The sequence below is a fragment of the Glycine soja genome, chromosome 16 (assembly GCF_004193775.1).
Source record: "Glycine soja cultivar W05 chromosome 16, ASM419377v2, whole genome shotgun sequence".
Taxonomy (NCBI): domain Eukaryota; kingdom Viridiplantae; phylum Streptophyta; class Magnoliopsida; order Fabales; family Fabaceae; genus Glycine; species Glycine soja.
Genome location: NC_041017.1, coordinates 9,343,244 through 9,407,953, shown reverse-complemented (window position 1 = coordinate 9,407,953; position 64,710 = coordinate 9,343,244). Strand labels below are relative to the sequence as shown.

The following is a 64,710-nucleotide window of genomic DNA, read 5'->3' as shown; positions in this document are numbered from 1 at the left end:
GAAAAACCAGATTTGAACTTTCCTAAAACATTGTGCGGCAACAAGTAAATGATTATTATAGCCCCTTGACGTGCCATCATTTTCTTCTATTTTCTAAACCCTTTTTGCACCATTTTAATTACTGATTGGTCTTAATTGTTAATTAATCAGGCAGTTTTATTATTTGGGCTCATTTAGCTAATTTGATGTTTTTAATCTAATTTCAGGAATTAATGAAACATTGGGCTTAATCCGGATTTTGGTTATGGACTTGAAGAGGGCAAATAAAGCAGCACTTACCTTAGTTAATTTCTAATTAGGAAATTTCGCAATTTTATTTCATGTTGTTCAGTGTTTATTTCGTTTTGGGCCAGAGTATTGTAATAGGGCCCAGTGACTTTGAGTGACTCTTTTTAAATAGCAGCCTTGGGATTCGTGCAAGGCATTCTGTTATGCTATTTTCATTATTCAGAGCTTTGGTTTTAGGTTTTCACGTTTTTCTGTTCCCTTGTTACGGTTTTCGTTCTTAATGCAAATTTCCGTTTTCTGCTTCTAATTACGAGTTCATTCTTACTTCTTCTTCTACTTTCATTTACGTTTCTGTCTCATTTATGTTTCTGTTCATTTACGTTTCTGTTCATTTATGTTTCTGCTTCATGTTTCATTTGCGTTTTCTGTTTGAATCCATGGAAGGCTAGACTTTCTGGTGTTGTTTCCTTTTGAGGACGAAGCCCAACTCTCTTTGAGGTTTCGCTTGTAATGTGGTTTCCTGGCAGTTTTCCCTTCACCAGTTATCCCAATTTCGTGAATATTAATCAGTGCACGCTTCGTGTTCGATTAATTGCCTCTGAGCCTAACTTGCGTTCATGCTTAATGGATGAAGGGCTAACTGGTGTATGTGGTTCCTAATCACGTATTGAAAACCCTAAGTTGATTTTCGCTTAGTAAATTGAAATAGGGTTGGATTAAGTGGTTGACTGTTAGGGACGAATTCTCCATAACCCAGGATAAGAGAATGGCTTCTAAATCAGAGGAAACAACCCGTTTTTAATATTAGTAGTTTTGTATTCCAGTTTACTTGTTCTGCTCTTTAATTACCAAACAACCAACCCCCCCCCCCCAATCGTTACTGTTACTGCAAGTATATTATGAATATTTGGCTTGTCACTGCTCGTTGGGAAACGACCTAGGATCACTTCCTAGTTACTGCATTTTCATGTTTATTTGATTCGGGTACGACCTCGATCACCCCTAAAACTCAACCTCTATCAAATTAGTAGTGCATGACTAGAAGCATAACATACTTTAGCATGAAATACAGTTCAATTGATAACTACTGAAGCTGCAAGCACATTATTAGAGAAAATAACATAATGGTGCAATGAAGAATCAATAAACTTTTCTTCGTCCGCCTTTTCGTCATTATGCGAGGATTTGAAATATTCTACAATTAGTTTCAGTGGCAGGCAGTGATGACTCTTTTGGCATTGTTTGAACATTAAGTTTATACAAGAATGCACTATGTACATGTTTCAAGCTGAAGTTGGCTTCATCCTCAGTCAAATCAAATATTTGTCTCAATTTGTTGTCCACATTGTCACAACCCACAAGGATTGATTTTACTCTGCTTATTGTATTTTCCATCTTCTTTGAATAACTTTCAGCCTTGTAAAATAATATTGACTACCATGTAAAATTACTTGCAAACTTATAGCATTTTGAAGGAGGAAAAAAAAAGGAGAAACATGTGCAATCAATCCTTGTCAACAGACATAGTAAAGCCAATCACATGCTTACACCTAAGAGCTTTGCATTTGGAGAGTTGGTTCATGAAATGATATTAGAACCTACTTCCTAAAGTGGTGACAAGGCCGGTGGTGAAGCAATTCCTATGCTTTTGAGATTTCCTCGTCTTTCTGATCCTTGGGGTGGCTATGATATGATTGGATTTAGAGATATTCTCTTTCTTGGTTTGCTTGTTTCCTTTGCTCGTAGGTATTGAATTCCTTATTTTGTCAAAAAAAAAAACTTGAATAAATGGAAGATTTTATAAACTTCTTTGAAGATAACACTTGTTTTCAATATTTCCTTTGTGTGTTTTTCTTCTTCTTTTTAATGTACACTTGAGAAGATCCATTGTTATGGTTTTTGATTGTCTCATATTCGACAAAGGTAATAAGAAGGGGGTCGCAAGTAGATATTTTCTTTGGTTGGTAATTGGCTATGGTTTTGGTAAGTTGTTGTGTAATACTACTATGTTTAAATGTATTATTATTATTGTTGTTCTATAAGGTCTTGAATGAGGACACTTTTATGTTTCAAGCCTCTTCTTCACATATCTGAAACTATATATGATGAACGGTCATGGACAACCTGCATTGTTGTACCTAGTTCCATGTACACTAGGTAAGGTAACTAGTTTTATGCTTTAGATCAGGTGAGGTGTGCATTTATATAGCTTGTCAGATATCCAATTATGGACAGGAGTATGGACAACCTGCATTGTTGTACCTGGTTCCATGACTATGGTATTGGGATGCAAAAGAGGTGAGCTAAAGTACCTTTGGAGCTATGATGCAGACTTCTCCTCCTCGTCTTTATCCAAAGAGCCTTCTCAAGTTTAGATGGCCTCTGAAGTAATATACATACATTGGTTAGGACTTAGGAGAGATTCCAGGTGTACAGACAAAGACAATTATTTCCTCTATTGTATTTTTGTGATCAACCAACCAATGATAAGAGAATTAATGTTCTTTCTATTGCTGCTGCAACATAGTTATTGCAAAAAGAGCATAGTTTTTGGGTGGGCATGTGCAAGCAGGATGTTATCAATTCACTATCACCTCTTAATATTCTATTCTTTGTATAATTTTAATTTCATTTTTTTTATTGATGGATTGGTATAAAACCTGTAAAATTAATATTTGCAGTTTGCAAGGACTCTGAACATTTGATCCATCACCATTTTCTTAGCAGTGAGGTGAGGTCAGGTCACTACAATGGCTTCTGCTTGTGTGATCCTGAAAGTTAATACCCATTTAGCAAACTCTGAGAAAGGCTTTCTTGGAGAAAGAATAAAAGGTGGCTTCAACAACAGTGTCTTGGTCATGAATCAGTTGGCTATACGTTCTACAAGCCACAAGAGGGTGAAACATGGTGTTGTTGTGTTGTTCTCACATCAAACAATGCTAAAGAATCATTGGTAAGCTGAACTTGATTTTGGGATCCACCTTCTACTTGTTGGTCTTTTACTTTATGTGGTTGCATTTGTTTTTTCATTTGGTGTGGTTACCTTGCAAGTGCCTTCCATTCTGAGAAGAGATGATCCAAAAAATGTTGTTTCCATCATATTGGGAGGAGGACCTGGGACACAACTCTTTCCTCTCACCAAATGTGCTGCTACACCTACCGTTAGTGAATCATGGTTTTTGTCTGAAATCTGAATCCTAAGTTGTTTTGGTTGTGATGATGTGGCATGCAATGTGTTTCAGGTTCCTGTGGATAAGCAATACTGTGGGCTATGGCATGTGGTGAAATTTTGCGTATTTTAACTCATTACAATCGCCCGATATATAAAATGGAAAGGCAATACTGTGAACCACAAGGAAGTAGTGGCAACAGTCATGCAACGACTAATGATTCTGTAGATAGGGAGTCTGGCCATAATTCTTTGATGTAGCAGGAGAAGAAACCTATAAGACCCTTGTCCCCTTGGATTACTGATATATTACGAGCTGCACCTTTAGGCATTACAACAGACTATTTTCGTGGTGAGTATTTTTCATTATGCCTACAAAGTCATGTATGGTTTTGCTTCTTTCGATTTAGATAGATGATATTAGTAATGCTATGTACGTTTTAATTCTGCTTGCAACTTCTAGGGAATTTCATGGGGAAGCTATTTCTGTTAAAGGTTTACCTTCGCTTAAACCCAATTATATCTATTGACTCATAAATTATAAGTTTTGGAAACCAAAGTGTAGAGAGATAGTTGGAGATAGAGAATCGTAAAGAGAGAACGACATATGAGTAAATTGTAGTTGAGCCAAGCCCATATACATACTAAAACCTTTTTTTCTAAATGACTATAACATAAAGTAAACCACCACTTGCGTTTTTGTTAAGTTATGAACCTCAGTTTATTGGTGTTTCAAAGGATTAACCTAGAATAGAACAGAGTGTAGCATAACCAAGCTCATGGCTCATCAATATCATTTTTTTTTGTCAATAGCATGCATTGGAGCAATATTCATTATGTGATTTTAGTCTGTAATTCTTATGGTTTGATTCTCTTGTAATTGTAGTATAAAATGTTTGATTATATCAATATGGTTGAATCAAATGGTTTAGTTATCTTGTTTTCTCTTGGGGTCCAAGTAAACTTTTGCTTAAGTTGATGAAAATTGTCATGCATTAACAGGTGTAGTGGTGTTATGGGTAAATATGCTACAGGAGAACTCAAGCCACCTACTATTGGTACGTTCTCCAAGGAGTTACTATTGCTAACATTACCAAACAATTTTTGTTCATTCAGAGCTTTACTCACTCCGTTGCACGTCTCAATCTGAGTCTTCACTTCATCGTTTTTGTGATTCTCTCTCTCAATAATGGCAGCACGCTTTCAATTTGCAGTTGTAAGTTCTTCATTTTTATCTCATTTTGTCTCTCTGCCTCTCTCTCTCACTCACTCTTTAAGCACTTAGTAATCTGTAATAATATTTTGTTCTTGCTTTTGAGGCCACTGTTCTTTCTACACATGCACATTATTAGAATTTTGGGACCATTTTGTTCTTTATCAAATTTGTTTTTCTCTGTGATGCCATTGTTGTATTGTACTATTCCTTGTGCTACATCTGAAGCTGCATGTGAAGCCAAACTCTCTCATTTCATTTCCATCCCATGCTTAAATTGGAAGCTGGAACCTAGTTTATGCCCTGCTTCATTTGGTTGCTAAGACCCTTTTCAGAAATAAAAAGCACTTGCAAGTTCCATTCTTTCACTTTTATCATCAGGTTTTAGTATGTATTTGTTGTTGTGATATGCTACTGATTCTGCTATATAAGCTCCTCATTTCTGATTCTGCTTCATGTATTCGTGGCCAATAGGATATTTGCACTAAAATTAACAATCCTTTTGGGTTTTTTTTTTTTACTTATGGGAAATGTTTGGAAGATTTTGTAAAATTGAGGGGGAGCAAAATGATTCGGGTTGAAAGTGCTCTTGTCATTTTCAGTTATCATATCTCATATAAGTTTGTTATAAATTTCTTTTTGCTATAATTTGACAACTTGGTATTTTGAATGTTAGTTTCACTTCCAACCTTTTTCCCTTCAAGTAGAGAGAGCGAGTGAGATTATGTTCACTGATTACTAAGATTGATAGGTGAAGTTAAATTAAATACATATATAGTTCATTGTTCAACACGTATCAATATGTAAGGTTTTTGTTTTTCCCATTAAAAATAGTGCATTCATCAAATCTAAAGGTATCATTAATTGGATTTTCCTTTATCAATTTATCTTATAAAAATACATTATTTAACTTTTAAAATGAGTGAATGACTTGGTTGTCTTTAGAAAAGGAACGAAAGGAAAAATCTTAGCTTAACACCTAGTTTTCTGTTCTCATTAACTGAAGATGTGAATTGTTCACTACTAGGAAATAAGGTTTTTACATCGGTTATTTAAGACTTTCAACATCGGTTTACTAACCAATGTTGAAAATACCGATGTTAAAAGTAATATCGTTAACATCCGTTTTTCAAAACCGATGTTAACTAATAAATACAACATCGGTTATTTAAATAGCCGATGTTATATGATAAGAATTTTGAAAAAAAGTTATAAATTTAAATATCAACATCAGTTATTTAAATAACCGATGTTGATATGTAAATTTGGGTGGAAGTGTTTATGTAGTCCATCTGCATAATTGAGTAGTTCAAATAAGAAATCATGGACATTGAAATTGATTATTCACTCTAATAGACTGACCATCACAATTGATATGAATAAGTTGACTAACAGACTTATGGCATGTCAATGGTTCCTACTAGACACCAAAAACTTATGAAGATCTTAAATTGAAATGATTTTTGTTAAATATAAGAAATAAAAGAAAAGAAAAGAAAACTTATATAAAGATTAAAACAATGGCTTGCCGCAAACCTCTAGTATAAACTGCATTCAAGTTATAAATGTCATAGACTTCATTGAGTAATCCCTCATGCATCATGCAATCTACCCTCTGCTCTACATATATGTCCAGTACAGGGAGAAATGCATCCACACATATAAAACAACAATCACATCTTAAGTTATCAACTTGACCCCACTTCTGCCCTACCACAAGCAAGACCAATATTATTTAAAATGGAAAAAAGAATCAACAGACATACTGCAATAAAACATGAATTAAATATCCTTCTTCCATTATTAATCCACTTGATGCCCACAACAATTTTCCACCAACAGAATAAAATGGAAATAGTGAGGAAGCTTGATTAGTGAATTGTGAAGCAATCACTTATAAGGCAATAACTTGAGGTATATCAAAGTATATATTTATGGACAAAGGGAAAAGAGACTATTGAATTTCCAATTGATCAATGAGTGCTAAAGAAGAAAACAAACCTCTACTGCCTTTCCTTGAAAAATATTGCTAGGAAGAACACTAGTGCCATTGTACAAATTAATATATTGATTTATCTGAAACCCAAAAAACACGTGTAGACATGTCATCCCCAGTTAGGCATTCCATATAATTTTAGATGTTTAGAAATGAATTGAAAGTCCATATTGCTTCTAAATTCTAATATACGTACAACACGTAAGAACTATAAAATCACAAGACTTACAATAATAGGCATATTTATACATGCTTTATACTATTATATGAAATTAACTTAAATACACTGATAGTGTAAAGATTTTTTATACACTGGTAGAAATTTAAATAAATAAAATGAAGAACATAATGAGATACAAAGAATACATGAAGCATGATTCAAAATCCCAACCTGGATATAGTAATTAGTGCCCCTAACTATAACAGGCAAGTGATTACGAGCCAATATATCATTATCCTTGGACACAAAAAAACTCTCAGTCTTATTATCCTTGGACTAATTTAGGCCGGTATTTAATATTTAAAAGATATTTTTATACTTATTTTTAGAAAAAAAAAATAGAAAATTGTGTTACGTTATTTTATTATATTTACAGTTTCTTTATCATTAGAGATAATGTTTAAACCTGTTATATTATAGCCCGTAAGTGGACCGGGTAGGCTGGTTTACCTCTAGTTCCAATTGATATATAGTATGTCATACTATAATATAATACATAGCAGAAATAGTTTTAGACGACACATTTGCCCAATCGAGGCTAAGGATTCTTTTCTCCCATCCACAATAGGGAAAGTAGTGTTGAATACACAGTAAACGCAAGCAAAACAAACAAGCACGAGTAAAAGCTAAACATGAGAAGTTTAAGGAGTAGGGAAGCGGAAAGACCTGAATTTCCCTGCGAATCTCAGAGAAATCATGGAATTTCCGGTCGGGGAGGTGGAGGAACACGTCGTACTCGTCATTATAGTCGAGGTTGGGCTTGCGCTTGGTCTAGACGAGCTGGAGGACGAGGGGGCGGCGTGTGCAGATGTCGTTGCCGCGGGGGAGGAAGTCACGACCAACGAAGGCTTCGAGGACGCTGGACTTGCCGCTGCTCCGGCTGCCGACGACGGTGACTTGGGGGAGGTCGATGGTGGATTGGCTTTCGACGTGGGCAAAAATGTCTTGAAGGCGGTTCACAAGGGAGATCACGCGGGCAAAGATGTCTTGAACCTAGCTAGGGTTTTAATTTGAAAGAAATGGGGGACAGACTTACTCACTCACGCACACGTTGTTGTATTGTGTATGCCTAACTTTGAGGTTAAACATTTAAACTTAATTACCTTCGAGAATCCTTGGCCTAGCCTTAAAAAATAATAATTTCACAATACATATGGAGTTTCATCTTCTCCGTCATTCATGCACTTGCATAAAAATTTAGTTTTTTTATTAAGTAAATCTAATTTGAAACTGAATTTTATATTTTTAAAATTTAAATTATTATGTAATTAGTTTTTATCTCTCAACAATGTTTTTTTTTTAAATTATAAAATCAATAGTATTTTTTTAAGAAATCTTATCTCAATACATTTTATCAAATTTAGTTATTATATAATCAGTTTTTATCTCCTACTTTTTAAAAATTATAAAAGTAATGATAATTTTACCTTTTTTGCGTTATATTTCATTAACTTTCTAATTATTCGATAATCAATTTTCTTTTTTTGACTTTGTTAATGATAATTTTACCTTTTATGCGTTATATTTCATTAACTTTCTAATTATTAGATAATCAATTTTCTTTTTTTGCCTTAAAGAATATTAGTATGATGATAGCCATGTAACATATGCACAACTAATTTTTTAATAGTCTTATAATACCTGTTTCTTAAAATATTAAAATTTAATTTATAATACAATAGTAACACATACAATAAAAAATAATTTATATTAATAAATTGCGGATAGATTAATGGAAAATAAAATTTTCTAATTATATATCATTAGAAGATCATACCTCTCCTCTCAAAAAGAAAGAAAAAAAGATCATATCTCAAAGATTAGTCAATTAAGAAAAATAATCTAAAAAGGAAATTGAGTTCATTTTTTCTTAAGTGAACGGAAAGCTTAAAAATTGAGTAACCCGTATACTTTTTAATTCCACAATAAATAATAATCAGTGTAAAATACAGTTTTTTTAATCTTCTACTCATTCTCCAATTAGTAAAAATAAAACAAAACATTCTCCATGACTGTAATTTTTTTTAGAGAAATCAAATTATAACTGAACTTAAAATACTATCAAATCAATTCATATCTCATATAAAAAGTTTGAGGAGATGTGAGACTTAAAAATCTAATATATCAATTATTAATTATCTTTACTCAAAATTCATCACTATTTAAATATAATCTTTTTTCTTTGTTTCTTCTTTCCTAAATAATTTTTTTATTAAATTTATTAATAAAAAATTCACATAATTAAAAAAATAGGTTAAAAATAATAAAAAAATGACAAATGTAATAAAAATAAATTACATGTCGATTATAATTAACTCAAATTTAAAGACTTAAAACATAATTTTCGTGTCTCATGAAAATATTTTTATTTTTGTTCTAAAAAAATTTGCTTAAAAATAATTATAATATCATTTTTTAAAATCCTACATATATACGGCATAACTATAATTATTAAATTATTTAAATGAAACCACTGTAACATATATTTTTAATAAATCAAAGTAATATATACAAATATTTTAATTTACTTTAAATTTAAAGATAATCTGATAATATAAATATAGTAGGATTTCATAGAATTTTAAAAAAATATTCTCCATTTACCTTTTTAAGAAGAAAAAAACTAATTTTCTTTTATTTTTATAATAATTAAATAAAATATATTAATAACAAATTTTAATTTTTTTACGATATAATTGTTTTTACCAACATTCTATAAAAGTTAAACTCTATTATTAAAAATAGTTTTTTTTTAAAATTTTCAAATGAACTAATATCAAACAATTTTTTCTTAATTTTCAAATGAACTAATATCAAATAATTTATATAAATGTGTGTTATATTTAAATTATAATCATGAAATAATAAAATTAAAATTACGAAATTTATTTTAAAAATTTAGTTTAATTTTTAAATGTTTACCTTTTGAATTTATTATTGTTAATTAATTATTATATTTTTTAAATTAAAATATAATTAATAACTCAATATATGATTTTTTTAAAAAATATATAAATAATTAAAAAAAGAGTTTATATTAACATCGGTTATTTAAAAATTGATGTCGTTAAGCACTTATAACATCGGCTTTCAAATACCTGATGTTAAAACTGAATTTAGTGTGATTTTAACATCGGTTATTTGAAAAATGATGTTGTAAGTGCTTAAGGACATCGGTTTTTAAATGACCGATGTTAAAACTGAATTATTTTAACATCGGTTATTTGAAAACCGATGTCGTTAAGCACTTACAACATCGGTTTTTTGAATAACCGATGTTAAAATCACACTAAATTTAGTTTTAACATCAGTTATTTTGAAAACCGATGTTGTAAGTGCTTAACGACATCGGTTTTCAAATAACCGGTGTTAATAGGGCGATGTTAAAACTCATTTTTTTAGTAGTGGTTAGTCGATGAATACGACTAACTTTTGTGTATAAAACCTGTGTATATTGTATCAAACTTTCCCAATTTATGGTTGTTTTGTAATACTATAAGTACTTTTTGTTAAATATAGGTAATAGATAATTTATAGTTTTGTTTTGTGCGTTTAATAATCAATTTCTCTCAATTTGAGGTTAAATAGGCAACTTTGGCAAAGTATTATTTTTCACTCTTTCGCTAAGCCAAGCTGCTGGCTTAGTGAGAATTCGCTAAGCACAACCTTCAGTGGCTAAGCACAAGGAAGAATCCAGAAGAAGATGAGCTGTCAAGTTCGCTAAACGCACTGCTCCAGGTCATCAAGCGCACCGCTTCAGCTCATCTGCTAAGCGAAACAAGCGTGCTTAGCCAAAATCCACTTATGCGCGCTAAGCGATCCAGATCTGCGCTAAGCGCACGAGCATGAACAAGGCCACCTATGTGACACCCTCTACCCCTCACATATATACTAACAAAGGAATAAAAATTCAAATATTAATTAAAAGTTTTTTTTTTACATTTTTAAATACAAGCCTTTCAAAGGGATAAAAGGTTCACATTCAATTTATTCTACATCATATAATAAAGTCATCTCGGTTCAAACAAGACTATCTAAGACTTTATACAATTAATATAAAACCCTATACCCCAATGCCACATCCTATCAGAGCGTCGTGTCTTGACGTCCTTTAGCACAATATTCCTTAAAGCAATTCACCTAGTCATCTGCTCCCTCGAACACAAAGTTCAAGATCATCACAGGATCCAAACATAAACAATACACGGGGAGTGAGTTATCACATTCCTAACTAATAGAGAAACAAGACAACTAGATATACATATCATATAAACCAAATAAAACTTACTTACACATAATTCACGTAATTCCACCACTTCATCATTCAAAGTTCACTTTTCAATCATCAATCACATTACATAAGAATCACACGCTCTGATCAAGACATAATAACACGTCAATTTCATATACACAATTAGCAAGCGTATGAGACAGTTATGCTAAGACTCAAGCCTATATGCAATGTGGTACCATGTCAATGAAAAACCACACCGGGGCACTTAGGAGTACATAACAAGACACACCACACAATGGGTTTGTCAGGTCACTCTCACTAAGTAAGATCATAGGGAGACTAGTCAGGGTCACGATGTTTTGCGAGAATGCTTCAACCATATGGGATCAGTATAGGCTTAAAGGAACACTCAAACCCGGTGACCCCCAAGGCCTACACTCCGAAGAGTCCGTTAGGGCCTCTCCCTCCTGATTTAGGTCCAACCCCTAAAATCATTTTAGCACACAAACACTGCTCGTGAATTATACAATACACATGACCTCACACTCGTGTGTTAAACACGTACAACATATTGCGCTACAATTTAACACTGGTTCCTAAATAGGAAACCTACACTTTCTCTTTAACACTGCGCATTTACACTTTTCTCAAAATAACACTGGTCGGGTTATTGTACAATTTACAACTTACAACACAAATAATGTCACATCAAGAGTTAATCACACACTTATTCACAACCAAAACTCATTCACAATTTCACATCTTATAATGTCACAATCCACCATCACATGTTTTCACGTATCTCACAATTCAACACATGTTCTACTTTACACTTTTACTCAATCTCAATAACAATATTATAATCTCAAGGCAACATATTATGTCATAATTCATCACATATTTCATTTATAAACACTACTCATGAATTATACAATATCACGACCTCACACTCATGTTTCAAACATGTTTAACAAAATTGGACTACAATTTAACACTTTCTCTTTAACACTGCGCATAAACACTGGTCAGGTTATTGTATAATTCATAGCTCACAATATAATTAATGTAACATCAAGTGTTAACACATCCACTTATTCACAATCGAATATCATGTCCACACTTTAACATCTCATAATATCACATCAACCATCTCATAACATTCCCAATGATATTCATAAGGTACAACATACACATGTTCATCAAATTTAACCATAATATTCTCAAACTCCAACACTTAATAATTTTTGGAATCATACTATAACACTCTACAATATTATTTACATAAATTATTAATATAAATAACTACCTCAATATCTATAAACTAGCATACATCATATGGAATCACAAATTTCAAAGTAAACTTTCAATGCCCAAATTCTAAATAATTATATGAACACTTTGGTCAGTTTCAATTATGATATTAATTTTTTAAAATTATATATAAAAACCTAAACAGCAAGAAAAAGAGAAAATACAAAATCAATATCTCTCTTTAAATTTCTCCTTACTTTATTTCATCAATTCATATTAATTAGAAAAAGTACTCGATTTATAGGGTTCACGCTCAACACAATAGCATATCAATTTCATAAAAATTGGTATGTCAAACATATATAATTCATTGTAATAATTATAAGGATAAAATGAAAATTGCAAAAACACCCCAAAACTCATTCCAATTGATATCTCTAAGGATCCCTACACATGTTCTCACTAATTCCCAATTCTGAATAGCTCATCCCTTACCTCTAAGCGGACTCACGTGTCTTCCAACAATGATAGCGGCATCTTTAGCGGTTCCCTAAGATTCCTCCAGTTTTTTCTCTGACTGTTCCGTTAGAATTTCCGAACGTCAGAGAGACGGAGAAGAGATTGAAGCCTCCACTTATACTGTCTTCATGTGATTCCTTTTTCTCCCTCCACGAATATTATCTCGCCAATCCCAACGGTGAAACTGTGTGCAATTGGATTTCGAATAACATATCAAAATTTCATGATAATCCAACGGTTGAAGAAACCGAGATCATAGTTTTACCGAGACAGCTCTGGGTTTCTACGGGAAAGGAAAATGCTACAATGCGAGCGGTGTTTCTCTTAGCTCAGTCATGATATCAAGATCCCAATGGTGAGAATTTTCGTAATTGAGTTGTGAACTTGGTACTCAAATTTTACGACGATCCAACGGTGAACGAGTCCGAGATCGTCGTTTTTCTGTGATAGGTTTGGTGGGCTGCGGGAAAAAGAAAGGATTTTGAGTGGAGAAAAGAGAAAAACGAAAATGAGAGGAAAAGGAGGCACCTGACTTAACATATCTATTTATACCTAGGGTACTCAGCCTATTATTTGCTCTTTATTTATTTATTTATTTTCTAAAAAGCTTTTGAATTTATATGTTAAAAAAATGGGATGTTACAACCTATTTAAGCCTGAAATCAGATTTGCAAAGGGAGTTTGACACTTTTCTTGAGAAGCTCTGCATGCACGAAGGTTCTAAAGAGAGAAAGGTCCAAGTTCCAGAGAGTTATGAGATATTTTGTTGTGTGAAGATCTGCAGAGATGCGAGTTTGAAGCGGAAGCCATTTTGAGAGTTTGAGATGAGTTTGTGAGTGATTGTGAGATCCTAGAGGTGAAGGGGACATCCTCACCACTTGTGTTTTTGTAGTCTTTCATCTTGTTATTCTCTTTGTTGTAAAGGAGGTTTTCGGACTATGGAAAGCTAAATCCTCTGTTGGATCTCCCCTGTAGGTACCTTATGTAAATATATTTTTATCTATGTAATGATGTTTTGTGTGTTCTCTGTGCTATCTTCTTTTCATTCCAGTGTGCTTTTACCTTGATCATGTAGATGCATGCTTTGTTAGGGTCATTCAACAGTAGAAACTGGTCTGATTCTAAAGTCCTTGATAGTATGAGACTAAGTTGTTGTGCTATCACGAGGAATCGGGGTACAAGAACTTAAATGGTGTAAACGATTACAATATATTGGTAATCGATTACTAGTGTATCTGAACGTTGAAATTCAAATTCAATTGTGAAGAGTCACATCTTTTCATAAAATGCTTTGTATAATCGATTACATGGTTTTGGTAATCGATTACTAGTGACAAGTTTTGAATAAAAATCAAAAGATGTAACTCTTCCAATGGTTTTCAGGTTTTTCTCAAGGTTATAACTCTTCCAATGGTTTTCCTTGACCAGACATGAAGAGTCTATAAAAGCAAGACCTTGACTTGTATTTCAATAACTTTTTTATATATTCTTTTCCAACCTTTGAATCTCTTTGAACATCTTCTTGAACTTCTTCTTCTTCTTCCTTTTTTAAAAGCTTTCTGAGTTTTCTGGTTTCCAAACCTTGTTCTTTCACAGAAAACAAAAGTGTGTTATATCTTTTCATTCTCTTCTCCCTTTGCCAAAAAGAATTTGTCAAGGACTAACCGCCTAAATTCTTCTTGTGTATCTCTTTTCCCTTTTCCAAAAGAACAAAGGACTAACCGCCTGAGATATCTTTTGTTTTCCCTTCACAAAGTTTCAAAGGACTAACCGCTTGAGAACTTTGTCTTAACACATTGGAGGGTACATCCTTTGTGGTACAAGTTGATGGTACATCTACTTGGGTTTTTGTAACTGAGAACAAGAGAGGGTATATCTCTTGTGGATCAGTTCAAGTGGAGGATACATCCACTTGGTTGTTCAAAGAGAACAAGGGAGAGTACATCCCTTGTGGATCTTTGCTTGTAAAGGTTTTTACAAGGTTAAAAAGAAATCTCAAGGACCACAGGTCGCTTGGGAACTGGATGTAGACACGGATTGTTGCCGAACCAGTATAAATTTGTGTTTGTCTTCTTCTTCCCTACACTCTTTAATTTCCATTGTGCACTTTAATTATCGCTTTTACTTTTGGTTAAAGTTTCTATTTCTGTTCTTTACTTTCTTAACTTAGTAGTAAAAGCATAATTGAATCTAGTAACATTAAGAAGGATAAGTTTTAATTAGTAAAGGTTCATTAATAATTAATTCAACCCCCCCCTTCTTAATTATTCCGAGGCCACTTGATCCAACAATGAGGAATCAGGGTCTAGTAGTCCAAGAGACAACATAGGAACGCATGAACATTGTTAGATAGAGAACATCCTTTTTAGCATCAGGAACCTATGAGGAAGACCAATGCATTCTCTACTTGTTTTTACACAATATTTCTCTTGCGTGATTTTCTTTCTTTTTGCCTAGATAGTTTAAATACCTGTTCATAACCACAATCATATTTTCATACCAGACGCCTATTTATCGAAATAGCTTGTCAGATAACACAAGTTCCCCAAGAGTTTGATACTCGGTTCTTACCGTTTTATACTACTTGTGCGATCCGATACACTTGTTGGTTGCGAACATAAACATAAATAGATGATGCTTGTGCTTACATGCTTGCTGCATGCAGGTACTATGCTGGTGTTCCCTAAGGGAAAGATGAAATTGAAGTCTAAGAAAGGATGGAAATCTATTGTACCACTTCATTTGAAAGGAAAATCAACAACTTGTTTTTCCTCATTTCAGAAAGTCAATTCTGCTGGCTATGGACCTAGCAAAACACCAGTTTATCTCAATGTGTATGACTTGACATGAATGAATGTTTATGTTTATTGGGCTGGTCTTGGTATCCATGACTCTGGTGTAGAAGGTGCAGTTTTAAGCTTTTGATTTTGCTTTATCTCTTAATCCAAGCATATTATAAGTAGTGGTAGTCATATATCCCTTAATCCTAGGTCCATTATCATTTTTTGCAGTTCATCATTATCTTTTCATTACATGTATTGGTATGTAATGTCATTACCTTCATTTTTGCTTGGTTGTGTGGTGTCAAAATGATACTGAAAATCATAAAATTATAGATGCATATAGCTGTTAAAACAATCCAGGTCATAAAAAAAATTAACATTTCTACTACGGTTAAAGCCAAACCCATCGTAGAAAGGGCCACAATCTAAGACGGTTGCGTAGACAAACCTGTCTTAGAATGTGACCCAAAAAAAATTACCATTTCTGCGATGGTTCAAGTCAAACCTGTCGTAGAAAAGAACACAATCTAAGACGGTCACATAGACAGCACACCCGTCGTAAAATGTGTTGTATTCTAAGACGGGTCTGTGTACGTGACCGTCGTAGAATGTGAATCATTCTATGACAGATCTGTTTACATGACCATCGTAGAATGTGACACATTTTACGATGGACTTGCCGTCACGACTGTCGTAGAATGAGCAATATTCTAAGATGGGTGATCAACTGTCATTGTAGAATGGTTATCATTCTACAACAGCCGCTATGATGACGATTGAAAACTGACGTCATATGTGCTATATAACCGATGTAGAAGCACCAATTTCCAGTAGTGTTTAACCTTTTCAAGAAATGTTTAACTTTTTCTTAAATAAGAGTTTAATAGTCCGTATAAAATAATTATACATTGTCATTCAATCATAAATCATCATTGATATGACTTTTAATTTAATTATTATAAACATTAACAATCTTGTTATACACACTGAGTTGTAATAAGATAACAATATAAAATTAGTTTAGACTCTTGTAGAATAGCTTATTCTCTCTAAAGAATCAACCTCGACCATAATTATTTTAAAAAAAGAGATTAAATCTTAATTCCATTAAATTTATTTGAAGTTACAAAGTTGCAAAATAAGAATCAAAACAAATGCATGTTAGAATTTTTTATGATATTAGGAGTTGATACAAGCCTATTACATAAAATTAATTGTACGCAAGATCGAAATGTGATTCCCAATTTCTTGTGACTGTTAGTATGGATATGTGGTAATACAATTATAAAACAAGCTTCATACATGGTTATTACTTATTAGTCTTCTATCAACCCTTTTTCCTACTTACATTACTCTTTTAGCTTTACACAAAGCAAATACTTAATCAGGAAACACTTGCATGCCTAATGACAAAAAAGAATAGCAATGAGAAAGGACTTATCACATGTTGAATGATAAATGTGATCAAACCCAAGGATGTCCCGAATCAACCTTTGGTAACACCCTAAATTAGCAAACAATGATGAAGCTTCCATGTCCAGTTAGCAGTACTGGAAAACCATGTGTTGGAAGGCCCCATTTTGATTCACTGTGTGTAATAGAAATTTTTATTAATATTTGCACTATTAAGGTATGCTTCATTAGTGGACCTAAATGATGATTCTTAGTGTTGTGATGAGTAGAAGCAAAAACAGCAAAGCCTTTAGCTATCCCCCAATTATTTATTTCCAAAATGTTGCCCTTTCCTAACTTCCAAATGGATATCCCATGCCATTGACTCATTGCCTTTTGGGTAAAGAAAAATAAATTAATGGTATATTTTGTCCCTGAAAAATAAGTTATTTTTTGTTTTTAGTACCCGATTTTTAAAATCATATTCTCCTTCCTAATATTTTTTAAATGCTTAGATTTTAGTCTCTAAAATTTGTGGGTTTTAGAGACAAAAATATGGGTAATTCAAAAAAAAAAAAGATGAGAACTTTAATTTTAAAAGTAGGAGACTAAAAAAGTTGTCATTTTTCAGGAATGATAAAGATTATTAATCCGAAAAAAATGGATTGAAAATTTTGTGAACAAGCCAAACACTGCACTCCACCGACCTGGATTTTAAACAATGCCTTTAGAGAACTGCTTGGGACACCTAACATTTTTGCTAGTACACTCAACATAGCATGTGAAATTCCGATTTTATCCTTTTGTAAAATTGATACGGATTGACAATTCGTAAGTCCAATACGGATTTTGACTTTCACGTTATTAGCAAACCACTCTAACCAACTAAGCTAATATACCAATTATGTTATAAAATAATTAATATTGCTATATATAACACTAAAATTTGTAATGTATATTTAATGCACATGTAAATTTACATAATAAATTTTGTGACAATTAATTTTTATCTAATAATTAATTTGTTTACATATATAAATTGTAAATAAAAATCATAGTTTTAATAAAAATTTACATATGTAAAAAAATATCAAATTTGTTTAATTATCAATTTTTGTAATAAACATCTAAATACATCATTCAATTAAATATCATATTTGTTTAATTTTCAATCACTGTAATAATAATCCAAATATATCATTCAATTAAATACCAAATTTGTTTAACTGTTAATTATTGTAATAAACATCTAAATACAACATTCAATTAAATATCAAATTTGTTTAATTATCAAATTTTGTAAATAATTTAAATGTATAAAAAAATTCTAAATAAATTATAATTTTTTTAAAAAAATTCAAAACATATGGATTGTTAATCCGTATGGTTCATACAAATTGTTCCATACGAATTAACAAACCGTATGAAACATACGGATTGTCAATTCATATGTTTTGAAAAAAAAATATGTATCTCTTCTTCTCCAGCGATGAAAAACCACAAACTTCACTGTATATCCATAAACAACATACGTACACCACCGGAAACAACAAACACTCACTAAAGGATGCTAACGAAAGAAGTTACACTAAGGGAGTGCAATTTTACGAAAAAAGACACTGTAGAAATAAAAAAAATAATATACTATTTGTAACTAAAAATACCAATAAGACATTTGGGTGTACCAGCAAAAATGTTATTCTCAAATTGTCACATATGTTTTGGCCCACCTTTTGCCCCGGGTCTCCTAAATTGAAGGTTTATCTTTTCTTGTGTATTTTTTTGAAAAATAAAAAAACAAACGTAATGTTCTATTGTCAATGTGTGGTGTATTGTAATTAGTTTATACATACTTTTAAAAGAAAGTTTAATCACTCATTTAGTTCATATATCTGCACAATCTTTTCATTTTAATTTTTATACATAAAAATTATTCGTTTCAATTCTTATATGACAAGAACTAAAACATATTAAAAATTTATATGTAAGGAATAAAACGAGTTAAAAATATATGTGTTTATTAGAAACTCAAACAATGAGTAATTTTTAGGCTAAATTGTACTTTTGGTCCCCCACTTTAGTTCCAATTTCGCATTTGGTCCCCCGGTAATTTAATTCATAAATTTGGTCCCCCTATTTTATAAAATCCTACAATGTTGGTCCCGGATGCCTCAATTGGACGTTGACCGTTAAGCAGTAACGTTGACTGTCACATGTCAACGTCTAAGAGGCACCTTGAACACTCAAACCCTGGTCACCACCACCAAGCCCCACAACCCCACCCCTCACCATTCCTTGAGGCATCTGAGCAGTTGCATAAGTCATAGTACTCTACTTAGGACATATCTGTTGTTGTTGCTGCTGTTGCTGATGTAGTTGCTAATGCTGATGTTGTTGTTGATGTGGACTCTGCATCTGTGGCTACTAATTCAATGTTCCCACCCCATTAACATTCAAAGGCAAGTTAGCAGAAGACTGAAGACCCATAAGCGGATCATTGTTCAACCGATTACCCATCAAACTGGTAGCAGCAGCAGTAACCTTGTTCATCTGCTGAAACCCCAATCCCAAATCACTATTTTTATTCCCAACGCGAGACAGATCTACGAGAACGCCATCTTTTGGTTTGACATCTTCTCTAACAACACCAGTGTTGACCAAAAACTCCTCCAACGTCATCTCTCTCAGCGTTGGCTGCCCCTGCATCTGGGCCGCCAAGTTGGGCCCACCGAGGCTACCGTATTCCTTTGAAATATCCTTCCAAACCTCATCCACGGTCTTCTGGCTTAGGGTCCACGATAGCGTCAACGGCCCCTACCACTGCAAATGGCTGGCGCCGACACCGCCATCATCAGTGCAAACTCTCGCCGACCCCATTGTCTGAACCTCTTCCGTGGTCCAAATGTTCTTCAGCAACTCGTCCATGTTCATGGACCCGAAATCCTTCCCCGAACCTCCCATGTTGTTCATGAACTCGTCAAACGTCAGTGAGTGCACCAACGGTTGCCGCGTCAGGGAGAAGTTCCCCGACGGCCTCCCTCCGCCGCCGCCGGTCTCGTTTCCAAAGCTCTTGAAATCGAAGGGCTTCCTAAAAGCTCAAAATAAGAAAAAGTAGTTTCAAGGTGCCTCTCAGACGTTGACATGTGGTAGTCAACATTACTGCTTAACGGTCAACATTCAATTGAGGCGTTCGGGACCAACATTGCAGGATTTTATAAAATAGGGGGACCAAATTTGTGAATTAATTATCAGGGGACTAAATGCGAAATTGGAGTTAAAGTGGGGACCAAAAGTACAATTTTTCCTAATTTTTAAATGTAGGAAGATATTGCGTCAAAAAATGTAGGAAAATAGTATAAAGATTTTGTTGGTATATGAACTAAATAAATAATGGAACCTTTAAAACATAATCAACAATACTAATCAAACTTAAGATTTATACGTGACACAATTTGATTACGCCAATTAAACTAAGCTAGCCCTTGCTAATTAATAATTACTTTAGGGTGGGTCTTTTTCTTAATGAGATTATTGTAGCTTCTTTGTTGCTTGCTATTTGGTAGGATGGCAAAATCCCAATTGGAAAAAGTTAAAAACTCACGTGAGCCATCCTATCAAATTAGTGCATCACAACTATGCGTGTATGGTTCATGAGGTGCATCCGTTTAGGTCCATCTCTTAAAACTTAATCACGCAAAAATAATTGAGAAGGACACTAGTTTAGGTGAAGATGAATGGCCAAGAGACAAAGGAAATAACAATTTTGTGGAGGAACAAAAGATTTTATTCATTCCATTGTTTTCATCTTTTTTTTTTAATGTTTTATTAATTAAAAAAGACAATATAAGTCGAGTTAGAAGATACCAAATAGGCAATTAATATCTCAAAATAATTTTTAAAAGGAAAGCTAAAGGTGACAAATTGAGTGCATTATTCAGTTAGAGTGAGGGAAACTGTTTGAACTGTGAAGTGTGTTCAATGTAAACGTAAATCCTTCAAGATAAATTATTTAAAAAATGTTAAAATGGTATTTTAGGTTTAGTTTATTTTTAAAACATAATTGAGTAAACTCTTAAAAAAATAATTATTTCATTAACATAATTATTCTGAACATGCATGCACCTATAATTTGGAGAAAAAATGTCAACTTCAAAAAGAAAATTGACTTCCTTTTAGGTACATGTACGAAAGAACATAAAAAGACTAAGCTCTAATAAAAAAAAATGCATGTAGTAGCATTAGCCAATAGAAGCTACTCGTCGTAAAGAGTGAAGAGAGCCATCGTATATGGTAGACATCTTAATTTGTTGGGTCCAACCATTGTTGAAAATTTTACATAAATGAGAGTGATTATTGTGCACAAGAACACATGCAAGACATTGTTAACTAACTTATACATCACTAAAAAATAGATTTTTAATATCGATTATTTATCAATGTTGAAACTACCGACGTTAAAAGTATCAACGTTAACATCAATTTTAAAAAATCGATGTTAAACTAAATTACACAATATCGATTTTCTAAAAAATCGATATCGTATAATAAGAAATAACAAAAAAATGTAAAATATGTGTAGACTAACATCGATTTTTTCAAAAATCGATGTTATTTTCTGCTTAGATTTTCTGAAAAACCAATGCTTTTTGGTAAACAAATCAGTTTTTCTAAAAACTAATGCTGTTTTTGTGCAACATCATTGATTTTTCTAAAAATTGATGTTTTTTACATTTTTTTAACATCCTGTCTGTTTTTTAAGTTATCCCAAATTAACTTGCAAATTGAAAAACAAAACCAATCCTAACAATTTTCAGGCAATTTTTACCAAGCAGTTCAAATTTTGTCCATAGTAATTGAATATTTACTATCAATTAAAAGAAATATTTAAAGTAATGAAAGTCAATACATAAAATCAATTGTAACCTAATCTAAATTAACATAACTCTATAATTCTAAAATTACTTAAATACCTAGTGTTTCATTTTTAACTTTTAGATAATATCTTGTCCACTGATTACGAATTGCCTTCATGGTCTCTGGTTTAAATGGTCTTGAATCAGTCAAATATTGAATGATATAATAAAACATAAGTTAATAAGTATAAATAATACAATTATAACAAATTGAATTAGTTTTGAAGTAAACAATTACCATTTCCCAATTATCCTTGAAACCTTCTAGACTATCGTTGATATCCAATGCATCACGTAGTACTCGCACTCAATGCTTCTTTTTTGCTTATTACATTAAATTGAATAGGATATTTAGATATTCAAAGTTAATCGAAATTGGTGTGCAGAGTAATAAAATTTAACTTTTAAGGCAACAAACATTGTTTAAATGACTTACTTTAACTATAATCCATCTAGCAGTGACCTTGGATTTACTTCCTTTACTATCGTTGAATCCCTTTAAGGCATTGGTTAAGAGAAACATTTATGCGTATTGTACAATTAAAATATTGATGTCAAATAATAATCAATAAGTAAATGTATTACAAAATACAATTGACCTGTTAATAATTCCTTTCAAATAGTTGTCGGACCTATTGTGCAAGGAACAAAACCAGATGACAACATTGTCCTTAGGACATATAACGACCATTTGCCAATGTGCACTACATTGGAGAACATTAAGTTATTATAGTGCATACATTATTTAAATTGATTTGTTTAGTTTAACATATCCATTCAAGTAGGCTACTAGATAGATATCTCTTTGTGAATTCTGCATCCATTTCTTAATATAATCTTCTGATTCAAATTGTGATTGCCCAGATCTCTATATAGACCGTGGCTCGAGGAATTCATACACAGAAGAATTCCTTGCTTACATACTTTTCTCAGTTATATGCTTATTGTTGTTAAAAGAAAGTAAATTATGTATGAATTTAAAACAATCAGTTAATTAATATACAATAATGTAAAGTTATTGGACAAGTGGCCTCAATAACTTAAGAGGGGGTGAATTAAGTTTCGAAATCTTCCACTAACAAACTTTTAACCCCCTTCTAAATTATAGGCTTAGAATGCAGAAGAAGAAGCAATAATCAATTTAATAATGTTCTTTAAATATGAAAGACAAAATTAATTGCAATAACATAAATGAGATAAGGGAAGAGAGAAATGCAAGCTCAATTTATACTGGTTCGGCCACTTCTCGTGCCTACGTCCAGTCCTCAAGCAACCCACTTTAAATTTTCACTAACTTTGTAAAAATCCTTTTTACAAATTCTGAACACCCGAGGAATCCCTTTCCCTTGTGTTTAGAAAACTCACAAATCAAGAGACAATCAATCTCTTGATTACAATTGACTTTCTGAGATGAGCAAAAAGATTTCTCTCCTTCAGAGTGGATGATACAAATTGAAGTTTTTAGAGGAATTTCTCTATTTTAGAGATGATAATACAATTTGAAATTCCTGGATGAAGTCTCAATAGATTTACAAGTGTTTGCCCAAGAGTTGTTGAGAGAGAATTTGGCAATGAAGTTCTCTTAGAATATCTCTCTCTTACTTTTTGAAGTCAGACACACATTTATATAGGCCCTTCGTGCCTTTTCAAAATGGTTTGAAGAGATGTGTCTTTTCAAAAAGCTTTTTCTGAAATTCTTCACTAGTAATTGATTATAGGTTTCTGGTAATCGATTACACAATTATATTTTGAAGGATCATGACTTTTCAAATTGAATTTCAAGAGTTTCGTTGTTGGTAATCGATTACACATCAATGGTAATCAATTTACAGCTTTTAAATTCAAATTTCAAAACCCTTCTAAAAGATTTTTTTTCAAAATTATCTTCTGGTAATCGATTACACTGCCTGATAATCGATTACCAGAGCCTTGGATGTCTTGGAAACCATTTGTTTTGAGGCAAAGCTTGATCTTGAATTAATCTTGAAGCAATGCTTGTTTGTTGAAGCAACCTTGTATTAATCTTGAAGCAATGCTTAACCTTTGAATGTTTGTTGAAGTAATCATGAATGCAACCTTTTTTTATTATTCTTTGGCATCATCAAAATCATGTATTCATACATTCACATTCTCCCCCTTTTTTATGATGACAATCATTATCAAGTGAATTATTTTCAGCATCATAAAAACCTGCATGATTCACAAAAGTAACTTACAAAATCCACAATTGTATAAAAGAGATGCTGAGTCATTGACCACCATGTACTATTTCAAAAAAATCTCCATGCTTTATGTACAAGGGAAAGTTATCATTATACACCCCAAACACAGTAGCATCCCACGACACCTGCATAGGCTTGAGGAAAAGCTGTGGGATGGTCAATGTCATCAAGTGTAGCGGATCGACATTAGGATCCGACCTATCTGTAGGTTTTGCTGGTCACTTAGCTCCCTGTTTATCCTATACAATTAATAAACATAAATGAATGACAATCAACACTTTATTTGTAACAAATCATTTTTTAATAATTCTTAAAAACAACAAAATGAAATACTTGTTCTAAAAAATGCTTTACAAGATGTGTCGGCCAAGCAAGGAATGTGTTAAGTGTCAGCCTCACTAACTGAACCTCTTAAGTGGGTACAAGAATACCAGCATTAACATCTTGAACTTCCTCAACATCAACTTTGACTTGATCATTGCCCAAAGGAACATTGTGGATGGTGGTCGACCCCTCATAAACTCTTCCAAGGGCAACTAGGTGGGGAGGATTTTCATCGACATAAAAACCACATTTCTCTGAGTCACCCGTGTCTGGGTCTTGCCCCGAGGGATCAACACAACTTCCCTTCATGCTGACACGAGTAGCAGAAGGACCAACCTCAGGCTCAAGAGGTAGTGCGAGTTCCTGTGATTGCACCTACAATTGCATCTATGACTACATCTGGTTGAAGGACACCATTAGTTGTCAAGTCACTTTTTTTGTGAAAGACTCCTCTAGCTGGTTCCTAATTTTTTGTGTCAGCTTCTCTAGGTCTTCGGGAGCCATAAATGTAGACATGTGGGAGCTCCTTGAAGCCGGTCCAAAGTATTGTTTGATCGTGACACCGGCTCCAGCAGCATGGGCATGATCAGGGTGCTCTGGTCGCCCAATGGCAGCAATCAGTACATCCTAACATCCATGGGTGACAAAGCTTCCTCGTGAGGCCTGCTCTTCTAGGGATTTCTGTAGTCAATAGATGAAACAAATTTGGTTTACTTATCCAACAATTATTATAAAAAATGACCACTGAAAAATGAGAGTCACTTACAATCCTATCTATAATTTCCTTTGTTGTCTCATACATCATTTGACTAGATTTTTTCGTGTGGGCCATCTTCCAATTCACGTATCGTCTAATGGGAGATGGAGGATCAATGATTATATTAGTGCTCTAGGATTGGGTTGTTTCCTCCAATTGTTTCTTTTTCTTGTCCTCCATCAACTTTTCTTTTAAATAATCATAACCCCCACGAGATAATCTGCACCTTCTTTCGAACATCCTGTAACAATTGAACAATAATCTAACTTAATATGCTTTACAATAATTTGTAAAATATGAAGTTTAAAAAAGAATGAAAATCAACTAACCTCTCATGAAGGGTCTCTAGGACTTTGACAAAATTGGTTCTACTTCTCCTTGCTTATATGTCATACTTTTCACATACTTTATCATCCTCTCCCTCCTTGTTGCCTGCCAAAGCCCATTTAGAGGTCAAATCTAACTTAAATTGCCTCAATCGCTATCCTATAGTTTGAAGTATTTTTATTTATCCTTAAATCGAATGCTTCAGGAATATCAAATTCAGTCTACGATACGATAAATACATTTTATAGTTAGTCAATTACAATTTAAGATTTTTAGTACAACCAGTTACTGCAACATTCAATATTTAATTGAAATACCCGAATATCCTCCCAAACCAAATCCTTTTGAGCTGTAGGGACTTGTTTCCAATTATCATATGTAACATCCACCTTTTCGTGAACCACAATCCCTAAATATGTTATTAATTTTTTTTACCTTTCCTAGTGGTAAGATCCTCATGAACCACTGATATCTCCGCCCGAACTGGTCTATTAGCCAATGATCTGAGCCGTGTTGCTTTTCTTGTCTTCTTCGACATAGACAACGAAGGTGCTACTTACTCAGGAGGAGGAGGAGGGGAGTTGGGTGGTGGAGCCAAGTGCCTGATAAAAAAACAACATTAATTAAACCATGTCTGGAAACTATATTAAGTTATGTAATAGAAATTACGAAAGCAAGTAAATATCAAATAAATTACATTATACAGTGTTAATTAATTTTCCTTCATCATGATCATTACAATTTGCATGAACGTCATCAACTTCTTCTTCTTCGTTGATGTTAGGCGCCATTTATGTAGAGAAAGGACTGAGATAGGTATCAACAATTGAATCACCATCTTCAACATTAATACCAATTATTTTTCTGTGTAGAATCGCTGACTACCTTTCATCACAAGGATCTTGAACACAAAACACTTGTTTAGCTTGTTCTGCTATGATAAAATGCTCATTCTGATAAGCGAGCTTCTTTAGATCTACCAAGGTAAATCCGAAATCATCGGTTTGCACACCGATATTGCTACCAACCCATTTATGCTTGAAAACACAGACAATGAATTTTACATAATTAAGCTCTTGGATTTCTTCAATGACTCCAAAGTAAGGCATGGAATCTACCTGAGGATTGTCATCATGTACAATAACAAAGTGTTGAGATTCAGCCCTTAGACATTGTGATTTCATGTAGAACAAATACTTGTTGAAAGCATTAATGTTTTGAAAGCATTATCATCACCAAAGATTGTATCTTTAAACCAATTTAAGAAAGTCTCGTTATGCTCTTTCAACACCCTATTCTTGGTCATTTTTGGATTACTTGACTAAAGCTTTGTGACAAACTATGTATGGCAGAACTTCATTAATATTATTCAATATATGCAAATTATCTTGTTACAATTCTTCTAGACTTGGAGTGATAACATGCAGTCCTCTTGAATCCTTACCTCCACTCTTTCATCATGTTGAGACACAGGAAGTCCAAAAAGTTTTTCCTTTTCAATGTACTTCGAACAAAACTTAATAGCTTCTTCTACAATGTACCTTTCAACAAAAGGATGGTGTAGATTCTTTGTATACCATTTTAAGATCTTCATGTATCTCTCAACTGGATACATCCACTACAGATAAACAGAATCACAACATTTAATTTCCCTTATTAGATGAACAATTAAGTGAACCATGATGTTGAAAACGAAGACAAAAAATATATCTCCAACTAACACAAGATAATAACAGCCTCATTTTCTAGCTCATTTAACTTTGGATCAATGAATTTGTTACATATGGCATTGAAGAAAAAACACAGGCGAGCTAAGGCATGCCTGACTTTGTTAGGCAAAATGTCTCGTATCACCACAGCTAACAGTTGTTACACCAAGATGTGAAAATCATGAGACTTTAACACGACGCAAACACTGACAAAAAATATCTTCTCCTTTCTAGATAAAGTATGACAAGTTGGAGGCAAGTCTATTTTCTTACCATCAAACCTAGGATGTAACTGGTCTCGTATACTCATCTCAACTAGATCTTGATGAGTATTTAAACCATCCTTTATCTTGCCTTGAATGTTAAGAAGCATACCAATGACTCTATCAAACAGATTTTTCTCCACACGCATAATATCAATACAATGTTTGACATCTAGATCGGACCAATATGGAAGATCAAACAATATCGACCTCGTCTTCCATATCCAAGTTTTACTTTTTTTCCTTCTTTTGGGTGTTTCCAAATATCATATTGATGTCCTCAACCCACTCAAGAACCAGCTGACCAATTAATGGTATCGACACACTTTCATGCTTTTGACTTCCATTAAAAGTTTTTTTCAATCGCTGGTAAGGGTGATAAGCTTTCAGAAAATGTCGATACCGAGTGTATATTGTTTTTATTCCATGTTTTAGTTGTATGTAGCTCATGTATTCTTCACAGATAGGGCATGCACGATGGTCCTTAACACTGTGTCCACTCAAATTCCCGTATGCTGGAAAGTCATTAATTGTACAAAATAGCATTGGATGTAACTTGAATGTCTTATTTCGATACCCATCAAACATGACAACCCCTTTGTCCCATAACTTTGTCAAGTCTTCAATCAAGGAACTAAGATAAACATCAATGTCATTTCTTGGTTGTCTTAGGCTCGATATCATCATAGACAACATAATGTACTTTTGCTTCATGTACAACCAAGGAGGCAAGTTGTAAATTACTAGCAAAATAGGCCATCAACTATGTTGAGTGCTTAAACTTCCATAGGGTATCATTCCATCAGTGGCAAGTCCAAGCCTCAGATTTCTTGCCTCTTTCCTGAAATTCGGATACAGACGATTAATCTTATTCCACAGGGAGGAATCAGCTGCATGGCAAAGCATTCCATCGCAATTTCTCCCATTTGCATGCCATGTAAGGTCTTTTGTATCATCTGTATTAGCAAACAAATGCTTGAACCTTGGAATGATCGGAAGATATCATAACACCTTCGATGAGGGGCCTTTCGTTGTGCTTTCATCACTGCTACACTCGTCATCATCCTTCACTTTGTACCGTGATACCCCACACTTGGGAGCATTTATGCATTTCTTCATACTCATTTCTATAAAATATACAATCATTAAGGCATGCATGTATTTTCTAATACTCCATACTGATAAGTGCCATATTTCAGTTATTTTTGGGATCAAAATGTTAGTACTTATCTTTCGTTTGTAATAGTTTTTCTTATAAACTAAGCTTAAATCTAGTTGTTTTATATATAGTGTACATTTACTAATGTTTTTGTTTCAATATGAAAGATTCATCCATGATTTTGTAGGTTTTGATGGTTGTTTATTAGATTTAGAAACAAAGTCAAAAGAAAGGGCAAAATGATCATTTTTCCAAGATTTCAGACATCCACTCGCCCAAGCTAACATCTAGATCGCCTTGGTTAATAAGATTTCTTCATCCATAAGCAATCAACTCGCCTAGGCAAATTAGTGCCTTCAACACTAAGTCATAAATTCGCCTGGGCGAGCTACAACTCGCCTGGGCTAATTTCTCAGCACCTCTTGGCTCTTTTCTATAAATAGCTATGTTTAGGAAGTTAGAAACAAAATCCAACTGAACTAAAACCAGAGAGAAACGTAGAAGAAGAAGGAGAAAAGGAAAAGTGGAGTCGAGGCGATATAGAGTTGTGACCATGGATCACTTCCTTTGTCATTTTTCTTGTTAGTCATGTACTCTATGCAATGATCGATTAGTTTTTCTTAAGGATTAGATGTAATCTTTGTACCCTTATGTATCACTTTTGATATTATAGATGTATTAATCTTTTCTACTCATTATTGGTAATTTCGTTCTACTCGTAATACTTGATTCTATTTGATCATTAGTGTCATGAAATTAGATTTTAAGTGAGACGGGAAAGTAATATTAGAATTTAAACCGAATGATTTTACTCTTTACATTACGTTGCTAGGAATAGGGCATAATGTTTTGATTGCAAAATACACGAGAATATAATTGTAAAGCTGGGGTATTTATTGCATATGTGAGGAATCGATATTTAGTAAATATTCTTAGGTTCCAAGTGCGAGGGATCAACTTGGGATAACTATGTGTGCATCGGTAATGTTAGAAAATGATTTTTATATGTTAATCTTATTAGGATACTATTGCTATGAACGATGAAATTCAATCCTAAGTTTTCTTAAATTAATTCAAGTCATTATTATTATTTCTGTAATTTACATATTTTCAACGCACTAAAATTTTGTTATTTTCTGTATTTTGTAAATTCGTTATTTTGACTTTTCTTTTACTTTAAGTTTGTCTTTAGTTAATAAAACCAAAACCAATGACATTTGATTAAATTTGTACATAACTATTAAACTGATAATCTTTATTTGAATGAATTAAGTAAACTCAAGTCCCTGTGGAGACAAACTCTTTTATAAATGTGAAACCTACAACGATAATTGGTACGCTTGCCAAAAGTTGACACATACCCATCGGATATAGTATCTTCTTTGCTTGATAATAACTTTTTGGCAATGTGTTTTCTCTAGAAGCATATCCTGCACTACCTGAAGCAATGAAATGAAGTTTTTGTCACTCCACCCATATCTGGCCTTGACATTAATCAAATTTAACACAACTAACAATAGGGTCAAAGATTTCTTGCACCTCGAATACAAAGGCTTCTTGAAATCACTTTCCAATGTATCATACATAGGGGCATTTGTTTGCTGCAAAAACTCTTGTCCAAGATCACAAATCATATTACCTAATCGATCTCCTATTTCTACATCAATCGTTTAGTTTGGGATCCCTTTTACATGTCTGTCAATTCACCATGTCATATAATTCTTCTTAATTCCATCACACAGAAGATGTTCTCATATGTCACTAGTACTTGTCGTCTCTCATTCAAATAGTTTATACAGAGACAAAAATATTTTTCATCCTCATCAAGTCGACTTCTTTTGGAGGCAAATTGCAAGAAATCTTCAACACCTTCCTCATACGCAGGGCTCATGCAACTTGCATTCTTCCAACTTTGATCCATCTAATTAATAACTCTATGATACTCACAAAGTTATTCCATGCATGAAAACCTCACTTTTTTCATTAAAGGTATGACCCTATCCCTTTCAGGAAGACATTTTCTTATAGTAGATGCATACGTAAAGGTTAACTCTCTTTTCTTAAATTTGGAAAAATTTCGGTAGCATTTTGCAGTGATCTCCAAGTACACGACATGAAAGCGGTGACATGACTTCCACCACAATCGAGTATGCACTTAGAGAACAAAGTGAAATGCATTGTACCGAAATTTCATCAAATTTAACAAAAGAGACTTAACTTATACATGTGAATCTACTATAAAAAATGACTCTTCCCAAATTGTCCAAATGAACCATTCAAAATTCAATACAACGATTAATCCAAATTGTTCGAAAGAATCATTGTATTTAATCTCAAACGAAAAACTAAGATTCACTCATAATGAACATAACTTGTATATAAAGCAATAGTACATCATTAATCACATAATACAAGTTATAAAAACATTCATAACAAAAATAATCCTAAAAATAGTATGACAAACATTCCTACCTGTGAAGATGGTCACTAACAATAACAATGAATGATCACGATGGAAACAGAAAAAGGAAAAGTGCATACAAATTACAATTACAACTACAAAATGTTGTTTAAAGGGACTAAAATAAAAACAAAAATATTTAAAGGACTAAAATTAAAAAAAAAGGTTACTCGTATTTTATCAAGACCAAAATGTTGATCGTTAGGTTAGGCCCAATTTCAGATTAAATAATATTAATATCAACTTAATAAACTAATCAAGTAATTAATCATGGATTAGCTTTTGTGTTGGTTGGTGTGAGGCTGAAAGTGTTGTTTTATGAAAGAGAAACAAAAACGAGGGGATGAAATGAAATAAAATGAAACACTAAGTTGAATGCTCTGCTACTACAAGCTGATAAATCTCTCTATGCAAAGATGAAAGTGTTTTTGTGTTTGTACACTTTGATTGATAGCTAGGTAGATAGATCCTTTTTATGGAAGTGGTTGGGTCCCATTCACTTGGCTAGACAATTTGATATAACATAACAATTTTTTTAAATAAAGAGTGGGATTTATTATATATATTTTTCTAATATATTTCATTATAACTTACTCAACATCCTTAAACTCAATTTCAAGCTACATTACTCTACTCCATTTGCTTACTTTTCCTTTACTCAATCATTATTTTGGATGCAAGTTTTATCTTGTTGGAGACGTGGATTACACAATTAAGTAACGTTTGTTTTGCTCTTATAAAGAAGCTTTCAACCTTGTCTTTGAATTGAAAAATAATTACAAGTTTTAGACACCAATTGAAAAAAAAAAGTAGTTTAGAAATCCAATTCAAAATTGTCAAGTAGCTTATTATTCCAATAACTTTGTGTGCAAAACAATAAAAAATAATACTCATAAACTTATTAAAAAGCATTTAACCATGAGGAAAAAATGCTATGTTGAAAAAAAATAGTAGTTTAGAAATCCAATTCAAAATTGTCAAGCAGCTTATTATTCCAATAACTTTGTGTGCAAAACAATAAAAATAATACTCATAAACTTATTAAAAAGCATTTAACCATGAGGGAAAAAATGCCATGTACCAAAAAAAGAAAATAAAATCACAAGAAAATAAAAAAAAATAGTATTTATTGTCTCTATCTACCTCCTTATTACCTTTTGAAGACCTCTCGTATCTCCCAACCAAAAGTGGTTATGGACAGAGGGATCTAAAAAAGAAAAGAGGGGAATAAAACGAAGCATTGGGGGCGCAATGACTTTTGATTAAAATAATGTGACAGATTGGTTGCAATGTGATTCACCAAGGCAAATGGAAGCCTGACGATCGAGGAAGCAGTTTCTTGCACTAGTTCAGGAGGTTTACTAATTTTGTTGATTTCTAATTAGTGTTTCCTCTATCTATGAACTTAAGATTCATAGTTCTAAAACAGGATCAACCACCAAACTCTTTATTTTACGAATTTAACATGACATGTATTTCATGGATAAATCAAATTCAAATTGCAGAAGCAATAAGCTCATTCACAAACAAATTCCTTATATTAACATCACATTCAAACCACAATGTATGGATGGCGAGATGTACATGTGGCGGTGCTTTTGGACAGAGCTGAGAACGGAGAGAGAAAAAGAAAGATGCGCAAGAGGTAGCAAGGACACGAGATGCAACGAGAACGGAGAGGAAGAGAGCGCAGCTGAGACAGAGAGAGGAAGAGAGCCAATACGGAAGAGTAAGTAGAGATTAGGACCTGGAGACATTTTTAAAAATCGAGTTGATATATCAGTTTTTACTAAAAACTCATGTTAAGGAAATCATGTTAACTTTTGAGGTCATTAACATCAATTTTTTAAAAAATTTGATGTTAACTTATCATTTCATGACATTGGTTTTTCCAAAAAACAATGTTAATAAATTCCTTTTATTTATTAATATATTACTATATTTTTTGTTACCATCTTTATGAAAAACTAATGTTAAAGTATAGACCTTAAATCTATATTTTTTTAGTAGTGAGGTAATCTTGCGACTAAAGATTTTTTTGATAATTGCTTTTATTTTATCTCTAGATAAAATATTTATAAACTTGAATTTTTTTATTTTTTAGGAGTGTAGTTTAATTTTGGATTCTCTAGGAAGCATCACAATCCAAATCAAAATATTATAAAAAATATTAAAAACAATATTCTAATACATTTCTATAAACACATTTTTTCTCATTGACCGAAATTTATTAAAAATTATAAAATTTGGTGAATCTTACGTCATAATTAATGAGTTTTTCTTTTATTTTTATAAATTTCAATAAATTTTAACTAATTAAAAAAATATTTAAATTTAAAAAGTATGCTAAATAGTATGTTACTAACCCTCTTCAAATATTTTTATAAATAGGTTATTCCTAATAATGTCAAGTATGCCTTACGCCCTTAGTCACAAATATTATCATCATGCTAAAATCTTTGTTGACATAAGTGTTAAAGTGTCTTAATTTAAAAAAAAAAAAAAAAAAAAAAAAACGCCAATCACTCATCACCTGCCATGCATTGTCGTACCTCTGTAAGGAGAACCACCGTAAAGGCATATCTTAAAACTTGGTTGAAGATAATACGAGAAAACTTTAGACCAGATAAATTATCAATATACTAAATCATTATTAGTTTTTTAGCTACTAATTTATTAAATATGATAAACGCAATGAAATTCTTAAAACAACTTTCTAATTTTTATGATTTTACCAAGCTAAATTATACTATGTTGCATTAGACACATGGATTTTTTCCCATCACCTAATTAAACTACAAAGGATATATATATATATATATATATATATATATATATATATATATATATATATATATATATATATATATATTCTTTCTTTAAATAATGTTCATGCATAAAAAATGTTAAAATCAATTACACATTACAGTACACAAAAGAAGAGCACTGTGTTAACATCAATTAGAGCTTCAATTATATATGGATGTGATATCGAGTCGCTAACAACTATAAGATAACAATAATTGAATACAAACCACTTATAACTGAAACAATGACTGTTATATATTAATTAATCTTTAACTTCTAAAAATAAAATTTAATCCCTCCACAACAAATATGATGCTGCAATAATTTGCAAAGAATCTACCAAATTAATCCCGATAAATATTTTTCATTCTATTGTTTTTTTTCAATATTTTTAAACCAACTTCAAGATTGTTACTACGAAGTCAAGAGAATCTAATTTAATTAATTAGATAGGAGGTTAGTTATTATAAATCTCAGATATTGTTCTCAATTCCCACATATAAACAAAAGTCAATCACTAAAAAAAAAAGAATGCAAAATTAGATTCTTAAAGACGTCAAATTTTAGTTACTACAAAAAAAAAATATTGGACTAGTTCCATGTTAATATCGACTAAATAATTCAACATGATCAAAATCTTTATAAAATAATTTGACTACCTACCTAATACGCAAATGCCGTATTGTGGTGTAGGACCTTAATCTATTTTTAATACAAAAATTGTAAATAATATAGAATATGATACATAATATTTTATGACATAATATACACTACATTCAGTTCAGTTGGTGTGAAATTTCTTTATCCGTAGTGATAACTAAGCATCAAACATTGATTTCCTTTATGTGATTGACCTAAGGAAAGGACTCTATTCCTTGGTTGGATTCCTAATCTACTTCAAAGAGCTTTCAAGCATTCAGGGAACTAAAGTGTCTGAAGATATTACAGTAAAGGAAGCAATAAACGACTAAAAGTAATAAATGAATGTGAAAGAGATAGACGAGATAAGGAAGATAAACGAGATAATGCAAATAGTAGGCTGGAAAATAATTGGATTTTGTGTATTGATGTATGTATCTTTGTTACAATGTGATAGGCCATATTTCTAGTGATCGACTAATAGTTACATTAACTGAAAGACTATTAAAAATTCCTACAATCTAGGAGACTGATACAAGCTGAAGGGGAATTTCTAGTTTCGAGGACCAGGGCCTCCGAGGAAGAGAAGGAAAATTAAGCTAAGATAAGGAAAATACTCATTTCATTCATGCCTCTGTATATTGTATTACACTTATTTATACTAATTCAATTAACAGAATTGCTACCCTTTTGTGTACCCTTGGAATATTTAGAATCAAGTTTGTTAGCATTGTCTCCCACGTGCTGGAATTGTTCTAACAGAATGCCTATCCCACCCTCTCATACATAATCTCTAAGGTATGCTGGCTTTGCTACCCTCCTCTTTGGCTTTTGCTCTTTGTTGGCCTGATTTGCTTGCTGCACCTCATCATGTTGATTGCTTGCCTCAACTATGTGGCTTCCTGTGTCATTGCTTGCCTTTGTTATATCCCCTCCTATATCACCCCTAGGCCCTTGGGAAAGCACCTTGTCCTCAAGGTGATAGTCTTGACATAAGGTTGACCAATCTTCCCTAGAGGTTTCATCAGGAGAAAGCCCATGCCACTGAACGAGGACCTCCCAGGTGGAAGCAGAGGATTGCCGAGAGTCAAGAATTGTCGCGGGTCGAATGATTGGTTGAGCATCATGGAAGTGAGAGGGCAGGGGAGAAATAGCAGGATCGCCGGGATCACCATGAAACGGTTTCAGTATGGAGCAATGGAAGACGAGATGTATCTTAGCGTCGGGTGGCAATTGCAAACGATAAGCGACTTTGCCAATGACTTCCATGACTTGGAATGGCCCATAAAAGTGCTTTGCTAATTTTCCTGAGATGTGTGGGTTCTCTCTAGCAGAGACCTGGCAATGTGGGCGAAGTCGGAGCAACACCCATTGACAAGGAAAAAAGGTCACATCCCGATGGTGTTTATCAGCTTTCTCCTTCATAGCATCCTGAGCCTTGAGCAATTTCTTGCGAATCATCAGAAAAGTATCCTCGCGATCGCAAAACATGGTATCAATAGCATCAATGTTAGAGTCGTCGGCAAGGTACTCTGGGAAATTAAATGGCTTGCGGCCAAATATGATCTCGTAAGGAGTGGCGCCGGTAGCAGAATTCCAGGAGGTGTTATGAGACCACTCAACCCAAGGAAGGAGTCTGCCCCAAGTTCGAGGATGCCGGTGAACGAAAGAGCGCAAGTATTGCTCGATGATGCGATTAATTACCTCAGTCTGTGAATGTATGTATACATGATTTTGATGATGTCAAAAGAAGAATCAAACAAGGCTCATTTTGCTTCAAGATTAATACAAGATTGTTTCAACAAACAAAGCCTTGATTCAAGATTTCTTCAAGATCAAGCCTTGCCTCACAATGAAAGGTTTCAAGTCATTCAAGGCACATGTAATCGATTACCAATACATGTAATCGATTACCAATGGTTTGAAAGTGTGTAATCGATTACACATCATATGTAATCGATTACCAGAGACTCTGAACGTTGGGAATTCAAATTTTAAATGAAAGGTTACAACTGTTCAAGAAAAACAACTGTGTAATCGATTACACTAATTCTGTAATCGATTACCAGAGAGGATTTTCAAGGAATATCGCCAACAGTCACATCTTATCATTTGGATTTTGAATGGCCATCAAAGGCCTATATATATGTGTGACTTGGGATGAAATTGAAGAGAGAGTTTTGCTTGGCAAAAATGTCTTATCCTCTCAAAAGACAATGAGAGAGATTTCAAAAGAACTTCATTGTCAAATGCTCTCTCAAAAGAAATCCTTGACCAAACACTTGCAAAATCTATAAGGATTCTTACATGATCTTCATTGTAATATTCTTCTCTTGAAGAGAGAATTCTTCTTCCATTCTTCTTATTCAATGAGATTGGTTAAGAGACTGTGAGTCTCTTGTTGTAAAGGATTCCTGAACACAAGGGATGGGTTGTCCCTGTGTGGTTCAGACTTTGTAATGGATTTTACAAAGATAGTGGAAATCTCAAGTGGGTTGCTTGAGTACTGGACGTAGGCACGGGTTGTGGCCGAACCAGTATAAAACTGTGTTTGCATTCTCTCTTCCCTTATCTCATTTATGTTATTGCAATCAATTTTGCCTTGCATGTTTATAGAACATTATTAAATTGATTGTTGTTGCTTCTTCTGCATTCTAAGCCTATCCCTCTTAAGATTATTGAGGCCACAAGGTCCAACACACTCTACCCATCACTCTAAGGGTGATACGCAGAGCTCATGCGTAGGTGGGTGCCACTACCCCGGAAAAGCTCTTGCCAAAACTTGCTGAGAAATAAGGGATCCCTGTCGAAGACCAAACTCCAGGGAACTCCATGGATTTTGACGACCATCTCTAGGAACAAGGTTGCCACCATGAAGGCAGTGTGCGCAGTGGAAAGCATTCCTAGATGGACCCCATTAGAAAAACGATCAGCTATCACCAATATAACTGTGTTACCCTTATACTCGGGTAGGCCAACAATAAAATCCAATGATAGGTCCTCCCATGGACGATGAGTACTGGAAGTGAGCATAGGAGACCAACAAGCTTCTTTGCCTCATATTTGGTGGACTGGCAATCAAGGCAATTGACCACAAAAGTAGCAACATCATCGCGAAGGCCGGGCCAATAAAAATTCTCAGAAACACGAGCAATGGTCTTGGCGACACCGGAGTGGCCCCCAGTGGGGGTAGCATGAAATTCAGTGAGGAGAGTGGGAATAATTGGGGCATCTTTTGGCAACCAGATGCGATGGTGGTGTAGAATGAGATTGTTAACAACGAAGAACCCAGGGTGTTTGGTGGGATAAGTGACAATGTCATTGCGGCAATGAACATAGTCTGAATGGTGATCAAGCTGAATTCAAAGTTCATCCATGAAGGCCAGGCATGGCACTGAAAGCATGAGAGCGATGGAAGAATCAAGCTCTGGAACGCAGGAAAGGGCATCAACTGCTTGATTATTGGCTCCTGAATGATAGTGTATCTCGTAATCATAGCCCATCAGTCTGGCGAGATACATATATTGCTCCAGCGTCTGCACCACCTGAGTCAGAAGCTTTTTCAAGCTCCGATGGTCGATAATGATGACAAAATAATGCCCCAGTAAATATTGTCACCACTTTTTAATAGTTGCCATAATAGCAAACAACTCCCGGACATAGGTCGATGACCGGAGTAATTTGGCACTGAAAGGTTTACTGAAATACGCAATTGGGTGACCCTTTTGTGAAAGCACAACACCCATGCCCACCCCTAAAAATCTAGAAGAGCCAGGACTGGTGCCAAGGACAGTGCAAGCTTCAGTTGGTCGAAAGCAGCTTGGGTAGCATCAATCCATTGAAATGGGTCCATAATGGTAGCCTTCACTAGGGGGGCGACAATGCTTGCGTACCCCTTGATGAACCGTCTATAGAACCCAGCCAGTCCTAGGAAGCTTCGTAAAGCTTTGGTGGTGCGTGGAGATGGCCATTGACGCACAACTTCAACCTTCTCGGCTAGTGGTTCCACACCGTTAGTGGAAACCAAATGGCCTAAGTATTCCACCTGTTTCTGCGCAAAGAAACACTTAGAAAGTTTTAATGTGAATTGATGTGCCATTAATACTTGGAAGGCTGTTTCTAGATGTTGAAGATGCTCGTCCATGGAAGTGTTGTATTAATGGCACAAGTGTACCAATTCGCACAAGTAGTATATTAAAACGGTAAGACCGAGTATCGTATCCACAGAGAATTTGTTTCACTCAGAAACTGTACATTCAATGAGCAAACATTTGTATATGACTAAAAGCGAGATAAATATCAAATTGAGTTTTTGTTCTAAAATCTAGTCAAATACAAACTAAATATCCAAAGTTTGAGAACTAAAAACAGTCAAGTAAAAAACGTTGGGTCGTTTTACTGAATTTTCCTTGATGTTATGTGTTTTTATCTATTTAATGTTATCCTAGTGTTCTTATGCTGAGAAATTACCCAAACCAAGATTCCTCTAGTGAATGGGCCTGACTCTCTTTAAACCTCGTCCTTGATCATTCAACAAACTTAGCCTAAAAGAGTCGCATTAAGTCTACAGCATAATATGGACTAGATCACTTCACTCCATTCCTAGACATACAGTTTTCTAGCTTGCTCTACCAAGCTCTAAGGCTTTAAAGCACTTTCCAATGCTAAAAATCCTAACTATACATACAAATGGGTGATCAAGCCACAAGCATGTAAAAATAAGCATAGATAGAAGCAATGAACACATAAAAACAACATTAAATAGATAGTGAAATAATGTTACATCAAGGTTCAGCAGAACTTCCCAACCAAGAGGCTTAGCCTTCCATTACAAGAAATGAACTCTCAATATAGGGAAGAACAAAGTTTAAGTGAAAGAAAATGGCTAAGAAGGGTTAAAGATGTCTCCTTCAACCTCTAGAACCCTAATCTCACTCCTCTAGCCTAAACTCTCTTGGTAGCTCAATTTCTATCGCTTCAACTTCTCCCTTGGCTTTGTTTTTCAATCCCTCCCCTAGTTTCCTCCAACTTCAGTGTTTTAAAGGCTAATTGGATGTTTCAGCTTCTGAAGGCTCGCTTAGCGAGATTGGCTCGCTAAGCGAGAGTAAGTGAATTTTGGCTTAGCGAGCTGGGCGCGCTAAGCGCGAGAAGAGACAACTGACTCGCTGGGCGAGCTAGCGGCTCACTGAGCCAGCACATCTCTAACTGATCATCTTCTAGGATTTTCCAACACGCTAAGCGAGCTGTATGCCTCGCTTAGCGGATGTCACTTGCTAAGCGCATTTGCCTCGCTTAGCGAGACACCAACTACTTGAACCCTCTCTTCTTTTAGCCTGAAATTGAAGTGGTTTCAACATTACTTCACAAAAATGGAAGCATCTATTGTATAAAGCCAAACTAAACATGAAAATATGTACAATTCCTACAAAATGAACTATAAATTGGAGGTAAAGCGCTAATTTTGTGCAAATATTCAATACAAAACTTAGCCGTGAATAGTGACTAACAAGAAGCAACACCTACTTTGCATTAGATAGAGAGAGCAAGGGTTTCAAGACGATGAGAGCAAAGGTAAGAGTTTTGAGAGAGAGAGGTTTTGAGTTGGAGGGAGGTGGTGGCACGAGGTGGTGGTGGAGGAGGCATCTAGCTGGTAGAGGCATTAGGGTTTTGAGAGAGAAAGATGAATGGAACGAGTGAGGATGATTGAATTGAGACATTGTGTAAGTTTTAGATGCAAATTCAATATCAATTTATATAGAACTGATGTTAAAAATGCAAATCATACATTGCTTTCTACAAAACTGAAGTTAACAATTCATGTCTTGCATGAGTTTTGTAGGAACCAATGTTAACAACTTTCATATAGTTGCAAAAATGTCATTGCATCACTTTCTATATTGGTTTTTTAATAACTGATATACAAGTGATGACATTAGATGTACTTAGTGTAATAGTGTAAAAGACCTTCATACTATCACTATCAGCTATTTATTAATATATTATTAGCTTGATTGATAAAATCTTAAATCTAAATTCTAAAGGATATCATGTATCAATTGTTTAAAGATTTAAATAATTTGAAGTTTTTGAATTATTTGAGGATTTTTTTAATAGGTCCTTGTATTTTAAAAGTTTGCAATTAGCTCTTTTAACCCTTAAATAATTTTCCTTAAACATATTTTCAGTTATGAATTTCATATATCTCATTGAAAATTTTGAAATAATTGAAAGATCAAATCATTAATTTAATTGTTCAATAGGTCTCCAAATTGTTTTAGAAAACTAATTAATTAGGTCTTATCCTTAACAGAACCTTAATAGAAATATGGTTAAGCATAAAAATGATTTAAAAATTTAGTAACCTAATTATAAAACTCAAATAAAACAAAAACGCAACACTAGAGTTATTAAAACAGCTCACAATAATAAGTGCTGCTGTTATGTCATGAAATGGAAAGTTTTTCAAACAATAAAGAAAGTTTTAACTCAGCTTTTATTAAACTTAAATTTCTTGCCCTCATTTTATTTAATGCATTTAAATAAAATAGTTAAACTTTTCAACTTTTGCCATAAATATAAATTTAAGGAATCATGATATGAAAGATAAATGACGAATAATTATAAAAATAATTCAATATTTCGAATAAAATAACGATATAATTACGATGAACTACAAAAGTAATATGGTGCTTGCATCTCAGACTGTATATATAGATTTGCTTTTCTAATTGGTATTTTTACTTTAAAACTTATAAAATTATATTTTTAAAATAGATTAATTCAAACACACTAATTTTCTTTTTTGAACTCCGAATATTCTTTAATTGAAACTAAAAACTAATCCTCTAAAACATTGAAATTTTTTTAAAGAATTAACTTTTTTCAGCATATTTTTTTTATACATATAACCTAAAAATTAAATTATTAACTACATACTTGAAAAACATGATTACCCGTCAATATACACTAGTTTCCTTTCAACAAAACTTCAAAAGAAGAAGTCAAAATTAAACCTGCTTTAGAAAAAAATTGAACCCCAAACTAACATCTTTATGTCGAAAATTTACTCCGTTTGAAGTGGTTTCTCAATTTTAGTTTTAAAATTTTTAAAAATTAAAATTTGAGTTTGTTTTACTCATTGTTTTTAGTTTTTAAGAAAATGTCACTGAAAATAGATAAAATGAGACAACCGTTTTATCTTATTTTATTCTATTATATCAATTATGCATTGAACCTAGTGCAACTTGGGTCGAATCACGCCTAAGGAAGGAAATAGTTAGATAATGCAGGTCAATTAAGTGACCTACTAGTTTAACCATTGACTTAGTCATCCAATGCCTTGACTAGATCAATCACCAGCTCGATTTTTAAAATTATGGATAGTGATGGGGTAGAATAGTGACAAAGACAAGAATGTAATGGTGGTTGTGGTGACGATAGTGTGGTGGTAGTGGTGACGATAACGGTGATAAGGGTGATAGCAGTAATAGAATGGTAATGATAACAACGACAACAATGATTGGGTGAAATGGTGATAGCGGCAATGAGAATGACAATGAAGGTAACAACGATGGTGATAATAGTGGTGTGATGATAATAGTGGTGAAGACAACAATGATAGAGTGTGGTGGTGGCGGAGGTGACAGCAACGATGGTAGTTGTGACAATAATTAAAATATATATTTTAAAACAAAAAATCAAATTCACAAAATATTTTTTCTTAGTTTGATAATAAATGTAAAACCATTTAGAAATTAAATTAAAAATCAATTTAACTCTAATTTTTCCCAATACATTTTGTTTTTAAAATTATCTGAAAATCAAACGGGGCCTAACATTTGTATATATGGCTTTGTTGTTATAAAACAATAATTATTTTCGTTTTAAAACTCTTAAAATCGTAATTTTAAAAGAAATTAATTCAAACACGCACTAATTTTGTTACAGCAAAACGTCAATCAGAATAAAGTCAAATATAAATCCCAAAACTATCGTCTAGTTGTCCAAAATTTAGTGGAAAGTATCAGCCATATGGTCCATATAATTAAATATGAAATTAAACATAAAGAGCAACACGTCTAATTTTCAAGGTTCGGTAACTTCACTTAAAAAAAACACTTGTAACAGTTGAAATTAATACAACAACTTACGCCGATGTAACTTGACAAAAAGAATATTAACATCAGATTTTTTTACCATAATATTAATATGAAATATTTATCAATTTTATTGATAATTAATTTTTATTAAAAAATATAATTGATCATATTTAATTAAAAAATTTCTCCTAATCACTTTTTTTTATAAAACTCAAACTCGAATTATTGTTTAAGAAATCTGAACTTAATTTTACCCGGGTAAATTCAACTATGTATTGCTAGGCGATACCAAGTTTAAACATGGAAGTAAAAATTTAAAAATGTCTTTTTAACGGGCAACGAAGAGGGTCCCACCCCAAATGTTAGGAAGTTCAAACTTAGGACATTATTGTAATAATAATTTGAATTTTCTCGATTTTCTCTCTCACAGAACAACTTTGAACTCTGACAACTCTGAACTGTCCCGTAGTGTTGGCATTGGCAACTCTCTCACTTCACACACACCTTTCTTCATTCCTACCACCACTCTTGAAGAAGCCTTTTTAAGACTAAAGTGAAAGAGTAACATTGAGATAGAAAAAAAAAAAAGAAGCAAGTGTTAGTTAAATAGGTACATTATTGCATTACAGAGTTACATTAATACATTACATACACTTTTGAAGTTTTATTTCTCTCTTCTTCTCATACAGTTATTCTTCATTTCCCATATTGATTCATTTTCTGGTTGAAACAGAAGACGCTGAAGACATGTCTGGTCACTGGGGGATTCTTGTTTCAGATCCATGGCTTCAGAATCAGTTCACACAAGTGGAGCTTCGTAGCTTAAAGTCCCATGTAAGTTCCTCTTGGTTAAGGTTTCAAATTGCGGTCGCGATTGCAGCTTTGTCACGGTTTTTGATATGGTGGGAAATTGTAGATAAATACGACTGATGTGAAGACCCCAAAAGCCTTGATGTTGTGGCCAAAATCGCGGTCGTAAACTGTTTTTTAAAAACTTGATCTTGGTTGCAATCCCATTGTGGGGTGAGCTAAAACATGTTTGAATCTCATGTTTTTTATTGGAAATTGGATTTTTGATGTTGTGTTGATTGGGCATTTGGGTCATGTTATGATCAGTGTGTGATTGATATGTGTTTGTGTAGTTCATGAGCATGAGGAGGGAAAGTGGGAGGCTTGTGATTGCGGATTTGGCTTCGAAGATGTCAAGGTTGAAGGTGGTGGGAGAGAATCTGAGTGAGGAAGAGAGAGCTTCTTGCGTGAAGGATGTGTATCAGAACACTGAAGAGGAGGTTGATTTTGAATTGTTTCTCAAGGTGAGTTTTATTTTGTAATCTTGATTTGCTAATCATCTGTTCAGGTATCAACCTATTGAGGGTGGTGGATCTTTTGGCTTTTTCGAAATTCGATATCTACATTCTACACTACGCATCACCTTTTTCGTTTTCATTCTTTTTTATCTGATCCATTACTGTTCTCTTCTTTGCCAATCTTAAATCTTTTCAATATCATTGAAATAGGAGAAGAATATGCGAATTGAAACAGGTGTTTTCTGTTGCTTTAGAGCCCAGATGATGATCAAAGATCAGCCGGTTGATTTAGAGTTTTCTTTATTTATTAGTACAACAAAAAAGATAACAATAAAAAATAGAAGAGAGGAATAAGTAGAAAAGTATATATGGTTTTTGATTTTTCTCGTTTGAAACCTTCACTTATAGCCTGTTTGTTTGACAACCCAAATAGTTTGCCAGAATGAAAAATAAAATAAAAAAAGCTTCCTTCAGTGAAATTGCATCAGGCTGTGCAATTTTAGATTTTAGTGCTGATATAAATCTAATCCAAATGGCATTTAAAGGATATTTTTCATTTTTATTAATTTTCTTACCAATTTCCTTTTTTTCTCCCTAAACTCAAAAGCACCTTTTCATCCTTCATTTTGCTGAAATTTCCATTGATTTTTCTAATTATACTGGTTGCATCTTTTGTAAATGTATAACCATATTGTGGAGTATTTTAATTGATATAGTAACCAGACAGTATAAGGAATGAAGTTTGGGACTGGTTCATCTCAAGAGTAGAAAAATACTAGAAACATACTAGAACAATTTCAGCTATTGTGATCAGGTTAAATTTTGATCCAAGGATAACTTGTAATAGTGATATAATATAATGATGACAGGTCTACTTGAAACTCCAAACATTTGTGAATTCTAGAACCGGAAGTAGTCCAAAGAACTCGTCAGCGTTCCTCAAGGCAGCTACAACCACATTGCTTCACACAATAAGTGAATCAGAGAAAGCATCATATGTAGCACATATAAATCACTATCTAGCACAAGATGAGTTCCTCAAGAAATATCTTCCTATTGACCCTTCAACCAATGAGCTCTTTGAAATTGCAAAAGATGGTGTTCTTCTTTGGTACTGTTCATTTTCACTTGGTTTACTATTTCCACTGTTCTTGGAGATTTTATTTTAAAAAGAGTTACATGCTGTTGCAGCAAGCTTATCAATGTAGCAGTTCCAGGGACCATCGACGAACGGGCGATCAATACAAAAAGAATACTCAATCCATGGGAAAGGAATGAAAATCACACACTTTGCCTCAACTCTGCTAAAGCAATTGGATGTACAGTGGTCAACATTGGCACTCAGGACTTCATTGAAGGAAGGGTATGTTTGTAGGCCTTCTAGTTTCCACCCATAAAAGCAGAATTATTGTGGGCATGTACACTGCAGAACCACAAAATTTAAGATTTAATTTAATTTATAAATGAAATCTGGTCAGATTTGATTATTTCTCGATCAAAGTAATTCTCAATCAAGTTACCCCTTTTTTTAAATGATTCCGAATGCTGGTAAAGTATCTTTATAGCATGCTACATTTTTTTACAGTCAAAGCCTTTCTCTATTCTTTTTGGCAATGCTACACATGAAATAGGATATTATGATGGCGATTACTAAAAGTATTCTGTTATATTGGACTCAGGAAGTTTCTGCATTATTAAATTTAATCCTGTTTGATGTACATCAGCTTTACTAGCATAATCTAAGTTCGCCTTAAAATAGCAGACCAGCTGTAGATTCATGTTCTGCCCATCTATATGACGTTTTCTTAAATCAAAGAGCTTAAAAGTTCTGCTAAGAGACCCATGTGCCTAATGATTAAAGAGCTAAAAAGTTAGGTTAAGACACCCATGTGCCTAAACTATGTTGAACTGGTATATGAACAATTGTGTTTGAGATGTTTGCCAAGTGAAAAACATGATGCATGTGATAAGAAGGGGGTCAAGATTTATCTGTGTGATAAGTGAGTTGATCAAGATATCTCGAGAATTTTTTTACCCAGTCATTTTTGTGCATTAGTATTTGATCATGGTAGTGAATTTCACATGAAGTGGAATCTAATATGTTTTTGTTCTCATTTCAGCGTCATCTGGTGCTTGGGGTGATTTCTCAGATTATTAAGGTAAACAATCATTGATTATACACAAGTTTATGACCTTTTGGTTTAAATTTGTAAAAACTTTCATCCTATCCTACAAGTAAATCTGGAAAGTGGAAAGTTGTTATTTAGTCTAATTCTTGGGTTGATGGAATTAATGGTCACTACTGCATAATGCATGTTACATTTTGTGGTGCCTGCTTTTGACATTCCTAATGGTGGTGATAAATTAGATACAATTATTGGCGGACCTCGATTTGAAGAAAACTCCACAGCTGCTTGAGCTGCTTGATGACAGTAAGGTAAATATTTTATTTCTTCATCTTTTCATATTTCCATTATTTATTGTATATGTTGCCTTAATTTTTGTTTTAAAAAATTAACAGGATATGGAAGAGTTCATGAATCTACCCCCAGAAAAAATCTTGTTGAGGTGGATGAATTTCCATTTGAAAAAAGCAGGGTACAAGAAGATTGTCACTAATTTCTCCTCTGATGTGAAGGTAATTGAGTTCTTAATTTGGTGAAAAGTAAATGTACTTATATTCTATCATTTGCTTTGGACAACTAGAATCACTGTTCATTCAGTACTATCTCAATGCAAAAGTTGTGTTTCGTTCACTTCCTCTAGAATAATAATTTGATCATTTGATCCATGAAGTGAAGACACTTCTCTTGTTTGAAGTCTGGTAATGGCTGAATGTTTTGGATGCCAACACTTTCCTAATACCTGTTCGACACATGTTGAGCACACTACTCATTATTTGTCCAATTAAAAAGAAAATTGTCAGCTTGAACACCTGAGCCATACCTCTGTATGGATATAGACACACTAGTATTATAAAAAGAAACTCATTTATTGTAGGAATATTACTTAATCGTTGCTCAGTATCCCCACAGACATAGCTGTGAGACAAAGTGACAAACTTTTGGGCTATGGATGACAGTTAGATAAAGCCTTCCTAGATTGGCAACTCCTAGATTCAAACCCTGACAGGTTAAATTTGCCCGAGTTGTAGACCACTTCTACTGCAGCCATCTATTGTCTGGTGTAGGAATCATTATTTCATAATCTACCTTTTGTTGTCTTCGTTTTCAAGTTGAAAAGTAGTTAATTCTTAAGTCATTGGAAGTATAGGAAATTTATAAGTCAAGTTAGTGTAGGCATTAATTATAAATGAAGCTTCTCAAAGCATTTCTTGTAAATAGCTACTTATTGCACTTCTATGGTTCGGACACTGCAGGATGCTGAGGCTTATGCACACCTTCTAAATGTTCTTGCACCTGAACACACTAATCTCTCCACGTTGGCAGTTAAAAATCCCTTTGAAAGAGCAAAGTTAGTTCTTGAACATGCTGATAAGATGGGTTGCAAGCGATACTTAACTGCGAGAGACATAGTGGAAGGATCCCCAAATCTTAATCTTGCCTTTGTTGCTCATATTTTCCAGCACAGGTGAGAATAACCATCCTCTTCTCAAGTATTATATTATTAAGCATGTAAATCATTTCATTTTTGGGTTGTGGATGGATAAAGCAAAAAAAAATGGAACTTAATTTCGGGCTTTCATTCACTGTTTATTTGTTTTTATCAGTAGTTATTTTATTGACTTCAGTCTATTTGGCATATGGTGTACTTAACAGACAATTAAGTCTTTAGTAAAATATCAGACCTTAGCTAAATTGTGGTCAAGGTCTGATAAGTTTGAATACACCCGATTTTTATTTTTGGTTTTTAAGATATATATGCCTACTAACTCAACTTCCCTCTTGTAGGAATGGACTTTCAGCCCAGACAAAACAACAGATGTCTCTCCTTGAGACATTTCCAGATGACACCCAAGACTCTAGAGAAGAAAGAGCATTTCGCCTTTGGATGAATAGCTTTGGAAATTCAACATATATCAACAATGTCTTCGAGGATCTCCGAAATGGGTGAATATCTCTAACATTTTTACTAGTTCTCTTATTTGCATTCTATATTATGCTTGAATTGGTTTGTTATAAGGTTTTGTATAGAATTGAAACTAGTTGTCATTTACAATTGATTGTTTTTTGCTATAACTTTTATTCTCTTTACAGTTCATATTTTAGTTAAGTAATGTAATTCCTTTTAATTGCATTTGCTATATTGGAATTATTTTGTCATAGATAACTCATGCAGACTTTATTTGGTCTTTAACCGAGTCAAATGACATTGTGTTATTAATGTAGCAGACCTCACAGTTGTTTTTTAATCTTTATTATCCATTGAGTTGTGATGATGCTGGTTCTTTACAGGTGGGTTCTTCTAGAGACTCTTGACAAGGTGTCGCCAGGGATTGTCAATTGGAAGATTGCTAATAAGCCTCCGATTAAGATGCCATTTAGAAAAGTGGAGAACTGCAACCAAGTTGTGAAAATAGGGAAACAGCTTAAATTTTCGCTGGTAAATGTTGCTGGAAATGACATTGTGCAGGGAAATAAAAAATTAATACTAGGTAGGTTGACCTCCAAATTTCGTGCTGTTACTACTTACCTTGTAGTTAATCAATTAATCTGTTGATCATACCCCACTAAATTCAATGATCACACATACAGAGACTAAATCAAATACTATTTGATTTTTTTAGCTTATTTGTGGCAATTGATGCGATACAATATCCTACAACTTCTCAAGAACTTGAGATTTTACTCTCGTGGAAAGGAAATAAATGATGCTGATATTTTAGAGTGGGCCAACAGCAAGGTTAGCAGCTCCAGAAGCCAAAGCCGCATGGACAGTTTTAAGGTATTGAAATTGTACCTTTATAGTCCTTTCACTCAAGCATCTGCTCATTGATTTAGTTTTTAGCCACATTTTCTTTGTTAATAATGCTAATTTTAATTGGTATGTGGTAACGTTGAAAAACATATTTAGTGATCAAACAACAAAAACCTACCTTTTTTCCACTTGGCTACATGGATCAAATGACACCAGCATAGTATTCTATTGAGACTCATGCACATGGACAAACCTTGCCAAGAGATACTTTTCTTGACAGGAGATATCGGTCTGGGGCAGCATAATGACCAATATGTAGCCATTATTTGTGCCAAGGCATTTTGTAGATGCTGAGTGTGAAATTTTGAATCTGATGCTTGCTTTGTGGAGGAGCATTCTCGTGTACGTAAATTTGGCACACAAAAAAAACCTTGAGAATAGTAGGATTGGTAAAATTGCCAAAAACAATTTTCTTTAGCATATTGCAATAAACAAAAATTGCTTAAGCATGTGATTTTATCTGTATTTTGTAGTGAACATTGAAATTCAAAATACTGCCTTTAGATAATGTTAATCTTGAACAGAATCTAAATATTCCAGAAGTAGCTTTTTTAACCTTCACCATACTATAATCTAAAATATCTTGGATTAATTGACTTGCAAAATATTGAAATCCACATGATAGCCTGGCCAAGTGTTCAGAATAATTTTGTTTACCCAGTATAATTCTTTTCTGGTAAATAATCTATGCTGCATTTTTCATGTTTGACTTGTAGCATGTGTTCAGGTTTTAAATGATTACAGAATAAGTTATTAAATAAATTATTACAATTTCAAATTTCAGGATAAAAGTTTATCAGATGGAATATTTTTCCTTGAGCTTCTAAGTTCAGTGACACCCAGAGCTGTAAATTGGGGTCTTGTAACAAAGGGAGTAACCTGTATGTTTTCTCTTTACCCTTTCAATATTGTGCTTGTTTTCGAACCACACATTCCAATTGCTTGTGCTTCTTTTATAGGCATGACCTCTTTTTCTTGCATTGGATTCTTTTATTGCTTTAGATGTTTTTCTGATCACATTCTTTAAGCAATATTGGCTTTATATCATGTCTGTCTAATTTAATGCGAAATGGTGGTATGTGGGAAATTTATGTTTTGTGACAATCAACAACTTTTGATGATAGGAATTGGCTGCTTCTGAAATTATTGAAATATGAAAAACTTTCATCACTTGTCAAACCTACAGTCATACTTCATGATTAAAACCACTGTATGATCTAACTTAATATATAGGAGTGGATCAACACTTAACCTTGAATTATTTACTGTAACTGAGTGGCACACATCTAGATTGGAAAAGTTTGATTGGCAGATAAAATAAGCTGTTTTAGTCTTCTGCAATATATCGTGTTCTTGACTTGATTGATTAATGTAAATCATGAAATTGTCTCTAGCTGAGGTTATCTCTGTCTGCCACATGGAATGAACTAAAAAATTGTTGTGGCCTTGTGGGGACATTCCTCACTTTTGCCTTTATCTTGGTTTACATTCCTATAACTTTTGTATTACATGCTTCCTGCAGACCAAGAGAAAAAGATGAACGCCACCTACATTATCAGTATTGCAAGAAAGCTTGGATGTTCTATATTCCTGCTTCCTGAAGACATCACTGAGGTAGTTTGGAATCAATACTAATATTGCGCTTTTCTTTGTTAAGAAAAAATTATTATTATTATTATTTAAAACTGCTGAAACATTCAGTTGTGGTTTGAACCTTCAACCTAATACACGCGCACTTTTTAGGGAATTTCTTCAAAAATAGTCAAATAGCATATTAGTCCATGTCATTTCTAACTAGATTTGACTTTTTTTTCTCATTTGAGTTTGATTTTGATGCACTGTTAGTGTAAACATTTTTTTATACTATATCAACCAATTAAAAGCATCCTAGATATGAGTTTTAAAATAATTATTTTAAAAATCAACATTTTGTAATTACTTTTCAAATGCCTATAATGCTTGTTTACGTTATTATCCCATCATAAATGGTCATATATGATAAAATGGTTTTTTCTTTTTATAATAATTACTTTAAAATTCTTTCCATTGACATTATATCAAATTTTAACTCTTATTTATATGGCAATTCATGATTGGATAATAGTATAAAAAACCTTAAAAAAAACATTTACATTGTTAATGCATTCCAATTAAGTTCTTTTTGTGTGCAGTGCTTACTTTATGACAATGCTGTTACACAATTTCAGGTGAATCCAAAAATGATCCTTACACTAACAGCTAGTATAATGTCTTGGTGCCTAAAACACCCTCATGAAGAAAGGACAGTGGGAACTTCCGATAACGAGAGTGGGGGTCAATTGGAGACTACATCAAACTCAACACTAGATGACTCTGCCTCTGATTCATCACTAGATGAGAATGGGAACATATAAATATATGCCTTGAGTGAAACCGTTATATATATATATATATATATATATATAACCACTCTTTTTAGTTGATCAAAAGATCAATGTATGACACTAGTTAATTTAATGGTTTCAAAGCAAATTTTGTTCAAGCAACTATGTAAATAGTGGGGGTTTTATTTTTATTTTTTGCCAGTTTGAAACGTCACTTATGTGAAGTGCTTTTTTCCATGTCCACTTATGAAAGGAAAAAAAAAAAAAAAAAAACTACTGACCATTCAGTATTAACCAGAAACGATTTAAGCATACTTGTACTTTTTTATGAATAATAGGATTCCAAATGCAACGAAAGTTTTAAACAGATAGGCGACTAGTTTATTAATAGAGTAAAACTCTTTCTGTTAACAAAATAAGTAATTTAAAAAGGCATTTTGCTTACTTAGACGTATTCGTGTATAGGTTAGCATTCTCTACATAAAGAGTTTGTAGAACAAAATACTTTAGGTTGGGTTTGATTTAGAGGAAAAATATATGATAGATAGAAATAAAAGAGAGATAATTTGAAAAAGAAGAAATCAAATAGAAATAAAATGATATGTTGTTTTGTTTGGTTTAAGAGAATACATGAGAATTAATATTTTGTGTCAAAGAAAATTGATTTTTGGATCTAATTTTTTTTTTGGCAAAACATTGATTTTTTTTTTTGCAAAAAAAATCAATTTTACTACAACCGTAAAGAGAGAAATTTGTAAGTTTAATATCCAAAATTGTACTAACTAACCAAATGTTTCTATCCCATTTCCATCTTTGGTAACTTATCTCTCTCTTTGCAAACACAACCTTAATAGCATACCAAAATATCAAATTTCACTCAAATTTTTTGCACTTCAAATTCTAATAAGCACATTTTGTACGATCTTTCTAATTTTTATATCTCCAATCCATCATAAGCATCTAAATATGTAGATATAAAAATAATTTGAAGGCTTCAATTAGAATAAAATTATAGAAGTGACCAAATTTACTTAATTTTGTAATTAAAGAGGCATTATTTGACTAGCAGTAATGTAATGGTCTGTTTGATGCACATTGGGGTTCGACACAGAGAGAACAGTACATGGCAAGTGCTCATGTTAGAGGACAACTTTTTATTGTGTACCATGTTTGACGAACCATGCACAACTCATACATAATAATATGAAATTTATTGAGTATTGTAAGAGAGCTGCAGTCATTCAACTGCAGTCTAGTTAAGTCTTAAGTGGGTTAGTTCACTAAGATAGTTAGTTAGTTAATGACAACTAATTACAGTTGTCATAATTAACAGCTTTGTCTATATAAACAGTTTTGTACTCTTGAGTTATTTGGGTTAATGAAACTAAACTTTGTTTCCTTTTTCTTTTATCAAAATATCTTCTCTTAAGATTCTATTATGATATCTAGAGCCTAGTGTGATCGACTATGGCTTCTTTGAACAATTAGTTCACATTCTCCCCCACATTTCCAAACTCCATTGCTGAGAAACTCAATGATTCCAATTTTTTGATGTGGCATCAACCAGTGGAACCGGGGATCAAATCTCATCGTCTTCAACGGTTTGTAGCAAATCCGATAATTCTTCCAAGGTTCCTCTCTAATGAAGATTATGCAACCGGACGTGAAAATCCTATGTATGAAGACTTGGAGTAGTAGGATCGGGTGCTACTCACATGGCTTTGACTCTTTCGAAGTTGATCCTTTTTCAAGTGCTTGGAAGCATTCAGTCTTATCAAGTCTGGGAGAAAATCCATGACCATTTTCACAAACAAACACGAGCAAGAGCTTGCCAATTGCAGACCGAACTACATGTGATAGTGCTTGTGGACAAGCCTATGCGTGAATTTCTTCTCAAAATCAAGGCTATGTGTGATTCTCTATCCTTTGTTGGAAGTTTGATCTTGCCTTAAGAGCTCATCAATGCGATCCTCGAAGGTCTTCCTCAAGATTATCATTCTGTGACTTTTTTTATCGAAAGAAAGTTTGAATCTCTTTCGGTTGAAGTGTTGTTATTAGCTCATGAAGCTCATCTTCAAAAGTTTCAGAAGCATGGTTTCTCTAACTCATTGACAATCAACTACACACAGACTAATCTTAATTTTTCGCTTGCATATGGATTTGATGGCTATAATGTGCTAAACAAAGCATTGCAACCTAATTCTGAGAATTTTTCGTCTAACTCTCGCGGTGGTTTTGGTCACGGAGGTAATTTCAATCACGATGATCAGGGTGGTGGTGGTCTCAACCACAAAGAAAGGTTTGTTGACTTTCAATGTCATTTTATTTGAAGTACAATCACACATCTTCTAACTGCCACTATTGCTATTACAAATACTATTAGCCAAGCTATTCTCCCACTTTGCATGATCCCTCGAATCCTAATCCAAATTCTCAGAATTATTCATCTCAGCAGTCTAACTCCAATTCCATTGGACATGCCTATGGTAACACTCGTCCTTCTAATGTTGGACATAGAATGATTCGCGACCAGCTAATACCAATTCTGATAGTGTTACATACAAATTTATGTAATATCATACATGAAAATAGAAAATTAATTAAAATTATTTTATTCAACAAACCTAAAGGAGCTCATATGGGTTGATAACTGTGAAATATAAGTAAATTTGATACTCAATTTTGGCTAATAAATGAGTGTAATTTCTTTACTTTATTATTGTATTTAAGGAAATAATGAAGAAATTAACATCTTCACAATTTTTTATTGGCAGAATTCAAAAGAAGATGATTTCAAGTGCTTTGGAGGAAAAATTGATACAAAAACTTGGAAAAAAAGGCCTTGAAGAAAAGTTGGAAGAATTGGACAACTCACTTAGCATGCATTGCAGGCTTAGCGTGTACTCCAGGCTTAGCCCACACTACTGGCTTAGTGCGATGCAGACTTAGCTCACACTACAAGCTTAGCATGCAAAAAGCCCACAGTGAAGCCCAAATGTGTGCTTAGCGGCTTGCGCTAAGAGCGAATTTAGCGTGAAAATTTAGTTACCTGAAGGCTATATAAGGAGGAAGAAGTAAAAGGGAAAGACACACAAAGTCTCATAGTTATCCAAAGCCTCAGTCTATCCCTTAGGGAAAACCCTTCTATGTTTTTTATCCATTTCCCTTTTTCTTGCTATTAGTCATCCAACCCCTTCTTTCATTAGCTCCCGAAGTGTAAAGCCTCTAATGACTATGAGAGGCCAAACCCCTTTTTGTTGGGAGCCTAGAGGCCAAACTCTTGTAATGTAATTCTTCCCTACTATCTATTTAATGCAATTATGTTTCTATTATTCTTCTATATGCTTTTTCTGTTATTATGGCATGACCACCCATATAATGTTTAGATGGTAATGAATAGAAGAATGATTATTTTCTAGAGAATTAGGGATGGTTATCTAAATAAATTCATTGCTAGAAATACATTGACATTTATTTTGCTTAAGAATTTTTGCATCTCTTATCTTAATGTGGTTTGTTATATTATTTATGCAAAGAAATTTGGGAAAAAAGGATAAATAAACTAGGTCCTTCGTGCGGGAAACCAGAAATAGGATAATTCAGTAGATACGGGTGGAAACAAGGATTTCATTAATTAGAGAAAATCTACTACATTAAATTATAAGTAGTTTTGGCATACTAGGCCCCCAACATTATTGCATTATGACTTCATCTTTCTGCATGTAAACTATTATTTACTTTTCTTGTTATCTTTCTTCTTTTCTTTGCCTTACTCAAAATTTCACACTTCCAATTCTTTATCTTTTCTTCTTCTACTTCTTCTCGTTGCTTAATAATTGGGTTTGCATCACTTAAGTACAACCAAAGTCCATGTGGATTCGACACTTGGACTTCCATTTTAATCTTTACTGCTTGTCATAAAATTGGTACACTTGCCAATCTGGTAACATGGGTAAAAGGTTCACATTAGTGTTAATCACCAAATTAAAAACTTATCAAATAAGGGTATAAAACACAACTCTTAATGCAATCCTATCCCACAAGGGCATTGTATAGAAGACTCAAAGTAGATTGGGCCAGAGATGCAAGAGAAGGCCCTAGGGTTCTCATGAGCCTTAGGGTAGATTTCAGGCCCATGGGCTAAGTATATGTCCACTTATCTTTGTACATATTAGATTAAAGTTTCATTATCTTTTGGCCTTGTATTTAGGGCTCCATAATGTAGGTAGGGCACCCTTGAAATGTAGGATTTTTCAGCCCTTGTATTTTAGGGCACCTAGACTAGTTTTTGTATTAGGGGTAGTTTTGTAATTTCACATGCATCGAGTGAATATTTGATGTGTGTGTTGTGAAATAAATTTCACTAATCATAATTAGTGAAATTTTGGCTCCAAAATTTGGCTCCACAAATTCAATTTCAAATTCAAGTCAAATTTGAATAGAAATTCAAATTTCCCTCTAATTTTGTGTGATACTTAGGCTATAAATAGAGATCATGTGTGTGCATTTTTTCAACTTTGATCATTTGAGAATTACACTTTAAAGTTCAAACCTCTTTTGAGGCACAAAATTTCATGCTCATTCTCTCCTTCTCCCTCTACTCATCTTCTCCTACCTTCAAGCTCTTATCCATGGCTTCCTATGGTGGTAAGCTTCTTCTTGACTTATCTTCTCCTTGAAGTGGCATATCCTCTCAACTCTTCTTCTTCTCCATTCCGTTGCCATTAAAATTCAAGAAGCAAAGGACTCCATTGATGAAGAAGATCCAAGGCCTACAAGCTCCACATGGAGCTACATCAGCTCTGGCCCAAAACAAGGTCATCCATTTTTTTTAAAAAGGAAACAAGTTAAAGAGCGGAATAACATAAAATAACATGTTCAGAACATTATGCAGATATTACAGAAATCCATGTCTCAATGTCACATCCTATTAGAGCATTGTGTTCCAGCAGCCTCTAGCATAAGGCTTTCCAAAATCATCCACCTAATCATCTGCTCCCACAAACACAAAGCTCGAGATCATCACAAGATCCAAACGCAAACAACACACAGGGAGTGAGTTATCACATTCCTAACTAATAGAGAAAAATAGGACAACATAGATATACATATCATGTAAATGAAATACAGCTAACTTTAACACAGCTCATGTCATTCCATCACTTATTACGTAGACCCCTAACATTATAAGTAGTTTTGGCCTACTAGACCCCCAACATTATTGCATTCTGACTTCATCTTTTCGCATTTAAACTATTATTTATTTTTCTTGTTATCTTTCTTTTTTTCTTTGCCTTACTCCAAATTTCACACTTCCAATTCTTTATCTTTTCTTCTTTTACTTCTTCTTATTGCTTAATAATTGGGCTTGCATCACTTAAGTACAACCAAAGTCCCTGTAGATTCGACACTTGGACTTCCATTTTAATTTTTACTACTTGTGATAAAATTGGTACACTTGTCAATCTAGTAACAAGTTTTTGGCGCCGTTGCCGGAGATTTTGGTTTTCATAATTGGTTGTTACAAATCCCAATTTGAGAGAAATCATTCTTTATTTTTTATTTAAATTCAGTTATATCTTTTAATTTTTTTATTATTTATTTAATTTTTCAAAAAAAACATTTTTAATTTTTCTTTATTCACTCTTATTTTATTCTACTTAAAAAACATTACTATTTTTAGTTTTAATTTTTATTATGTGATAACCTGCACGGTAGTTGTTTCTTTTGTGTATGCGAGGAAACAAACTTGTTCCTTTGGAAGAATGCATCATGGCAGACGATCGTCCATAGAGGATGATGCTAAAGGATTACTCTAGCTCTGCTACACCTCAATATTTTAGCAGCATAGCCAGATAGGAGGTGCAGGCAGCCAATATTTCATATCCACATTCTCTCATCCAGCTGATCCAGGGATATTTGTTTCATGGCCAATCGTGTGAAGATCCGTACGCACATTTGGCCAAATACATTGAGATCTGTAACATAGTGAAGATAGCAGGAGTGCCAGAAGATGTTGTCTGCCTCAACCTATTTTCTTTCTCCTTGGACGGCGAAGCAAAAAGATGGTTTCACTTATTCAAGGGGAATAACTTGCATACATGAGAAGAGGTAGTGGAAAAGTTCCTGAAGAAGTACTTCCTGAAGTCCAAGAACGCTGAGAGGAAGATGGAAATCGTCGAGTGAAGCCCTTGACCGCTTCCACGAGTTACTCCGAAAGACTCCTACACATGGTTTAGTGAGCCAATCTAGTTCAACATCTTCATTAATGGCTTACGACCTTATTCCAAGCAGCTCCTCGATGCCTTAGCTGGTGGGAAGATCAAGTTGAAGACTCCAGAAGAAGCCATGGAACGGATAAAAAATATGGTAGCCAGTGATCATGCCATCCTCCGTGATCGAGCCTAAACACCCAAAAAGAAAAGTCTTCTTGAGCTCACTTCTCAAGATGTTGTGTTGGCTCAAAACAAGCTTCTTACCAAGACCTTGGAGACTCTTATAGCCACTCTAAGTAATCTTCCCCAACAACTACATGCAGTGCAACCTCCTTCAACCATGCACAGTGGAGGATGCAACATTTGTTGGGGTGCTCATGAGTCAGGCTCATGCATGGTTCAAGACGTTGCAGCCAACGAGGTCAACTACATGGAAGCTCAGAATCACCACGGATTCCAAGGCTACAACCAAGGAGGACCGCCGGGATTCAACCAAGGGAGAAATTTCACATTGGGCTCAAGCTGGAGGAATCATCCGGAGAACCAGTTCAACAAGGAGTAAAAAAGTCAACCTATCTAGAATTCCAACCAAAAGGTCGATCTTTATGAGAAGACCAACAAGCTTAAGGAGACATTGAATCAATTCATGCAGATATCCATGTCCAACTATAGGAGCACAGAGTCATCCATTAAGAACCTGGAGATACAAGTGGGATAATTAGCCAAACAAATGGCTGAAAGACCCACTAGCACCTTTGGGGCCAATACTGAGATGAATCTCAAAGAGGAGTGCAAGGTAATTTTCACTAGGAGGGAAAGTGCTGAGAAGGAAAAGAGAATTGAGAAGGATGTGCGTGATGAGGAAGGAGAAAAGAAAGAAGAGGGAGAAAAAGATAAGAGTAAGGAGAGTGGTGATGAGGTCTAACTCACTAAGACCAAGACCAAAAGAGAAATACCACCAGCCTCATCAAAGGAGGCACCGTACCCTCTGGTGCCATTAAGGAAGGACAAGGAACGCTACTTCAAGCAGTTCCTTCACATATTCCAACAGCTGGAGATTACTATCCCTTTTGGAGAGACCCTACAACAAATGCCACTTTACATAAAGTTCTTAAAGGACGTCCTCATAAAAAAGGGAAAGCACATCAACAACAAAACCATTGAGGTGGGAGGCAATTGCAGTGCAGTAATCCAAAAACTACCTCCCAAGTTCAAAGATCCGGGAAGCATCACCATCCCATGCTCTATTAGGAGTGTATCCGTAGGTAAGGCTCTTATTGACTTAGGAGCAAGTATCAATTTGATGTTGCTTTCTATGTGAAGGAAAATAGGGAACCTCAAGATTGACCCTACAAGAATGACATTACAGTTGGTAGACCGCTCCATCACAAGACCATTCAGAGTGGTAGAAGATGTCCTGGTCAAAGTCAATCAACTCACTTTTTTGGTGGACTTTGTAATCATGAACATTGAAGATGTTGAGATCCCCATGATTCTGGGGCGGCCATTCATGCTGACTGCAAAGTGTGTTGTGGAATGGGGAAAGGAAACTTGGAGATGAGTATGGAGGACTAAAAAGTCACCTTTAACTTGTTTGAGGCAAATGAGCATCCCAGTAATAGCAAGACTTGTTTTAAGGTGGAGGAAAATGAGCAAAAAGCTAACCTTGTTGGGAGGCACTTGAATTCTGTGTTTCTAAAAGAAGATGAAGCCAAGCCAGTTGTGAATCCTACAAACTCTTCTAGTGTCTTCTTGGGGCCAAAACAGGTCAGGGCCCAAGCCACTCAAGATATTCCACCAGATCCTCCATCAGCGGTCCCTCCTCCAGGCGTCTCTCCTCCACCTACCGGCCATTCTTTGCTTTTTTTCTCAACCGGAGCAACTCCTCTCTATGCTGCATAGTCTCCACCACGGCTAGTACCTACTAATGCAGAGCCTCCACCATCTCACCCTCCAGCAATCGGTGATGACACCAAAGGCATTCCTAGCCCAGGTTGCTTGGCTAGGAGTCCAACTTCCTTCTATTAGGGGGATGACACCTTTGGTGTTGCTGATGATGATGCCACAGATGTTGAAGTTTATGATGATTATGTTGCGAACATCAGTGATGCTCACAAAGCTTGGGATCCAGGGCCCATACAGGAGTGAGGCCCATGTTTTTTACCAGGATTTTTTTTCTTTTCTTTATTTTTCATATCTTTAGTTTTCTTTAATTTGATTTCAGTTATTGAATAAAAAAAACTACATGATAGAGTCCTATGAAATCAATAATTGGCCACAACTTGTTTTGGGTGAATTGATGCATGAGATACTATGTACTGACGTGATAGTTTTGATTCTTCTAATGAGCAGGCGTCATTATGAGTGATGAAGTATGAATCAAAAGCACAAGAGTAAATAGGTTAGCATGTCTGAACGGAAATCATGGTATGGTAAGCCAAACACTTCACAAATGTTCGGTGAAATGTGTGACCTTGTAACTATGAGAGAGCGATTGTTCTTAATTTCCTGATTTTGCATGATTCTTAGACTGTTTGGGTACATATATAAGGTGGAAATGATAAAGGCCTTGTTTTTTTTTCTTAGCCACTTAGCCAAATAGCCAACCTGTTATTTGAATGAATCCCTTGCACCATGTTAAGCCTAATGCAATTAATTCTTTTTTTCCTGAGCCTAATGAAATTAATGACCACCCTATCTTAGGTTGTAGGAGAGCATAGGTCAAGGCAAATTTACCCTTAATTTGGGGGAGTTGGAATTTTGGTTGGGTTAAAAAAAAATTGTTTCAAGAACATCACCAACAGAGCACACGCAAAGATAAAATATGATGAGTTGCTACAGTACCAAATCAATTTCTATTGTAAAAAAATGAAAAAAAGAAGCAAGCCTTGAGCTCAAATAAAAAGTTGATAGCAACTTAAGTCCAAATAAATTTTATGTGTTGTTAGAAATAAAGGGCAGTTGGGTCTTTTGAAATACAAGTCATGGGTTATCAAGTAGGTGCTCTCTTATAACTTAACTTTGTTTTCCCAAGAAAAACCATGAGTTCTTTGTTAGCCCGACCAACTTAGAAGCCTAAAAAGCCCTTAGTGATCCACAATATGTATGTATGATTGCTTTAACTGAGAAAAAGTGCAAAGTTTGGAACATTGGTTCAATTGTTGATTTTGAAAACATTCTAAGCCGAGACATTTGTGCGCTGAGAGAAACACTAGCCATGTGAGGAATGAAGTGTGGTAAGTCTACCTTGATGAAGTTTTTACTTGCTAACCTTTTTAATCTCCATATGTGATGCAATCCCCCCAAGGAAGGGGCCCATCACCAGAGCCATGACTAGGAGACTCCAAGAAGATTGGGCCAGAGATGCAAGAGAAGGCCCTAGGGTTCTCATGAGCCTTAGGGTAGATTTTAGGCCCATGGGTTAAGTATGAGCTCACTTATCTTTGTACATATTATATTAGAGTTTCATTATTTTTGGGCCTTGTATTTAAGGCTCCATAGTGTAGGGAGGCTACCCTAGTAATGTAGGATTTTTCAGCTCTTGTATTTTAAGGCACCTAGACTAGTTGTTCTATTAGGGGTAGTTTTGTAATTTCACATGCATTAAGTGCACTATTTGATGTGTGTGTTGGGAGAGAAATTTAATTGAATTGGGAGAAGCCCAATCCAATTAAATTTTTTATCATCCTAAGGGAGAGGTGAGTATTTGCTTGCTACACCCTATTGTCACATCATATAGTCACACTTTGTGCATGTCCTTCAAGCTTTACATACCTCATGACACCTAAGCACACTTAGTGGAGAATTTTGGACTTGATCTTGGATTAGTGAGCTGAACCATAACTAAAGTTCACTAATCATAATTAGTGAAATTTTGGCTCCAAATTTGGCTCCACAATTTCAAATTCAAATTCAAGTGAAATTTGAATAGAAATTCAAATTTCCCACCAATTATGTGTGACACTTAGGCTATAAATAGAGTCCTTGTATGTGCTTTTTTTTTAACTTTCATCATTTGAGAATTACACTTCAAAGTTCAGACCTCATTTGAGGCATAAAATTCCATGCTCCTTCTCTCCTTCTCCCTCCACTCATCTTCTCATACCTTCAAGCTCTTAGCCATGGCTTCTTATGGTGGTGAGCTTGTTCTTGACTCATCTTCTCCTTGAAGTGACATCTCCAATCATCTTTCTTCCTTCTCCATTATACTACCATTGATCTTTAAGAAGCAAACGACTCCATTGATGAAGAAGATCCAAGGCCTACAAGCTCTACATGGAGCTACATCAATGTGTATTCCTTCATGCTTTGTCCACAAGATCAAGACTAATGCGAGCTCAGAATCAGGCAATTAAAAGTTTGAAAGGATTCGCGATTATCTCATGTATTGGCACACTTAGAACTTGTCTTTTGCTTGAGGAAAAACAAATGTTTTAATTTGGGGGAGTTGATAAGTGCAAAATATGAGCTAATTTGATAGTCAATTTTGGCTAATAAATGAGTGTAATTTCTTTACTTTATTATTTTTTAAAGGAAATGAAGAAGAAATTAACATCTTTTCAATTTTTGATTGGTAGAATTCAAAAGAAGATGATTTCAAGTGCTTTGGAGGTAAAATTGATACAAAAACTTGGGAAAAAAGGCCTTGAAGTTAAGTTGGAAGAATTGGACAGCTCGCTTCGCACGCATTGCAAGCTTAGCGTGTACTCCAAGCTTAGCCCACACTACTGGCTTAGGATGCAAAAAGCCCACGGCGAAGCCCAAATGTGTGCTTAGCGGCTTGCGCTAAGAGCGAATTCAGTGTGAAAATTAAGTTACCTGAAGACTATATAAGGAGGAAGAAGTAGAAGGGAAAGACACACGGAGTCTTAGAGCTATCTAAAGCCTCAGTCTATCCCTTAGGGGAAACCCCTCTCTGTTTTTTATCCATTTCCCTTTTTCTTGCTATTAGTCATCCAGCCCTTTCTTTCATTAGCTCCCGAAGTGTAAAGCCTCTAATGACTATGAGAGGCCAAACCCCTTTTTGTTGGGAGCCAGGAGGCCGAACTCTTGTAATGTAATTCTTCCCTACTATCTATTTAATGCAATTATGTTTCTATTATTCTTCCTTGTGCTTTTATGTTATTATGGCATGATCACCCATATAATGTTTAGATGGTAATGCATAGAAGAATGATTATTTTCTAGAGAATTGGGGAAGGGTATCTAAATAAATTCATTGCTAGAAATAGATTGACATTTATTTTGCCTAAGAATTTTTGCATCTCTTATCTTAATGTGGTTTGTTATATTATCTATGCAAAGAAATTTGGGAAAAAAGGATAAATAAACTAGGTCCTTCGTGCGGGAAACCCGAGATAGGATAATTCAGTAGATGCGGGTGGAAACAAGGATTTCATTAATTAGAGAAAATCTACTACATTAAATTATAAGTAGTTTTGGCATACTAGGCCCCCAACATTATTGCATTATGACTTCATCTTTCCGCATGTAAACTATTATTTATTTTTCTTGATATCTTTCTTCTTTTCTTTGCCTTACTCCAAATTTCACACTTCCAATTCTTTATCTTTTCTTCATCTACTTCTTCTCGTTGCTTAATAATTGGGTTTGCATCACTTAAGTACAACCAAAGTCCATGTGGATTCGACACTTGGAATTCCATTTTAATCTTTACTACTTGTGATAAAATTGGTACACTTGCCAATCTGGTAGCATGGGTAAAAGGTTCACATTAGTGTTAATCACCAAATTGCAAACTTATCAAATAAGGGTATGAAACACAGCTTTGGCCCAAAACAAGGTCATCCATTTTTTTACAAAAGGAAACAAGTTAAAGAGCGGAATAATAAAACAACATGTTCAAAACATTATGCAGATAATACAGAAATCCATGTGTCAATGTCACATCCATTTAGAGTATTGTGTTCCAGCAGCCTCTAGCGTAACGTTTTCCATAGTCATCCACCTAACCATCTGCTCCCATGAATACAAAGCTTGAGATCATCACAAGATCCAAACACAAAAAACACACAAGGAGTGAGTTATCACATTCCTAACTAATAGAGAAAAACAGGACAACACACACACACACACACACACACACACACACACACACACACATATATATATATATATCATGTAAATGATATACAACTAACTTTAACATAGCTCATGTCATTCCATCACTTATTATGTAACATCACATCTCAACACTACATGTCTCATATATTTTCACATCATTCACATACTCAAGGATCAAAATGTAATATCACTCAACCAATCAATATCGATCAATACACAAGCATTATGCAACAAATGTACTAAGACTTAATCCTATATGCAATGTCGTAGCAATTCATTCTCACTAGGTGAAATCATAGGAAGACTAGTCAGGGTCATTCTGGTTTGTGAGAAAACTCTAACCATATGGAATCAACATAGGCTTCAAGGAACAATCAAACCGAGTGTATTTACCCCTAAGGCCTACGCTCCGAAGAGTTCGTCAGGGCCTCTCCCTCCTGATTCAGGTCCAACCTAGAAAACATTTTAGCATGCAGACTCTATCTATGAACTATATACAACACACGTCTCCTCAATTGTTCTTAAAATAATTTTAACTCATTGCGCCTCAAAGTGATTAAACTCGTCGAGTTTTCACAGTGGATCCCATCATAATACTCGTCGCGCATTTACTCATCGCCCTTAAAGGGCCTTACAATCGTGTGAGTGTACAGTTCATAGCTCACAACTCAATGCATACAACATCTCAATATACATGTGTGATCTCACAATTTAACACATACTCAACTTGTCACTTACACATAGTTCATCACATTCAATTTGTTACTTACGCACAATTTCATGATCTCAATATATCAATTTATCATGTTAATCTAGTAAATATTGTCCATAATACAAAATATTTATACAAAAATACTTCTCACAACATGGGGAGTAAAATCCATCAAATAATTTTACATAATCATATCAAAATCATAGGCCAAAAATAGGAAAACACCAAGAGCACTCAATTTTATCAATCAATTCGCATCATTACATCAATTTGCTCGTCAAACATAACAATATCGTAATTATAATAGTAAAAGAAAGAATTATAATTCAATAAGCATCTCAAAATAAACCCCAATTTAATCCTCTAAGGATCCATACACATGTTCATTCAAATCCTCAATTGCGA

The 64,710-nt window shown here is 34.0% G+C and overlaps 2 protein-coding genes and 1 pseudogene across 3 annotated transcripts; 1 reads left to right on the top strand and 2 right to left on the bottom strand.

The window, feature by feature from the left end:
• Positions 1–14,352: 14,352 nt before the first annotated feature.
• On the bottom strand, positions 14,353–26,086 carry LOC114389752 (annotated as a pseudogene).
• A 12,255-nt stretch (positions 26,087–38,341) lies between these two features.
• LOC114389751 (uncharacterized mitochondrial protein AtMg00860-like) lies at positions 38,342–38,686 on the bottom strand. Its single transcript, XM_028350494.1, has one exon. The coding sequence runs from the start codon at positions 38,684–38,686 to the stop codon at positions 38,342–38,344; it is 345 nt and encodes a 114-aa protein (XP_028206295.1).
• Positions 38,687–43,130: 4,444 nt separating this feature from the next.
• LOC114389532 (fimbrin-2-like) lies at positions 43,131–51,508 on the top strand. Of its 2 annotated transcripts, none has more exons than XM_028350222.1 (15): positions 43,131–43,296; positions 43,420–43,520; positions 43,829–43,999; positions 44,863–45,104; positions 45,185–45,356; positions 46,114–46,152; positions 46,362–46,430; positions 46,515–46,631; positions 47,373–47,584; positions 47,905–48,063; positions 48,409–48,608; positions 48,741–48,898; positions 49,716–49,812; positions 50,454–50,545; positions 51,139–51,508. In XM_028350222.1, the coding sequence occupies exons 2-15, from the start codon at positions 43,434–43,436 to the stop codon at positions 51,322–51,324; spliced, it is 2,001 nt and encodes a 666-aa protein (XP_028206023.1). In that variant the 5' UTR covers positions 43,131–43,296; positions 43,420–43,433; the 3' UTR covers positions 51,325–51,508. The 2 variants fall into 2 exon arrangements, with proteins under 2 accessions (XP_028206023.1, XP_028206024.1); XM_028350223.1 differs by lacking the exon at positions 43,131–43,296 and adding an exon at positions 43,603–43,709 and having other exon boundaries at positions 43,394–43,520.
• The last annotated feature ends 13,202 nt before the right edge of the window (positions 51,509–64,710 follow it).

Coding starts and splice junctions, on each gene's coding strand:
- LOC114389751 (XM_028350494.1), bottom strand. CDS start 38,686: ATGGCACATCAATTCACATTAAAACTTTCTAAGTGTTTCTTTGCGCAG.
- LOC114389532 (XM_028350222.1), top strand. CDS start 43,434: ATGTCTGGTCACTGGGGGATTCTTGTTTCAGATCCATGGCTTCAGAAT. Junction 45,357..46,113: donor AGGACTTCATTGAAGGAAGG/GTATGTTTGTAG, acceptor TTCTCATTTCAG/CGTCATCTGGTGCTTGGGGT. Junction 47,585..47,904: donor GCTCATATTTTCCAGCACAG/GTGAGAATAACC, acceptor TCCCTCTTGTAG/GAATGGACTTTCAGCCCAGA.